The following is a 72,089-nucleotide window of genomic DNA, read 5'->3' as shown; positions in this document are numbered from 1 at the left end:
TTCATGGCTATCAGAACAACTCTTTTTCGTGTCTTTGGGGTGGTGAATTGGCTAAAGAAAGAATTTAAAATGTTCTTATTTGGCCTCAGATCACTTTTGGCCTAGGGAAATCAACTCCTGAAAAAAGTAATGCAGCTAGGTAGCACGGTTGATAGAGCATTTGATTTGGAGACAGAGTCCTAAGATCAAACCCAGCCTTAGACGTTTACTAGCTGTATGACTCTGGGAAAATTACTTAATTTCTCTCTCTGCTCCAGTTCCTCATCTGTAAAATGGTGATAATCATATCACCTACCATACAGGGTCATTCTGAGGATAAAATGGGATAAAATTTGCAAAGTGCTTTTCACACTTAAGAAACATTATGTAAATGCTAGCTATTATTATTTTCCAAGTATATGAATATGGGGATACAAGGCTTTTTAGACTTTACTCTTTACACATTTTCTGTAAGCATTTTCACGATAGAAGAATGTGGAACAAAAAGTCCTTTCAGACTCTGAGTGGCCACATTTGTGTAGAAAAAGGTCAGGCTGTTAGTTTAGCAGAAACAACAGTTTTATCACTTCGTAGTAGTTCTTCGACTACTTATTATCTGACAGAATGGGAGAAACATAGACTTAAACTGGACAAACACAACACTAGAAATATTTTGTAGTCCTTCTGAAAATGGCCATCACATAGTTTATGACCTGACCTATAGTGAGAAATGTATTGGCTAGTCACCATAAGTAAGAATGAGGACACTGATTATTAGGACCCAACCCTCTACCAGGAAGAGTCTTTGTTGTTTAGGCTTCATTTTCAAAAAGGACCAATGGGAAAAAAAAAGCAAACATTTTACCAGGACCACTTTTGTCCTCACCAAATACCAAGGACAATAATCAATCATTTAATAAATATTTCTTGAGTAATTAATTATAAAAGAAAGGAGCAAGGATATCATAGAGTAATGAATTAACTTATAGACTTTACCAAAAAAAAATGCAAAAGCTGAAGTCTTCAGCTTTCTGATCCTGCTCTTTGTTTCAAAGAACTTGATGCCTTAGGCTGAGGACTTGGTGCTGGGGCTGAGAACCCCCTGCTCAGGAGATGGTAGTCTTCCAAGATTAGATGCTGAGGGAACAATAAATTAATGATGTTGGGGTGAGGATGCCAGCTCTTTCCCAAAAAGCTGGCTAAAAGATCATAACAGTGCACCAGAGGGAAGATTTCAACCAGACAACAACCTAAAAGTGATGGAAGTTACCTAGTAGAACAGTGTATGGCAATACCCAGTAGATTACCAGGACGGTGCCCTGTAGAGACCATGGAACCAAGCTCAACAAAACCAGCACAAAGATATCTAGGTTCTAAGGTTTTAGAGGAAGGTATTGCTCCTCAAGTGCTCCCTGGCCAAGGTACGCCCTAGCAACATGTGCCTCTCTGTATAGTGTCTCAAAAGCCTTATTTTAAGCTATCTTATAACCTCCCTAAGTCTTCTGGGACATCCTTAATATTATCTGTCTGTGTGTCTAGTATTCTCACTGATATTGTATTCTTGTGGAATAGTGTGCTCTAAATTAATTTTGTTGTAAATGTATTCATTTGCTACATTAAAGTTCTCAGATATTTCTCTCCTTTCCTATCCTATACTAAAGAAGGCATCATTTATATATATGTACATATATATAAACGTATATATATATGTGTATATATATGTATATAAGCTATGACAAATATGTTTCTATTTATCAATTCTTTCCCTGGAGTGGGACATTCACAGTTATTCTTCAAATATTAAATCTGTAACTATATAGAATGTTCTCTTGGTTCTGCATCTTTCACCCTTCATAATTTTATGTAGGTCTTTCCATTTTTTAATTAACCTTTTCATTATTTTTTATGTCTCAGTAGTATATTATTCTTTCACAATCATATACCACAACTTATTTGGCCATTCCTCAGATGATGAGTGTTCCTTCAATTTCCAGTTCTTTGCCACCACAAAGAGAACTGCTATAAATCTTTTAGATCATATAGGTTCTTTTCCTTTTGCCATGATCATCTTGGAAAACAAACTTTATGGTGGGATTACTGAGTCAAAAGCTGTACACAGTTTTATAATTATAGGCATAATTCCAGATTTCTCTCCAAAATAACTAGATCAGTTCACAGTTCCACCAACAGTGTATTTAGTGTGCCCATTTTTCCACATCCCCTTCAACATTTGTCATTTTGCCCTTTAATAATTTTAGCTAATCTGGTAGATGTAAGATGATATCTCAGAGTTATTTTGATTTGTAGTTCTCTAATTAGTAAAGATTTAGAGCATTTTTTCATATGACTGTATATAGCTTTTATTTCTTCTTCCAAACATTGGCTATTCATATCCTTTGTCTATTTGCCAAATGTGGAATGGCTTATTTTCTAATAAATTAGGCAAAGTTCTCTATATATTTGAAACATGAGACCTCTACTCAAGAAACTATCTAAAGCTTCCTCAGAGGGGAGAGAGAAGCTTTAAGGTAGGAAGATAGAGAAAGGATAGAAGTTTTAGATACCATGAGAGGGATGACAGAGTCGAAGTAGAGATATGAGGTGGCAGGAATGAGTCTTTATTAATTACCAATGAGCCACAGCCAAGCTCTGATCAAAGGACCCTTCCAAAGGCTTTTACCAGTCCAGAGATCCAGATTCAATACCACACAGGTCGGAGAGGTGATAGAGAAAGATTAAAGATGGAGCCTGGCCTTTGGCCAGGCTCCAGCAAGGACAGCCATCAGTGTGAGCTGGAAAGGAGGAAGAGCAGAAGAGAGAGGCGGAGCTGGTTGGGCCCTATTTATATGAGAATATACACAGTACATAGGGATGATTATCATTGGTTAATGACAAGGTATAGGTGTGGTTTCTCTTAACCAGGTGAGCACAAAGAAACCTGTGTTTCCGCCTAACCTGGGGGAAGCTGGGGTCAAGGGTCAGAGGCTTTCCCAGCCACGTGCAATACTGAACATGCTCAAGACTGAGCATGCTCTCTTCTAAGACAATCTGTACATACCAACTGTTTCCCTTGCCCATAGCTAGGGGTGGACTGTTACACTATCTATAAACATTTTTCTCAATTTTATGATTTTCTTCTAATCTTGGCTTACATTCGTTTTATTTGTGCAAAATAACTTTTTAATATAATGTAATCAAAATTATCCACTTTACATCACACAGTTCTTTCTGTCACTTATTTATTCATAAATTCTTCTATCTAATAATCTGATAGAAAATATGTTCCATGTTCTTCTAATTTGCTTATATCTCCTCTATGTCTAGGTCATGTATCCATTTTGAGTATACCTTAGTAAATAGTGTAAGATATTGGTCTATACCTAGTTACTAGCAGACTACTTTCCAGTTTTTCAAAATTTTTTTATCAAATATTGAATTCTTATCCCAAAAGTTTAGACCTTTTCTTTTGTCAAACAAGATTACTATAATCTTTTACTACTGCATTTTAAGTCTGTTCTTTTCCAATGGTTAACCTTTGTATTTCTTAGCCAATACCAGATAGTTTTGATAATTATTGCTTTATAACACACAATTTAAAATTTGGTACTGCTAGATGTCCTTCCTTTGCATTTTTTATTAATTCCTTTGACATTCATGAACTTTTCTTCTTCCAAATGGATTGTATTATTATTTTTCTAGCTCAATGAAATAATCTTTGTTCATTTAATTGGGATGGCGTTGATTAAGTAGATTTGTTTAAGTAAGATTGTTCTTTTTATTATATAGATTTCTGCCTAACCATGAACTATTAGTATTTCTCCGATAATTTAAATCTGACTTTATTTGTATAAAAGGTGTTTTTTATATACTTGTGTTCATGTAGTACCTGGGTTGGCTTTGGCAGGTATATCCACAGATATTTTATTCTGTCTACAGTTATTTTAAGTGGGTTATCTCTTACTATCTCTTCTTACAGGGACTGTTAGTGACATATAGAAATGCTAATGATCTATGTGAAATTATTTTATATCCTGCTACTTTGCTAACATTATTCATTGTTTCAAACAACTTTCAGCACTTTAAGAAATGGTTTGTTGCTAATTTTTCTTACTGTTTCTCTTCAGTAAATGCTTTTACTTTGAGCTAATTGTGTCCTCTAGCTGAGAACAGAAAGGTAAATAAATTGGGAATCTCTTAAGTAACATATAGTCTTGGAAGTGCAGACCCACAAACTAAATTGAGTCTTGCAGTTATGCCCTCATGCTACCTACACTACAAATGGCAGAACACTATACAGGAAGAAGCAACGGACAGTAGCCCAAAGCATCTCCAGTAGACGGAGTTCAGTGTAAAGCAGAGACCAGTGCCTTTGGATATAGAGAGTATCAGTAGAGGACAGAAGTTCATGAGGTGGTAGAGCTGCAGAAATAGACAGCATTACTGGGGCCATATCAAAGATATTTGAAAAGGTTTTATTGTCATCTTGACAGTGTGGGAGGTATCTTTTCAATAACTCAAAAATTCCAGTGTTTTCCTTCTTGATATTGAAGTATGTGGGAAACTGAAATACTAATTAGAAAACTATTTGGTGAGCATGAAATCAGAGCAAATGGAGTCGGAGGATATAAAGGAATTTAGGTTTTAGAAAAACTTTAGGTTATGGTAAAAACTTGATAAACCATCTCCAATCTGCTACATAAAATAATTTTTGCTACCACTTCCATCTCTGTCCTTTTACCTATTGTCAATCTCCATTTGTCAACATAATATTTTTCTTTAGGACAAAGTTTTGCTATAACAAGTTTAAATACCCATATTGACAGATTATTTTCCATTGTATCCTAGATTGGCTGATTCCTGATGGAGAAGTAAATAGGAAGAATTTGGGGATATATATGGGAAAGCTACAACAAATTGCCAATGAAGAGCTACCCAGGAGAAATGGTAGAAAAGATGTCATCAGAAAAATAATCTATGAATGACTAGAAAAAAAATGTGGACTGGTCATATGACAAGAGTGAGAAACAATTTGTGTAGCTATTAATGGAGTATACAGGCTGTCCATCAGTTTCAAGAAAACTAGAAAAAGACTCCCAGTGAGTTGGGTAGAGCCTCTATGGATGATTTATAGGACACAGACAAAATTTATACAGAATGGGTAAGTAAGAATAGGGTGAGAGCTACATTACAGAAAGAAGTACCCAAATCAATGAGATCAGAGAAGCAGTATATTATCATTTCTGATGCTATCTAGGAAATATCTAGGATGATAGTTTAATTTTATCAGTGGCATCTCCCCAAATCCCAATGATGTACATCCTTCACTGAAGCAAGTTACTTCTATAAAGGGTTCTCAAGAAGCTTTCGTTTCTTACCTGATTTGTAGATTACAGCAAATTTCAAATTACAAAGGATTGCACTTCCAGACTCTAGGATTTTATCCTTTTCCTGACATGTGCTTACTGGCAATTATCCTTAATCTAAGGATTCATTTGATATTCTTTCCTATAATTTTCTGATTACTGTCTATACTATCACTGTCCCAGTAGGCAGATAATAACATTGAGAAGAAGAGAGGTTACTTATTTGATCCTTACATAGCTAGTTAGTGGATGAGACATTTGGCCTCTATTCTATTTCTGTGCTAGGACAAAGAATCCCCAAATTTGTTGATGTGTTTTTCTGGTAAGAGTACATTTTCTTAGTGTCATTACATATGAAGGAAAGGAGGGAAAGCACCACAAATACATTATTTGTCAAACATATTTATCATTTAAAACTTTTTAAAAAGAAGAAACCCAGTGTAAAAATTGTCTTGGAAAATGGACAACTTTATGATTTGTTTGTCATCTTCTTCCTGAAAGTGTTAACATAATACAGAGCATATCCCATGACAGCTCATAAAGTGTACCACTTCTACCAAATCACTAGTTTTTATGGAGACAGTAATGAACATAAGATGCCTTAGTAGGAGTTATAAAAATGTAGACACTTCTAACATTAAAAAACAAGCGGAAGTATTTTGTAAACCAAAAATATTCAAATATTGTGAGAAATGAAAATGCTTTGGACCCAAACTACCACATATTAAAATCTGCAAGTTTACTGACACACTATTTTTTCTGGATTTATTGTGATCCACCATTTTTAATGCTGGAGTCCTGACTTATTTTAAAATAGTTTGCAGGTGCCTGTGAGTAAATCCTAACTTATTTGAAAAGCAAGAAGGGGGAAAAGAAGAAGAGGGGAAAAAAATAAATCCATACAGGCAAATACCTAAGGAAATAGATGAGAGCTCTCTGAAATGGAAGCTGTATGATGGATCTTTTCTTCACGTGCAAATATCCCTAGCATGCCCTTAGACAGATGAGCTTGAAGCTGGTAGGTTGGGTATACAAGTCAAAATGTGATGTTTTTCTCCCTAGCCCACATTTCGGGGATTAAGACATTTCAGATTCTTCTGAGTTTTATCAGGGCAAAAGCCCCTTGGCATCTCAAATATTCCTGTGCCATGCACTGATGTGACTTTAATAACCTTTTTTCATCTTATCTGCAATACTGCACTTATTTACAGTTCTTTGACAAATACAGAACCTGATTGAAAAAAAAAGCATTTTGGAATATTAAGGATTCTGAACAAATGGGCAAAGATAAGAAGAAAGTATTGGAGGATTAAGGACAAACACAAAATGGAGAGGAGGACATGACAGGCAAAATTGAAATACCTATGAAGTGAAATTTTGAAAAATGGCATTTGTGGGGACTTGATTAAATTAGTCAAATTTCATCCTATGTATAATGGAAAGCATTTTCTGCTATACTCTAAAGCATGTCCTTATCCTTCCTTGGACTGATGTCATTTGCTCAGATGCACCTTGAGGCCAAGTTGCCAGGATATCATTACAGTACTTTAACCTGCATGAGCAATGATAGTGACCACCATTGGTCATGGTCCCTCTCTGAGAAAGCCTATGAACTCTATGTTCATTGTTCATTCAGCAGGGTGGAAAGTTGAGCCAAACTGGCCAAACTCCCACCATCAGTCATTCTGAAGTAAGCATCAGCTTAGAATTCAGACCCCCTGAGATCCCAGACCTTGAGCCTCAAAGACCCTCTTTATATACCTTAAACCATACACCGTGATGAATTCCAGTTTTCAGGACATCTTCTCCCAGAAAACATCAATGTAATCACCTTTAAAGAAAGCAATTATTCCAGAAAGCCTCCTTTCCTCTTTTTTAGAAAGAACTCCATTTCCTCCTCTGCCACATATGCTCTTGGCAGGATCATACTGAGACCACTGTGGCTGCATGAATGAAGCTGGTCACTTCACCCCAAATGCTGTATATCAACAGGGAGCAACTGACACTTTCTGTGTTTGAAGCAGTTAAGTGCCCTTGTTTAGTAGCACTTCCAGATTAGCAGGAAAATGGCAGCCCTATTTTCTGATGGAATTTTGCACTATTTTGGACAGCAAAAAAAGGAAGTTAAAAGCTCTTGATCATTGCCTGTATCTAGTGGACAGACAATTTTAGCCCTTTCCTCTCATAAAAAAGCATCCAGAAAACTTACCATGTTCCTTTTTTAATAGAGGCATTAAATGTAGTGATTATAACTGCTGTATTTACAAGGACCTTAGCCTCTCATCCAAAGTCACAGTGTTCTACTCAAAAAGCCCACCACTCCGCCTGACATGCCAATCATATCACATTCAGGCACAGAAAACTTTATTGTGATTAAAAGAAATGTGTCTGGTCATATGACAGATACAGTGTGTTAATGGGTTTGATCTTATAGGCTAAAGATGAATCTATGCTTTTATAATCATTAAGAAGTACAATGGACAGAGGACTGGTACTAGAGATAGGAAGTCCTGAGCTCAAATCCAGCCTCTGATACTTAATTCTGTAAAACCAGGCAAGTCACTTAATCTGTCTCTCTATTTCTTCATCTATTAGGATTATTATGAGGACAAAATGAGAGGATATTTATAAAATACTTAGCACAGTGCCAGCATATAGTAAATTCTTATTAAATGCTTATTTCTTTCCTTCCACGGTTTACTAGCTGTTAGACTTTGAACAAATAAATTCACTTCTTAGAACCTCAATGTCATCATCTGCAAAATGAGGGGACTGAACTAATTTTTTCCTTCCATCTCAAAATCCTGTAAATCCATGTCACTAAAAATATTTCCACTAAAAAAATAAGGAAAAAGGGAATTTACTATATTTTATTCTGAAGTTTGATCTGTTAAATAATGAATTATATCCATTGAAAATCATAAACAATATACCCATTTAAAATTATAAACTATATATGTATATGATATATATAATTATTTAATATAATAATATTTCATTACATGAACCTTATAGACCAGTAAAGGGAGAAGAGGGATATAACAAATAGCACAAATAATTGATACAAAATGCTTAGGTACTTTGAGGATTTGTAACTGCATGGGTGAGTGTGAAGTTCTTTGTTGGGTATTATGTAAAATATAAAATTTAGATAAGATATAGTTGTAGATCCCTGGGATCATAGGATATGGAGTAGGAAAAGATCTTGAAAATCTCCTAGCCCAACTCCATCTTTTTACCGTTAAGAAACTGAGGTAGGAGCAACAAGATGGCTCAGCGAAAGAAAGCCAGGCCTAGAGATACAAAGTCCTGGGTTCAAATTTGACCTCAGATTCTTCCAAGTTATAAGACCCTGGGCAAATCACTTAACCCTCTTCCAAAGTCCTTATCACTCTTCTGCCTCATAACCAATACTTAGTTTTGATTCTAAAACAGAAGGTAAGGGTTTGGGGTGGGGGGAAGAAAACTAAGGAGTAGAGGTCAAGGGACATCATCCTTATATCACTACCACCTAGGACAGCGCCTGGCTCACAGCAGAGATGGGACCAGAACTATGGTTTCATTGGCATAGGGAACTCTCAGGTCAACACCTCCTCTGAAATTTGCCATCTTAGAAAGTTGCTTAGGACATCAATCAGTAAAGCCATTGGTCCAGGTTCCCACAGATAGTATGTGCCAAGGATGGGATTTGAACCCAACTCTTCCTAACTCTTTAGTGAGCTCTCTTTCCACTACATCATGCCGCTTCTCATAGCATAAAGTAGGTACTTAATAAATACTGATTGATTGATTGATTTTTATTATGTTAAATATAATTTCTGTATTATTCATTTACTTAGTACTGATTTATTTGTGGTCATTTAAGCAGTAAGTAGCAGTCAGAATTGAAACCCAACTTTCTCACTACAAGTCCTGTGTATTTTATCATATCATGCTCTGACTAATGGCCACAGCCTTATAGACCAATGGGGGAGAAGGATATGATAAATAACTAAAACAAAATAATTCTTATAATTCTTTGAAGATCTATGATTGCATTGGAGTGGGTACCTTTCACCCATGCAGATTGCACCTTCTCTACAACTTAGAAGATGCTCTATGAGAAATCCTGTAGCTAGAAAAAAAAAGAAGGAAAAAATAAGGTATCATCCTATATCCAATATGGCAATGAGCCCCTTCCATTGAGCTGGGTTAGACTCCAGACCAGCATTCAGTCTGTCATCAGGCTTGTATTCAAAGCTTCACTCTACTTCCAGAGCTTTTGATCTTCTGGTTTAGCCTTCAGGAACCCAGAGTCACTCTTTTATGCTAATGAGTTCATAAAGCAGGATTTATGAATAGAATACAAAATAATATTGGGTGACATCCCGGGGTACAAACAAATTACAAATGAGACTTAAGCACAAACCTTCAGAGTTGGGGAAGTGTGAGGGGAAGAAGTGATGCCACACAAATCTGGTCAAGGGGAAAATAAGGTCAGTTCATTTTTAGTTACCAAATGAGAACATGTAAAATGTTTTATAAACTTCAGAACACTGCATAAGAACTAGTTATTGTTGTTGTGATTGTCATTATTATTATTATTATTACAAGGAGAGCTTCCAGGCTCACTGAAATCCTTGGAAAGTTTCTTACACTTCCCTATTATTCATTGTAGGGATTGGTGATGAGGGGGGAAAATAATCTTTTTTTTCTTTGCTATTTTGTTGTTGATAAAATGGATTCTGAATAAATAACTTGTCCCAAAATAAATTAACTGCCATTTTGGCAAGGCGAAATGGAAGGAATCAGGGGCCCTGGATTTGATTCTTGGTTCTGCCATTTATTATCTGTGTGACTTTGGACAAGTCATCCGTTGAATTCTAGATGTCCTCAGGCTTGAAAATTATTCTAGATTGACTAACAGTTTCTGATCTGCATAGGTAGAGATTGTTGCTTGAACCAGTGAAATCACAAGTCTTAACCTGAAATAGCCTGCCAATTGTCCTGACAGATTGGTACCTCAAAATTAATGTTGAATGTAATCAGGGTCCCTCTGTGACTTTGGGCAAATCACAACCTTTCAGGGTGTTGGGTTCCTCAACTGAGGGGCTTGCAACAGTTCATATCAGTGTTTCTAGCTTTCTCTGAAACCAATCATTCCATCATTACTCATGGCCCCATAGAATTCCATCATATTCAATATGGTTTTTCAGTCATGTCCAACTCTTAATGACACCATTTGGGGTTTTCTTGGCAGAGATACTTCAGAGGTTTGCCATTTCCCTCTCCAGTTCATTTTATAGATGAGGAACTGGGAAAAATAAGGTTAAGTGACTTGCCCAATGAGCCAATGTCTAAGGCTGGATTTGAACTCATGAAAATGAATCTTCTTGATTCCAAGCCAAGTGCTCTGTCTACTGTGCAACCCATCTTTCCTACATTCATATAGCAGGAGAATAATTTATACTATAACAAGAACATTGTAAAAAAATCAACAATAACTTTAAAAGATAAGAACTCTGATTAGCACTGTGACCAATCATGATTCCAGAGAACTAATGATAAAGAATTCTACCTGCCTACTTCCCTATCAAGAAAGAATGGGACTCTGTATCTAGAATGAGACATTTTTTGGAAATAGTCAGTGTCAGAATTTGTTTTGCCTGACTATGCATATTTGTTGCAAACATCTTACTTTTTTCAACAGTGGAAGGAGATGAGAAAAAAGTCAATACTTATTAAGTGAAAAAAAAAGTTTACTTAAAGAAAAATAAAAGGAGGAATTTGAATTAGATCACCTCTGAGATTTGATTGAGTTTTAAATCTATAATTCTATTAACTTCATCTTTATATACTAGTACTGTTTATGAAATAATAATAATAGCCAGCCCTTTAAGGTTTGCAAAGCACTTTGCAAGTATTATCTCCTTTGATCCTCACAATAACCATATGAAGTAGATACTATGACTAACTGAATTTTACAGATGAAAAAACTGATGCTACGGTCAATGAAGTGATCTGCCCAAAGTCATACAGCTGAGTAAATGGCTGAGTCAGGATTAGAACTCAGGCCTTCCTGAATCCAAGATTAGTACTTGATCTCCCATGCAACCTAACTGCCTTTGAAATAAAGCAGAAATAGCAGTTAATAAAGACAAAGAGAAAGAGGGAGAGGTAGGAAGGGAGGGAGGGAGGGAGAGAGGGAGGGAGGGAGAAAGAAAGAGGGAGAGGGAGAGAGACTGGGAGAGACAGAGAGGAGGGGGAGGGAGAAAGAAAAAGAGGAGAGAGAGAGAGAGAGAGAGAGAGAGAGAGAGAGAGAGAGAGAGAGAGAGAGAGAGAGAGAGAGAGTTAGGAAAAAGTTCTGAACCAGACTAAGTACATATATACAGAGGAGGTCAGTGCTGAAAATAATACAAATTTGAGGGTATTTGAGGGATCTGTTTTCAATATACCTAAAAGAGGGGAGGAGAACAGTGAAATATAAGCCCCTGGGACCAGACCCAGTTTCATTTCTGTCTTTGTATCCCCCAGGTGCCAGCACAACGCTTTGAACATGATGGGCTCTTAAATAATGTCTTTTGTTTTGAAATGAATTGAACTGGTTCCATAAGAAGACCATTAATCACAGAAATTTAGAATTTGAAAGCTAGAAGATTCCTAAACTTATGCAGTTTTTGTGATGAAAGAGGCATTCCAGAGAGATCTTATCAGATCCAATGCCCTCCTTTTTAAGATGAGGGAACTTCAGTCAAAAAGGTTAAATGAGTGGCCCGAAGTCGCACAGCTGCTTAGTGGCGGAGCAAGGAATAGAACCCAGGTTCCATGTCTCTACTGAATTATTCCTCTTCTCAAACAGCCCCCAAAGTGAATCTGCTTTGGACTGAAGTCATGTTCTGCACTGAAAGCCATTTCATTATATCCACTAAACTGTGGCGAAATCAGAGGCAGCTGGTTTTAACAGACAGTAGGGGAGGTTACCTACCGTTGAGTCAACATTTAGTCCCAAAATTTTCCATCTCTTTGGAGGACTATGTAATTCAAAACAGTGTGATTCCAAACAGCAATGCCAGAGGTGTCTTTCCAGCTTGCTGAATTCTGCCCGGCATGGCTCTGGGTTGTCACTTTACAAAGCTACAGCATAATACATGGAAAGAACACCAGACTGAGAATCAGAAAACTGGGTTCTAGACCCAGGTCTGGCACCAGATGACCTTGGAAAAGAAGTCCTTTCTAAGATCCTTTTTCTAAGTGTTTATGATTCTGCTGTCCACTGAGTGTGTCAAAGGAACTCCTCAGGAGAGAATGCTGCATTTGGAATCAGAAGACCTGGGTTTGGATCCCACCTTTGATCATTACCACCTCACAAGCAGTGACTGCCACAGGTCATTCAACTTATAAAATGAAGAGAAATTTGGGTGAGAGGCATTCTGATGTAGTCAATAGAGTCCTGACCCAATCCCTAATTCTGCTGTGACTCTGGGACCCTAGACAAGTCATCCAACCCCTCATTGCCCCCAGGAAACCCTCTAAGACTGAAGACGGCAGAAGAGCCATTGGTCCCCATCCTTAGAAGGAGTTTCCTGCCTGGAAGTTCCCTGTGGCAGTAAAACCACAGGTCAGAATCACGAACAAGCAAATGCTGACACTGCCAGCCTGGAAGAGTGGAAAGGGCAGTGAGCTGAGGTCCAGAGGAGCTGGTTTCAGATCCCAGTTCTGCTGCTTGGTGCCTGGGCAAATCACTTACTTTTACAGCCTCGGTTTTCTCGTCTGTAGAATAAGTTGGATGACTTTGGCTTTAAGTGTCAGATTCTAAGTCTACCTTTTTCTTGACTCCTTTGAAGCTCAAATAAAATAGAAAGCACTTTATGAAAGTCCTTTGTAAACCATAAAAGTACTAAAGGGTGCTATGGAAAAGGTACTTGTTCCAAAGTCAAAAAACCTAGCATCAATCCTATTCATGCCATTTACCTTCCACTCATGTGACCCTAGGCAGGTAATTTAACCTACCTGGGTCTCAGTTTCCTGATCTTTGAAATGAGAGAGAATTAGATGACTTCTGGTTGTCTTCCAGTTCTAGATTTCTTTTCCTATGACTGCAGTCAGCAAGGTGGATCAGTGGATAGATTATCAGACCTAGAGCCAGAAAGCCTTGAGTTCAAATCACACATCCTGGCAGTGTGAACCTGAGCAAATCACTTGGCCCTGTTTACCTCAGTTTCTCCATCTGTAAAATGGACTGGAAAAGGAAATGACAAACCACTCCAGTATCATTGCCAAGAAAACCCCAAATGGGATCATGAAGAGTCAATTACAATTCAAGCAACTTACCAACAACAAATTATTATTTAGGATTTCCCAATAATCCCTACTTCAGAATTTTGGGAGGATTTGTATCTCTCTACTCTACTGCCTCCCCATACATATACTCAATCTCCCACCAGGTCAGAATACTATCTAAGGACATACTATATGATTCTCTCTCTTTCATTTCAAAAAGTCCTCTAAGAATTCTGAGTAGTTTATCACTCTTTTCTTCTATGAATACAACACTCTATCTGATCCAGCAGGCACACATAGAGACGGTTGACACAGATATGGTTCATTTGAGAAAATTACACTTGGGTTTTTGCCATTAGACATTTTAATAGCTAAAAAGATCTGCTGAAATGCTGACAAAGTGTCCGGCAAATGAGTTCTCATAGAAGAGTATCAGAGTCATTGAGTTTTAGCCCCAGAAGGGACATTAGAGGTTGAACTGTGATGAACTCGTTGAAGCGATGGGTTTTGACTTGTTTACTTATTTGAGTTAATGGAAAATCTATTATGATGCTAAAATAATGCCAGTTATTAAAGTAAAAGGAAAGCTCTTAATTCTCTTCTCATGGAGAATGACTATTTGGGAACCAGTGGAATTCTGAATCAGGTTCAATTTGCACTGGATAATCTCATCAGTCCCTTTGGACACTGAGAATCTGCAATATTCTGGCCATATCAAGAAGAAATCATCACAAATAAAAAGTAAAATGGTCCCTCCATAACTGGTGAGCTGAATTAGGCCCTACATCTCAGTTCTCTTTTGTTTGTTTTCATCCAAGAGAAATCCAGACATCGTGCTCTGATGGGTGCCATCTTCTATTGTTGCATTTTAGTGCTTCTCTCTATACCCACCCCCCCTTTCTCCCTTTGTAAGAAGACCTTCTTTTTAACTCTGTTTCTACTCTGTCCCTCTCTAAGACTGCTCCATCCTGGCTACTGTCTTTTGCAAGTCTAGTGTTTGTTTGTTCATTCCTCTCTGGCGGATTTTAAAATCCAAATCACCGCAGTAATTCATTTTTTATTGTTCTCTTGCTTAGCAGCAACACATGTACAGTAGCAGTGTTCACTCTTCGGGGGGATAATGGCATTTTTGGAGATTTTACTGTAGTCATTACTCTTGCTTCTTTATTAAGAGACTTGACTTTAATCTTCTGCTTTAGCTATGTGGTTTATCTTATGAATATTAATATACAACCCAAAGGGATCTATCTTCTGAATATGAATTAGAGAGGGTTTTTTTATATTGGAGAAATAGAAAGCCATTTTCTGGTATGTGCATCTTTCTGGGGTGCCCTACCTCTAATTTAATCAGCATGTAGTCATCATGTATGCCACCAGCGCTCCAGGCCACCAAGTAATTGAAATGATTCAAGCTTGTTTAATAAAGTAATTTCAATTATAGGAGGAGTTGAGTCAGAAAATGTCAACTGTACAAACTTTTATACTGCCTGGAATAAGCAATAGGGCATTCATGCCCCAAAAGGAAGTGCCATTTGGAGGAGAGTTTAACTCTTTCTTATTCTAAAATGAGTTTTATTCCTATGAGACTAGCCTCCATCTGGGCAAGTGTTGGTCATAGAGTCTAAATCTGATTGCTCACAAAAAGACATGGTAAAAAAGCACACAGCGTACTCTTTAGACTAGAAGACTTGCCATGTCCATTTCTCTGACTCTAAGAACAACACCTGAACCAAAACAGGCAATAGCCGCCGGTCATTTCCTTTAAAATCTTTTGAAAAGAAAAACCCACAGATTTTTAGTAGTCGTATAGTCATACTCACATGTTCATGTTATACATTTTAGCAAGTTAAGAATTATTTACCAACAATTCCTAAAAGTTTCATAAATCTCTATATTTGTCCTCTTATAAACAATCTATTCAAATGTTCATGATTTCCTCTCTTGAGGGATATGATTTTTACTCTTTTTATTCCATTCCTTTCCTGACTTAATATTTGTAAGTTTTGATATAGAAATGTATAAGTGTAACCAATTTCTGCTGTCTTAGAGAGTCTCTGGCCACAGCAACATGATAATTTGTTCTCTTTCCCCTTTCTTTGTGAACTCTCCTCCTCTGAAGCCATAGCTTGCCTTCTCTTTGTTTACCATAACTTTAGCCAATGACTTCAAAAGGCTTCTATAAGCTTTTCCAGCATCTCAAAAACCTTATAACTAGAAAGGTCTTCCTAAATCCCTCCCACATTAATTCATCTATTCCTTCTTCTGTTCCCAGAGGAAAGGAAAGAACAGCTGCTTACCAGTTTTGATAGTTGAATAAAACTTTCTTTAAGGATATTCAGCAGAAATTCAATTTTATGAATATAGGCAGTAATTTGAATATCTGATGGAATTTAATTCAGGAAATCATTATTAAATGTCTACTAGTTTAGAGCATTATGCTAACGAAGTATAAGGGAAAATAGAAAATCTAATTTAGATACCACCTGTGTCCTCAAGAAGTTTATAGTCTATTGGGCAGATGCTTATATGAGTGTTCAAGGAAGACTAGCAAACCCCTCTGGTGTGAAGGCTTGCTGAACCCTTTTCAGGGCTGTTTATCCACCTTTGGTATCCCCTTTCACCCAATGCTCACCTGTGGCTTCAGGAAGCTGTAGCATGCACAGTGGCCACCCTTATAAGCTACAAATCATCAGTGAGTTATGGAGGATTCTACCAAAGCATGTGAAGACTTCCTCTGATGGAATGGATAGATAAGAACAAATTTTTCCAATGGCCATGAAGGCAGAAAAAAGCAGATATTGTAAAACACTTGGATCTTGGTCAGACATTGATGATGCTAACTAAGGTCATCCACTGCATCCCAGGGCATTACCAGTCATCCTGACTTTTGTCCTGCCACTAAGCTTCAATGACTGTGAAAGAGAGAGTGAAGCTGATGAGTTTGTGCAATTTGTTCTCACTTAAGTCCAATTCATCAAGTCAAGACATCACACCCATGATGCCACTGATCCTCTTTGAAACCAGGACAAGCAACCACAAGACAAATACAAGCAATTATTTATATGTACAAAGTATGCCCAGAAGAAACCTAGTCGAAGTTATTTCTTTTTTTAAAAGGTTAAAGAATGACATTTTTATTCTGGTATTGAAAATGCTTCAATAAATGTTATATAAAATTTCCTATTTCCCCACATGAGAATGTTTGCTTAGGTCATAAGAAATCATATGATTACTCATATCATATGAGGCCGCAAACCTGGCCTATAAAAGGAGGAGCAAAAAACAAATATAAAGAGAGTCAGAGCTTAGGCAGCCAGAAAGAAGATTACTGGATGTCTGAAAACTCTGGTGACCAGAATAGCCTACAGAACTCGAAAGAAACAGGACCACAAGATCACATAGGCTTTTCTCTATGAAATCATGTGTATCAGGGCACTATAAGTACCCAGGTGAAGTAGGTCCAGATGAACCCCTAGATCCAGTAGTAGTTGTATGACTACAAATCAGAAACAGTAATGGCCATGTGACAGAAGAATTTCTGGACAATCAGAGAATTCTAGGATTAAACCTTCCTGAGAGAAGTAAAGGAATTCCAAGAAAAGGAGATCTGGAAACAAGGAAAACGCAGAAATTCAACAAGTCAAAAAAAGAGAAGTTCCAAGCATAGAGAAGAAGATGAGCAAAAAATCAGACTGAATTTGAAATGCAAAGCGTAGTGGAGAAGTTAGAGTTTAGGGAGCAAGAGGAAGGAGAAAGAAATGAAGCAAGCATATTTTAAGTGCCCATTATGTGCCAGGCACTGTTCTAAGTGCTTTACAAATATTATCTCATTTATGAAATAAAGCTAAAGGAGTAACAGTAAATTAAAGAGGACTCAAATGCTAGGAAGAAAAACTTAAATTTTATTTGTCATGGAATAGAGAACCACTAATCTTTTCTAAGCAAAGAGCTGGTATGATTGGATCCCTACATAGGGGAAATGAGTTTGGTGGTAAAAAGTTGGACAGATTGGAAATAAGGAAGTTAAAGTAGAAAGAACTATTAGGAGGCTATTGCAATAATGAAAGTATATTATAACAAAAGTGTGCACTGTTAGTGATCGAGAAAGTAGAGAGAAGACCACAAATGTGAGATATGCTTTGAAGGTGAAATCAATATGACTTAGTAATACTGGATATGAGAAATGAGGAAGAGGTTGAGTCAAGAATAATGTGAAATGTAGAGTGGGACACCTAGAAGAAATAGTTGGATCTGACCTAGAAATAGTGAACTCAGATCAGTTATGAGGAAAAAATAATAAATTCAAGCTTGGACTAGTTGAATTAATTGAGCTTATTGAGGTGAAACATCACATTGGAGATGTGCACTGGGCAATCAGAGACAGAGCACAAGGACCAATTTGGAAATCATCTTTTTGGAAGTGGTAGCTGTTTGAAGCCTTGAAAATGAGCAAAATTGCCAAAGAATGAAGAAAACAAAAGGGAGCCAAAGTCAAAATCTGGGTGAAAACTAACCGTAAAGGATGGAGAACCAAGGAATGAGCTAAAATAAAAAACAATGAGGTAGAGTTAGGAGAATATGGTACCTTTGAAATCACACAAGAAAGCATCAAAAGGGAGTCATTGATGTCCAATGCTACTTAGCAGTCAAGCAGGATGAGGAATTCAAAAAAGACTTTGTATTTCATGATTGTCTTTGGTCATAGAGAGAATAGTTATCTGTCAAAGTCTCCCCAAGTTATAGAACTGCAGATTTAGTCCATATATTGCCATTATCTAAGAGGTCTTAGAGACAATATCTCTTCCCAATTAGCAACAGCTCAGGTAGAAACATCTGAGCCAAAGAAAAAGACAGCAATTCTACTTTGAAGGAAAAAAAAAAAACATTTAACAGCTTAGGTCAGGAACTTATTACCTTGTTTAGAAGTATCTGAAAAAAATTATCTCCTCCTCCATGGAAGTGTGGAGAGAGGTCTGGATTCAGAATCAGAAAGACCTAGGTTCAATTTACATGTCAAACTTTTTGCTATTTTCACTTGCTAGTTATGTGACCATGTTGCTTAATTGTTTTCAGTTGTGTCCAACTTTTTGTAACCCCATTTGAAGTTTTCTTGCCAAAGATGTTGAAGTGGTTTACCATTTCCTTCTCCATCTCATTTTACAGATGAGGACACTGAGGTATACAGGGTTAAATGACTTGTCCAAGATGACACAGTGAGATTTGATTTGAACTCAGGCCCCTCTGATTCAAGGACCACTGCTCTATCCACTGTGACACCTAAGTGCTCATCACCAAGCTGCTTATGTTCCTTGGTTTCTTCATCAGTAAATGAGAAGATTATACTAGATAGCCTTTCAGATCCCTTTGAGCTCTAAAATCACGAATCTATGATCCTAGGATTCCAGCTATGGAGTTCTGCTAAATATATGAATTAATGTCATAACCAGGATTCATGCTTAAACATTCAAGTTCCATGCAGTTAAGGAAATATAGAAATAAAAGGGGAATTAACTGGATAGTCCATTTTAATATAGCTGTGCTTTCAAATAAGTATGTAAGATCATATAAATTGATTGTCTAGTTCATTTTTCACAGGGGATATGGGAGAATTAAATGAAAATAGACAGCACACTGACAAAGGCAAATTCTTTTTTGATATAAATATTAAGATTTTATGATGGATGGGGGTAGAATATCATACTGAAAACACATCAGTAATATAATAACTAAGGTAAGGGAGGGCATGTGAATGAATGTGGAAATACATATTTTACATCCAGCTTTTTCCCCAAAAGCAATTTAATTCATAAAGTGAGGATAGCCACACTTTAAAAATGTGTCTACACTCAGTTCTCTAGGATAATCACTCTGAGGTCCTTTAAAATATCTCCATTGCTACTTTCTCAATTCAAGTATCCTTAAGGTATGAAGCCAATGACACCATTGGTGAAAATATTTTTTTAAAAAGAAAGAAAGCTTCTGATTTATTTGGTGACTTTTTATTCATAACTCTTTAAAATGGTTAAATACCATGAACATTAAATTATTTCCATTTTTAAAGAAGGCAAAACAAAGAGTCCCCAAGGAAATAAATGGTACATCCAAAGCTAGACAACAACAGTTCAAACTTAACTCTAATCTCCTAAAGTCTAATTTGTCCTATTAACCAGAAGGTAATACTACTTCTGGGTGCTAAATGGCACTATGGACAGAGCACTGGACATGGAGTCAGGAAAACTACATTGCCTGAGTTCAAATCTGTCCTCAGACATTTACTAGCTGTGTGACCCTAGACAAATCATTTAACCCTATTTGCCTCAGTTTCCTCATCTATCAAATAATATGGAGAAGGAAATGATAAATCACTCCAGCATCTTTACCAAGAAAATCCAAAATGGAGTCACAAAGAGTCATACACAGATGAAACAACTGAACAACAAAATACCACCACTATAGTAAGAAATGTGTATTTTGTAAGTATCCATACTTAAACACACATCTTATCTATTTCATCTACTAGGAAAAGAAAATAGGTAAAGAATTAAACTCTCTTATTTAAAGTGAAATGCTTAAAATAGTTGAATTTTTGTTAGGTACTCTAAATTTGACACCACTTTAAAAGAAACTCCAATTCTACCATATTGAGAAAAGATTTCTAATGAGCAGCATAACTGTTCTTTAGTGAATAGCAGTGCCTGATTCTTTTCTTTTTATAATGCTGGAAGATATGAGTATAGTTCTTTAACTTGATATGAAAACCTTCTAAAAGGAGTAGGTTGTTTTACAATGGAGATGCACAAAAATTACAAAAAGATAAACAATTCGATTAAACAAACTGTGTACAAAGAACAATTTCAATGTAATCTTTTTAAAAACAGAAAGTGAGAGCAAAGGATAACTCCTTCATTTCTAACACTACCCTCCTAAAAGTTCTGTCAAATGAGTAGGAGTAGGACCCATGCATCATTCTCACAGTATTTTTGAAACTAGAGAAGCAGGAAAGGGTGGATCTGAGGGTGCCAGAAATACACAGAGAAGAAATGTTACTGTCAAATAGAGAGCCCGTCCTTCCTCATAATTTGAAAAACCATTGAAGCCTGAACTTGTCTCCTTTCAAAAACATGCTTCCCTTCTCTCTCCCCACCACCAACAACACCACTACCAAGCCAAACTCACCTGGATCACAAAATTTCAGAGTTAGAGAGACCCTAAGGAGCTGTCGGAACCAAACTGTCCTTGAAAAAAGATCTTGACTTCAACATACCAATGAGTGGCTTTTCAACCTTTGTTTGAAGACTGTCAATGGGAAGAAATATGAAGTGACCCATTCCATTTTGAATAGCTCTGGGTGTTAGGAAGCTTTTCTATAAAGTACAATAAAATCTAAATTTGTCTCTTTATAACTTGTATCGTTATTCCTATTTTTGCCTAAGCAGTAGAATTTAAATCCCTCTTCCCCATGACAGCCTTCCAAGCACTCAAAGGCAGTTATCATGTCACCCCTAAATCTTGCCTTCTCTTTTCCTGTTATACATACCAACTTTCTTCAACTGATCCCCATCCAGTAAAAATTCAAGACCTTTTGTCATTCCTAAATGCCTTTTTTTTCTGGGTTTGTTCTAGCTTATCAATATTTACCTCTAGGATGAACTAATATGTTGTTATTTATATGGAATTTTCTTCATCTAAGTCTTACCCATACTAGATTCATCTAGAGCACAGACAAATCACCTAGATAGCTAATCTTCCCAAAGATTCCATTGCTAGATTTTGTGGGTGTGGAGACCAGAAAAGGGTTTAATTAAATAAAAGTTGCTTTTCAAGTATACGTCACAATTTGAAACTATTATTTAACAGCATAGTTCTTCCCATCACATAGTTTCTATGGGGAAGTGGCAAGAAGAAGAGGAGGAGATCCATAACAGAAAGTAAGACCTAAAATCTCAGGAAACCAGTATTTAGCAATATGAAAAGTCTCCATTTTTGAGGTTAAAGAGTTTTCCACATAAGCTTCAGATACCTGAATCTCTTGACTTAATTTTTTAAATCACCATAATCAATTACCTTCTAAAATCTCCTGGATGACAGTTTTTGTTAATAATAAGAAGATTGACTCAAACAGGCCTATTTGATCCCCTATTCTGAGTAATCAGAGATGCACAGGGTATAGTTACTCAGAGACCTTTTAGAAGGTAATTTGCTTCTTCAGCTAAAGTGGAAAGAGAAAATGATTTTGGAAAATCTCCTGAAGTATTAACTAATTACCTTCCTGACTGTGGTTAACTCAGATGGCTAGCAAGCTGGTCTTTTAGGTCTGAAGTCACTAGGTCACTCTCTTTCTAACATTTTCATGCTACTTCTCTCTCTTGGTTCTCCTCCTACTTGGCTTACTACTCCTTTTCAATCTCCTTTGCTGGCTCATCATCCATATCACTCTCCATAACTGAGTGTTCTGCAAGGCTCTGTCCTGGACCCTCTCCCTCTTGACCCTCTCTCCCTCCCTTTACTTTCTCCTCTCTCTCTCTTCCCACCCCAGATCTAATGATTTTTTCCTTTCTGATGACTACTAGGTCTTCCCAGCTCCAGACTTTCTCCTGAGCTCCAGTTCAATACCACCAGCTTCCTATTGAACAATGTACCAGAGACATGTCAAAGTCATTATGTATGTCCTAAGCAGAACATCCTTCCCTCTACCAAACTTCGTTTTATCTGACAGACACCATCATTCTTCTCATCATCTGTTTCCATATATATATATATCCTCACTATTATCTTCAACTTCTCAGACTCCCTCATCCCAAAAATTGGCTGCCACCAAATCTTGGCGTTTCTATTTTCAAAACCTCTCTGGTATCTGCCCCTTCTCCTTACTCACAGAGCCACCACCTTGGTTGAAAGGCCCTCATCACTTCTTACCTGGACTATGATTGCCACGGTTCCTAATTGGTCTTCCATAAATCAAGTTTTTCCCTACTCTCAACTATCTACCCAAAATGAATCAAAGTATGGATCTTACCATTTCACTCCCCAGGTTAATGTGAAGACCCCATTCATTACAAGCTTATAAAAGCCCAATTAAGAAACCACACAAAGACATCTATTTGTTGTTTTTTTTATTTATTGCTATTTTTGGCTTTGCTAACATGAAGCTAAACCACAGAAGAGCAACAGATCCCAGTGACTATATAATGGAACTATGGTGAGTGCTTATGGATAAAGGAGAGTTCTTTTATTCCTTCCAGATCATTCCCAATCTTGAGGGGCTAAATTCACCATGGTATGGATCTTTATAAGACAAAAAAGTGGGAAAGCTCCAAAGGCACATACCATCCATGACAAGTAGAATTGTATATATTTAATACTTTAAATGTGAAGTTGGAGATAAACAAACTGAATACCTACTAAGTAATCAGAATACTAAAGAACTTAGATCTAACTCAGACAAAGACATTCAGTCTTTGTCAAGGACACTAAGTGTCTTCTCCCATCAAGTTACAAATACATCAATAAACCAATCCATCAGTTTTAAATTATAGATTTATAGACAGATATATATACACATATATATGTATACTACTATTGTATAATTTTAAAGAAAGACTGTACCTATCTTCCAAGAACCAAAATAACTAAGCACAAAAAAAATGCCATTAGAATACACATTCAGTAATTAACTCTTTAGTCATAGCATTCATGAAGCAAAAATGAATTAAAATTGTTTCTCCATCCTATGTAGCCCATTTCTCCATCTTCACTAAGAGGGACAAAATAAGAGAAAGAGAAGAAGAGACTGCTAATAATATACATTTTATATTATCTATAAACTATTTAATTATAGATACTCTAAACATGAGCTATTTATCCAATGAGATAATCTTTATAAAGTGCTTAGCATAATGTCTTGAACATAGTAAGTGCTTAATAAATGCATGTTTATTTCCTTTCTTCCAATAACCCAGAAATTTATATTCTATTGAAAAATGCAATTACTATACTTCAGTTTTTATATTCTCAAGGTAATTAAAACTAGAAGACAAAATAAAGTCATGGCTAAGTGAAAGGAGAGCTGATAGCTTTTGGAAAGGCAAATGAGGGAGTTGCTGCTATTGATTTTTATCATGCATCTAAAGGCACAAGAAACATGGTTTTGTGAAGAATATGGTTATTTCTCAAAACAGGGCTCATGATGAACATAAGCAAAAAGACTATGATAAAGATAATTATAGCTTAGGAGCAAGATATGTTGAAGAGGATGAGAAGCGAAATAAATTATAAGAACTTGAAGAAATCCTATAATGGAAATCAATATAAACTTTCTTACTTGTGGCTTCAATACAAAAGTTAATGTAGGCAGATGATTTTTTAAATGTATAATAGGGGATAGAGAGAAATGAACTTGGTGTCAGGAAGACCTGGGTTCAAATCTAGCCTCAGATATGTGGCTACAGGCAAAACACTTACTCTCCCTGTACCTGAATTTCCTCAACTATAAAATAAGGAAGATGGTTGACAAAATGGTCTTTAAGGTCCCTTCCAATTCTAAAGTTATCTAATCACATAAGGGCAGTTACATGGCATGGTGGACAGAGCACTCAACCCAGAATTAAAAAGATTTGAGTTCAGGAGGCAGATGAGTAGCTCAACGGATTGAGAGCTAGGCCTAGAGATGGGAGGTCCTAGATTCAAATCTGGCCTCAGACACTTCCCAGCTGTGTGACCCTGGGCAAGTCACTTGACCCCGATTGCCTAGCCCTTACCACTCTTCTGCCTTGGAGCCAATATACAGTCTTGACTCCAAGACAGAAGGTGAGGGTTTTTAAAAAAAAAGATTTGAGTTCAAATTCATCCTCAGATACTTAAAAGCTATGTGATACTGGAACTGTTTCCTCATCTGTAAAATAAAGGCAATAAGAGTACCTACTTCTGAGGGTTGTTGTGAGGATAAAACAAGATAATTCTTGTAAAGGACTTTGCAAGCCTTTTTAAAGGGCTGCAAAAATTCTAGTTATTTTATCTTAAATTATAATAATTTTCAGTATTGTTATAGTTTATGCTCATGTGGTCCTATGTTAGATAATATGGCTTTGGATAAAGAAATAAGAAAAACCAAGTGTGTACAGGTTACAGAGAAGCCTCTTACACACCTGTCTGAGAGTATAGAGGTGATGAACATGGCAAGGATCAGATAACATCTCAAAAAATGAAGCTGATCACACCTTCACAGAGAGAAAATAACTTTCTACCAATGTGGGAATCATTTCTGAATAAGACATCTGTGTGTACAGTAAGACCATTCACTTATTAAAACAAAAGCTATATTTGACACCAAATGAGAAATAAAGAAGAAAAATCAGATAATAGAATATGCAATCAAAGTAGCTCCAACTAGATCTGTTTAAACAAGCTACTGGCACCAAAAACAGGAAGTTGATAAAGGAATGATTACAGTTCCCTGTAGATGTTTAACTGATATAAAGTAGTCACTGGACTAAGAAAATCAAAGGGACTCGAAACTGTATCAGCCAGCAAACATCTGATCTCTTCAATAAGGAAAAGGTATGGCAACCAAATGCAATAACAGTTTGGTACATAAACTCAACAAAAATCTCAAAAAGGATGATAAAACATGGTTTCACCTCATAAAAGCAGCAAAAAGTATTTAAGGGAGAAAAGAATTCACAGAAAGTTAGAAATGAGACCCAGATTATCCAAAAAGCATTTAAAGATGACCTCGGAAGGAGGAAAATAAATAGACCAAAAATAAAATAACATCTCTATAGCAAAACTATTTTCATCATGGATGAACAGAAATGGTAGAAAGAATACCAGGTTTGTTATCATCACGCCTCAGTTCAAAACCCATTTCTGTCATTTTCACCCTGTTTAAACTTTAAAAAAAAATATCTCTGAACTCTGACACTCAGGTCCCTCACTTGTAAAATAATGAGATTGGACAAGATGGCCTAGGAGATCCCTTCTAGCTCCAAATTTATGTTGCTAAATCAGTAAAATTACATTTATACTATAAAATCTTAACCCCCGATGTTTCATATAAAAAAGTAGAACCAGAGAAGATTAAAATGGGATTCTTACCATGAAGACACTACTGTTTTTTGTTTGGTTACTATCAAAAAGATTTTTATTTGGTAATATGGAAATAGGATTTGAGTGATAATATATGTATAACCTAGTGAAATTGGTTCTCATCTTTGGGAGGGGTGACAGAAGAAAGGAAGGACACAACAAGAATCATGTAACCATAGAAATTTTAAATAAAAATGTATAAATATAAAAATATATTTTTATTTGGGAGAATAAAAAAGAAATACAGATTCTCCTCCAACAAAGTGTCACCCATGCATACATTAAGATCACACAAGTTTCCTTGATGGATTCATCAACAAAGATAGCTTTGTTTGATGGTCTTCAGATTTCAAATATCAAGTGAAGCAAGCAACAGAGTGACATGTACTTGTCAAAGGAGTTTGTAACTGTCATGGAAGATACCTAGTGCAAAATTCAAATTAAATAAAGAGGTCCTAAAAATGGCGACCTTTTCCAGATGCTCCTGGTTGCTGGTGACCTTGTGTGATGATTGCATCAAGCCTTGGGATATTACAGAGTCTTTTTAAAGGAGATCCAGATAGGAGGGAGCTAGGTGGCTCAGTGGATTAAGAACCATACCTAGAGATAGGAGGTACTGGTTTCAAATCTGGACTCAGATGCTTCCTACCTATGTGACACTGGGCAAGTCACTTGATCCTATTCCCACTCTCCTGCCTTGGAACCAATATACAGTACTGATTCTAAAATGGAAGGTAAGGGTTTTTAAGAGATCCAGATACTCAAAAGACTACTTTTGTTATTATTCAATCATTTCAGGCTTGTCCAACTCTTCATGACTCTATTTGGAGTTTTCTTAACAAAAATACATTCAATCACCTAATTCCATGCTTCAGATTCCCATGCTGTTAAGGTGTGAACCTCAAGGCATTTTTGGATCAGCTGGTGGAATAACCTCCTCCTCTGTTGATTGCTTACCAGAATCACCAATAGCCTAGAATTTGAATTGGAATAATTCATTAAAAGTCAGGAAAAAACTATCTGGAGAAACAGAACAGCTACAAACGGTATATAACCTACAAACAGTTGTCAGTCTCAGGAGCCCTGAGTATAATCTTTAACTGCAGTGCCTGAGTTTACTTTAAAGTTACAATTTCTCCTTTGAGTCTCCATTTGGGAAGAAATTTGAGCTAGCAGCAGTAGATACCCATTTGTTAGAGTTACAATTACCTAACCCATGTAAGTGTTGCTAAAGGCATTTTCTAGCATTTGTCGTTCTAAGAAAATGAGCCCTTTTTTCCAAATTATTCTCTTCTGCACAAGCTACTCCAAATTCCACTAATTTCCTCTTTCCATTCATCTTCAAGAAACTCTATATCCAAGACAAATGGGACTTAGTACAGTATGCTTTCAGCCCTGCAACAAAGAACAGGACTATTTTAAGAAATGTATTAATCACCTCTTGATAATGATTATAATAGTACTTAGTAGTTCTGTAGTGACTTTCCAAAGTGGATCTCAAAGTTCTCTACAAACACTAATTAGTTAAAGCTCATATCTCCATTGCAAAACAGCTTTTCCCTGCAAACTGAAATTTGGTGCCAATATGTGACTTTTGTACTGAAACAGCATCACTGGCCAACTCGATATAGTCAAAATAAGAAAGTAGATGTTATGATTATTCCTGATGGGGAATTGAAAGCTACCAATCTTCCCTCCCTTCTTCCCTTTTCTAAATAAGCCTTACAGGGAAATCTCAGGCAGCTCACTTGATTGTCAGTATTGTTCATGCCTGCTTCCTGTTTTAGACAGGACTTGTCTGGAGAAGGGAGTCCTGTCTGAATGGCAATGAGAGTATTGCAGTTTTTATTGGTATCCTTGAAGGATCTGTGACTCACATACAAGACAATGATGCTTCCTGCTCACACCAACTTCAAGGAAAGTGGTAAGACACCTAGCTAGTAAATAATTAAGATGGGTTTCTTTTATATGAAAACACTGCTACCTTTATCTGCTCTGTTTCCATGATTCTCTGCCTGACTATTCATTCCTCGTTCTTCCTTCAAGCCTTTTCTCCTGTCATACACTAGTCCCTACTGGTACATTTCTGAGAACAGGAGTGACCTTGGAAGGCACTGATCAAGGAAACAGCTGCCACTGAGCCTGAATGTAGAGACTCATTATAGACCCCCTCCCTACAGTGCTCCCTCTGTCTGATCTTTGAGGTGAATTAGCCATATAACCATGGATGGAGAGGATGTCTGATAGGGGGACAGATAAGATATGCCCAGTTAGTTTCCCATTCTGGATGAGAAAGGTTCCCAATAGAGATCCCAAACATGGACATAATGGGAAATACCTCCAGAGATTTGGAGCCATTATAAGCTTCCTTTTCATTTCTGTATACTCAGTGTCTCTTAAAAAAGAAGTTTAACTTAAACTGAATTTGTGATTCACATATATGCCATCTTCTGGTCAAATAGTAACTCTATTTAAATAACTTATTAGGTAAGTTTCAAATCCTCTATCCTTTTTCCTATCACATGCCTATGTGTAAACTATAAAATGTATGAGCTAAACAAGGATAATTTGGTTATATGCTAAGAGTAAGGGATATGAGCGTGGGGGTTGCATTGGTATCCACAGAATGTTCAAAGACCTAGAAGAAGATCTTCAGCACACTGGGTAGTTCCTTTAAAGGAGGTGTATTAGAGAGGGAAATTAGTAAGAGATAATAAGGGAAATCAAAAGATGTTACACCAGGAAGTAGTTTGAAGGAAGGAAGCTGATTTCCAAGTACCTCTTTACTTCCTATTCTCCTCACTAATCATCCTAATGAAGTTTGCCTTGCAGATGGTGAGTCAGTTCCTCTAATTACAAAAACCTTCAGAACAGTTTCTTTAGTAAAAAAAAAAAAAGAAGAATCTATGTATTCTCTTGGAGAAGGAAATAAGAGGAAACAGAATTTAGTTTATATCACTTGTTGAAGGCTTTGGTGTAAGTCTCTTCAAAAGGAATAAAATTTCTTCCCCTGAGGGAAAATAGCAGTAACCCTGCTGGAATCTTTTCTGGGCAAGACTCTTTTTTCTTCAGCCCAAATTTGATGTAGAAAGGTAATAGCCAGAGAGAAGATGAAATGGTGTGTCTTCAGAAATGGAGCAGATCATGGTTCCAGTGTCAGTTGGTCGTGGAAATGGTCCTGAGTCACTCTTGTGCCTCCAGCCTGGGTGAGATGGGATAGAACCAGTCTTGAAAAAATAAGTTTATATATAATTTATAATGTAGTATATATAATAATACACAGTAGAATCTTTTTTCATGATTGGTTCTTCTCCACACACACCCAGAGGAAGGGCACCAATGACTGCAGTGACTATCCAATCTACTGAGACTTCTAATATCTTAGGAGTGCTAATAACTTAAGATGACTTTTCTAGCATGTTTTAGCTATTTTATGAATTAAAAAGAAGATTCACAAAAGAATTAGTTCAGCAAGAAAATACTTACAGCAGTAGGTTTTGTTATAATACCTTTGAACTCCTTCAAAGTTTGTGGCTTAATGAATCACCAAAATAGTGGGCAACAAAAGAGGGATACAACTGATTCATCAATACATTAGGGCAACCATATCTTGGCAGTGAGGCCAAAGAAGTGATGTCTTAGATGCTAGATGGTAAAAGTGAGGGCCAGGGATTTATAGATGGGGGGGCGCAAGTACTCATCTAGACACATCTGATTGGTTTCTCAAATCAGATTTAATAGGAAAGGAGGAAGTACAGATTAGTTCAATCGTGAAAGTCCCCTCTATATGGGCAAGGAAGTTGCTTGCAGAACAGAGCTTTGCAATAAAAGGCAGGAGTAGGGAGGAAGCATGCCAGACAGATAAAAGGAAACATGTCCAGAGCAAAGAGAGCTTGCCAAAAGAAGACCCAAGTTCCTAATCATAGGGAGGGGGAAGGGGTGTTTTGGGTTTTTTTTTTTTTTGCATTATCACTGTGATCCATGAAACAATTAATAAAAATTTTAAATTAAGATATGAATTTGTTTCTCCATTCCCTTTAATACTCCCAGGACTATCTCCTTTGGTCTATGTTCTTTGAGTCTTTTAGGAGTTTGTAATATTACTACAGCTATTTTTTTAATGTTAAAAATACATCTCTTCATTAGTCATCTTCTCTGCTTAAAGATTAAATTGTTGATTAAGCAATTCTGTAGCATCTTAATTGAGAAAAGACAAATGATACCCAGTTTCATGATTTTAGTCACTTCAGTTGTTGCTTATATTTTTCTTTGCATGTTGCCAATATTTTCTACATACAAATCATCATAGCCCAAGTAGTAAAAAAAACTATCCAGTATGATTTTTAAGATTTTTGTGACACCTTCTAGTTTTTAAAACAATTTCATTTCCCCCCTTCAATTTCTTAATAATAATTTAGGCAAGTGATCCAGATAAGAAAACCGAGGAAGGTTTAACTTTAGGGTTTATCTGAAGAACAGTGGTAGGAATTATAGTGGGAACAATGCTCCCATAGTAGGTAGATAAAAAAGCTAGCAATGGACAAGCCCAATTAAGAATGGAGATCTTTGCCGGGAAGATATGCCATCTGTGTTAAAAGAATATGGCCTAATGTTAATGAGTCTTGAGCTTTCAATACTGTTTGGCATTAGTGTAGACTTTTTTTTTACTTTTTTTTGGGGGGGGAACACTTTGCTGTTCTTAAACCAAGAACATTGACCCATAAACTGAGTTCTGTTCCTTCCACTATGCCATTAACTGTCAGAATCAGACTTAGAAAAGACAGTTTTACCTCCTCCTCCTCCAGTGCCCTAGCCATCAGAACATTGGTTTTCCTTTGTAGAGCTATCCATCTGATAATATCTACAGCCTCTAAATATTCATATTGACAACATGGTTTCAGGACTGGCCAAGCACTACTTTTCCCCATACAGCATAAATTAATTCATTTTTATGCATGATAAAAGTCATCAGAAAAAAAGAGTATTTTAACGTTAAAAATTTTAAGCAAAAGAGAATTGAGGGAAAGCTAGCATAGCTACTTGTTATGATTTAAGCTGGTTGCTTTTCTCAGCCAATAGTTCAGATGGACTGGCTTGTAATTGATTCAAGCTTCATACAAAAGATGCTTATTTTGAGGTTTCATTTCATCTGTTTTAGATAGACAAAAGTGAAAAAAAAGAAAAATGACAATATTAGATGGACTGTGGGAAAATAGGAACATATTTTCAATATTGGTGGATCTGGGAATTGGCATGGCCATTTGGGAAAACAATTTGAAACTATACCCAAAAAGTTTGTAAGCTATGGATGCCTTTTGACTGAGAAACACTACTATTAGGCTTATACCCCAAAGAGATCCAAGAAAAAAGGAAAGAATCTATAAAAGCAAAAATGTTTATAGCTACTCTTGTTTTAGTGGTAAAGAACTAGAACTGAAGAGGGTACTCAAAACAAGTAGTGGAATACTATAATGTCTTAAGAAATGATGAATAGGATGGTTTCAGAGAAAACTGGGAAGATTTGTATGAAATAATGTAAGAAAATATATTATAAAATCAACATTGTAAAAATGAATAATTTTGAATGACTTAAAATCAACTCAATAGTCAACAATAATTCTAAGTACTGATGATGAAGAATATTATCTTTTGACAGAAAAATGATGGATTAACATGTAGGACAAGGCACATTTTTGTACATGGTCAATATAGGAAATTGTTTTGTTTGAATTGCATATTTTTCAATGGAGAGGAACTGGAGGGGAAAGGAAAAATGTTAATTTAAGAAAAGAAAGCTTAAGTCTTGGCTTACATCCTCTCTAAAATTGAGGGTTAGAAAGGTACTTCATATTCAATGTAAATATGGTATTGGATAGATATTTATTTCCTACACAAACAAAACTAATATTATATACAAGTCAAAATGTAGATGAATTGAACATCTGAAATCAGGATTCAGTAAATTAATTTACATCTTATATTATGCTCTCTTAGGAGGCTGATATTTAAACCTCAGAAGAAAACAAAGCTATTGAAAAGATTTCTGATTAAGGCATTTCATGCTTCACCTTGACTCTGCACTAATCAGGCAATTTTCTCTCTTGTCTTCTGGAAAACACACTAGATATTGGACTATATGATTGGTGATCATCTTCTCCAAAAGTTCTGGTATAACTGTTGAGGTTTATGCTCTATAGCCACCAGTTAGCTCCAACCTAAAGGACCCCAGACTGTCCAGAATATTTGAATTTATGAGGTCACATATAAGCTTGGACATCTTCATTTTAGGAAAGACATTCATTCACTTAATATCAGAAAAGAGCCAATATAAAAGAGGCATCTTTCAATCCAGGCTACTTCTTGCTGCTTGAGCTTTAGGTGCCATGCCTTTGAGTGAGGAATAGGTCAAGCTGCTCCGCCCTGCACCCCTCACAAAAAGTCCCATATGGAATACTAAAACAAGGGATTGAGCTGGAAGGCAAATCTCCTTTTAACTGGGTTAGCACCTATTCATAATCTGTAACCCTAACTTTACATTTGTCTTGTTCTTTATTGAGAATGCATTAGCTTTTGTATCTGACAAAGTAGCAGAAACTGAACCAGATGGTTTGTCCCCATCCCAACTCCAACCTACATATACACTAATACCAAATGGAACGTAAGCCCTTAAAAGGTAGGGACTAGTGTGGTTTGGAAGCAGAATTAAAAAAGAAACACTTTCAAATTTGGAAAAGGATAAAAATGTATCTACTCTAGTAGAAATTGCAGTCATGGAGGAGTTTCCCTTTGTATAACTTCATTTGATTTTTAAAACTCCCATATTGGCTTATGAGCATAGGAGAAAATGTGTGTGTGTGTGTGTGTGTGTGTGTGTGTGTGTGCATGTGCATGCATGCATGCATGGGTATGTAAAATGATACCAGACTGAATGGAACACCCTGCCATTATGGTTCTGTTGAGTGAACAATCATAATCTGTATCTATTTCAGACTTAATGTGGAGTAAGAGAAACTACATGGCAAGAGAAAGATGGTGAATATTTAGGAAATTTTGGCAAATTTTGGGCAAATATTTGGAAAAGATAATTATTACACAAACAATTTTGCATTCTCTCAGAAGGAAGTGAAGTTTCATTATTATTTTTTTAAAGAAAAGGCAGGGAGAGGGGAACATGGCATGGAACAAATGCCATCTATAGAGAAAACTGATCAGAAGTAGGAATCCAAAAAATTCATAGCAAAAAATATGAGCATTTTAAAGTATCTAATAAAATTGATGTTATAACTATGTGCTAATTTCCTTTTTCATGCTGATCATGAACAGATATTGTCTTTGGAAGATAAGAGAAATACTTAGATACTTAAGGATCTGTGATTTAATTCATTTGGACTCTTTCCTCTATAAGCAGAGGCTCAAGATACTGTGCCTTAGAATAGTTCTTGTGGTCAAAGGGAATTCATCAATTTGGGGCCAACCTTCTGGTAAGGACACTTTTTGAACTTAGCTAGCCCATCAGTGGGGTCCATGTTCAAAGCCTTTGCATCTTGGTAGAACCTGTTAAAGGATATATTACAATATCAGAAGAGGGCTTTAATGGAAGATGTATGGAAAGTGGTTTATATACAGTCAAAAAGAAAATTCTTTTTTTAAAAAATTCATTTTGTTTTTTTCAGTGATCAAGGTATTTATTTTTTCCTTTCCTATCTTTCTCCACTAGAAGTCAGAATAAAGGAATGAGGAAAAGATTTGAACATAAAATCTAATATTATATAACAACATTAGAAATCAAGTGATATGGTATTAAGAATAACTTTTCTTAAGTTCTTACCTTTCTGGCAGAAGGTGAGTAGCTTCCATCTTCATCAGTTCTCAAGAGTTGTGGACTGTCATTGCATCAAAATGTTTCAGAATTATTTGTCTCTCTAATGTTATTCTTATATATAAATGTTCTCCTGAAAAAAGTAACCTTTAATTGTCCCCCGGTGTCAGGGTTAGGATTTGAAAAGTCAAAGAATATGGAAAGGAAGTCTACCCATTCTCTAATTAGATGCCAGACTACCCTGGGACTGAAACAAGTCTAGACTGGACACCTGGATCCAGAGAAGAGGAGCCTTTTTGAAGAGAGAGTTGGGATAAGGACCCAGATTCTGGGACACCAAAGTGGTTCCTTATTATTACCAACTACCCCTTGACAAAAAAAAAGATGTGGCTGGGAGGAGGGAAGATTTCTAGATATATCATAGATCATCGGCTGTAGAACCATGACCCAACTACTGAGGGGGAATCTAGGACATTATCTTCTAATAGACTACAGCAGGAGCTCTCTATAGGCTATATTATATTTGGAAATCTCCACTGAGGAGATCAAGTCAGAACATCTGATAAGGGAGATCCAAGAAGCACAAATAGGAAACAGAGCCAAAGAATTAAAAAATTTACAGGTGTATTAAAACTGTAAGCAGGAAGAGCATTCTAGTACTTCCAATGGCTCTGTTTGCTTACCTAGGTTTCTGTGGTCATTCTTAAAAGGAAGCTCTTCTCTCATCAGCAGGACCTCTTCCAATTCTTCCCATACATGCTGATAGTGAGGCCCATACAATACAGGCTTCCTACTGACTTCTTTTGACTTTGTTGTCAAAGATCAACTCAGTGCATTATTTTGAAAAGGCAATGGCTGGATCTATCCAATTTTCTCAGCCAAGGAGAACTAATATTTAGCTACATTAGTGGATAAATGATCTTTCATCTGGTATAGATTACAACTTAAACATGCCTTCTCATTTGATTCTTGTCCATATCCTCAGTGATTGAGGGAAATGGGTAAAGACAGAAGAAATGACATGCAAAGGAGAAGAGCTCAAGAAAAGCATTGAATCTTAACCCAGACCTATTGGGGAAGGAGAGAGAAAGAATTCCAGGGAAGCTTGAGGAAGGAGACAGGTGGACCCAAACTGAATTCTGGACTCACTTCTGCTTGGGAATGGTCTGAAAACACACCAATTCATCCTCTCTGGCTATCACCTTTCTACATCAAACTTGGGCTGAAGAAAAAAGAGAGTCTTGCCCAGAAATGATCCCAGCAGGGTTACTGCTATTTTCCCTCAAGGGAAGAAATTTTATTCCTTTTGAAGAGACTTACACTAAAGGCTTTCAACAAGTGATATAAACTACAACTACCCTAACCTTCGAGGTAAATTTTAACTTTATCTTTCACTGAGCCAGTCTTTAGCAATATGTTGCACCAGCTCCCCTTCATTTGCTACCTTTTCTCCATTAGAATATAAGCTTCAGAAAATTAGGGTCTTCCTTGATTACTCATACTTGAAACCCCAATGCTCTGGCACTTAAGAAGCATTTAATAAATGTTATATTTCTCTGTCTGAGTTGGATAGATACATTATAAATTAATTATGAAAGCACACATACAAAAATGAGGAAATAAGAGGGGGTGTCATTAAAATGTTACATAATCATATAATTTTGGAAGGGAGAGTATATTCTAATATAATTACTCAGTAACTGGGGGTCACACACTACCCAGAGAAATCAACTTCTCTCGAAAATCAATCTTCAGAGGATGAGAAAGAGTACTTTTTCTAAACAATTTCATCCCCCAGACCTCTCTTTTGGTCCCACCTTCCATCAATCAGTAGAAGAAAGCAAAATGATCCTGTAGAAAACTGGCTAATGGATTTCCCAGGGTCCACTGTTTAGGAGACTCTGACGGACCTTAGTGCTATCACAGATCCATCAAAGTACCAATATATAAGTTCTCCATTAGTCATCCCTATCAAGAAGAGATCCCAGAGGTCAGAAAGTGCTAATGAAATAATCCCATAAAAACACCAAGATACACAAAGAAATTATAAGTCATTACTTACACCTTGTGATTTGTTGCCCTCATTTTCCATCTTAAATGAGTCTAGAAGGACAGCAGATGGAAAGTAGCTGGGAAATGTATCACTCTATAAAAGCTAGCCAAAAGGGCTTCAGGACATTTATTTGAAGTCAGGACATTAGTGCCAAGGTGAAAAAAGAGAATGTAATAGGTTTACGTTTTTACAAAGGAGCCTGACAGAGATCCATATCAAAAGAGGAATGTCTATGAGACCCAGTAATGGTATGAGAGGAAGTTGAATTAAAACTTGGCTACTGGGGAGACAAAGAGCAATAATAACTTGGCACATTTCCACTGTGACTCAAATATGATTTGATTCCTGGAGACATTATCTAGGAGAGAATACCTTAGGCATAGGAGGTGATGTCTTGAAAAAGGTGGTCATTGTTTGCCCTCTTGCCAGCTTAAAAAATAAAGGCCCCATTTTTAAAGACCTAAAGAAACTATGGCAGCATTTCCTTCTTCCCTTAAGCAATAGCTTGGAGCAGAAATGCCCTATAAATAGCAATAATAAGCAAAATTACCTGAGATTCAATTGCTATCTACTGTTTAAGTCAATAGAAATTGGCAGATGAAAAGGTAGAAAGGAAAGCAGGCTTACCAAACTTGAAAACCACAGGAAAGTGGGAGAAATAGCTAATGCCTTGAGGGCAGGGTCAGGATTCAAACAGACTTTGATCATTAACAAAAAAAACAAAAACACTATATTTATTAGGAATACAAAGATCCAAGCTTTTGATGAAAAGAAATCTCTATTTGACAAAAACTGCTGGGAAAATTGGAAAAAGGAATGGCAGAGCCTGGGTAGAGACCAGTATCTCACACCCTTTGCCAAAGTTAAGTCAAAATGGATATATGTTTTAGACATAAAGGCTATTGCCATTAACAAATTAGAGTAACATAAAATAGCTTATCTGTCAAATTCGGGGATAAGGGAAGAATTTATGACAAAATGAGAAATAGAAAGGATTGTACAATTCGAAATGGATAGCTTTGATCATATTAAACTAAAAGGTTTGCACAAACAAAACCAATGCACCTAAGATTAGAAGGAAAACAAAAAGGAGGGTGGGGTTTACAACAAGTATCTGTGACAAAGGCCTTATTTCTCAAATGAATAGGGAAATGAGTCAAATTTATAATAATACAAATCACTCCCCAGTTAATGTGGTCAAAGGATATGAATAGGAATTTTTCAGATAAAGAAATGAAGGTTATATATAATCAAATGAAAAAATGCTCTAAATTACTCTTAAGTAGGGAAATGCAATTTAAAACAACTCTGAGGTACCACCTCATACTAATAAGATTGGCTAATATGACAGAAAATGAAAATAATAAATTTTTGAAGGGGATGTGGCAAAATTGGAACAGTAATGCATTGCTGGTGGAGCTATGAATTGATCCAAACACTCTGGAGAATGATTTGGAAGTATGCCCAAAGGGCTCTAAAACTGTGCATATTGTTTGACCCAGTAATACTACTACTGTAATTTCTTTAAAGGAGAAAGGATCATTCATACAAAAATATTTATAGTAGCTCTTTTTGTTGTGGCATAGAATTAAAAACTGAGAGGATGTCCATGAATTAAAGAATGGCTGAGTGAGTTGTGGTTTATGATTGTAATGGAATAATCTGTGCTATAAGAAATGTTAAGAATGATGATTTAAGAAAAGCCTGGAAAGATCCATATGAACTGATGCAAAGTGAAATAATCAGAACCAAAAGAATATTGTACACAGTAGCAATAATATTTCTGATTAATATTTATGAATAGCTTAGCTATTCCTAGAAATACAGTGATTAAAGAAAATCTTCAAACACATACGATGAAAAATGTCATCCGCCTCCAGATAAAGAACTGATGGAATCTGAATGCAGACTGAGACATACTTCATTTCACTTTATTTCTTCATTTTTATTTTATTTGGTCCTGATCTCTTCCACAAAAAGATTAATATGGAAAAATATTTTACATGTTACATATGTAAAATCTGTATCAGATTGCTTGCCCTCTGAGGGAGTGAGGAGGAGAGGAAGATGGAGGGAGGGTGAGAATTTGGCTCAAACTTTTTTAAATGAAGGAGGGAAAAAATAAAAATGTGCATCTCTAAAAATATCATTTAATATGCACAATTATTTTTTCTAAATATTTGGTATCTTTTCCTCTATCAAAGAATTTAAGAATTGATTCTCCCTTTTTTCCCTCAATGCCCAACATGATCTAGTTCAACTGTTCTCATTTTTTATTTCCTTGGTTCCTTTTCTACTTCATATCACACATGGAGACTATGATTTCAGAGTCTAAATTGTGGTCCATTGTTATTAGTTAAAAAAAGATAAAGAAATTTTTGCAGATGTGTTCCACTTTTTGGCTGTTCTCAATGTCATCCTTTCTGTATACTCCTCTACTTTCCTCTCTGTTCTGAGCCAAAACTGAAACTTTTCTTCCTTAGAAAGATTGTAAAACAAGTTTCAATTCTAAACCTGAGTTGTCTTTGACTTTCTTACCTCTCCATTTGGCAAGGAAATTGTTTGCTTCCTGAAGCAGTTTCTAGGCTTTTTTAGTATCTTTCTGTGTTGAATGATTTCCCTCTAGTAAACTTCCTTTTAAAATGGTAATAGTTCATTTCTATCAATGCCTGTGCTTTTATCCATTTCCCATTTGCAGCACCAACAGTTTGTTAAATAAATGAAGTTGAATTTATGTCAATTACATGTCATATCTTTTATTTTCATTTTTTCTAACAAGTTGATAATATGACTGCAAACAAGTGACTGATGCAGAAATTATTTCCAAATGAATAACAAGTTGCTTCTTGCCTTTTAAAAGGTAATTCATTTTATTTTTGCAATCCTATTTGTTTTTCACCAGGATTAGTATGCCCCAACTCTTCTTCATGAAAGAAGTATTTATAATTTGTAGGCAGGAGGTTTTTATATAGTCATTCACTGTTCTTATTTCTTACTCCTATACCAAGTTTTCTAAATGTTTTCCCATCTTTTTTTGTGTGCATCTTTGCACTGTAGTAAATCGTATTTAAAATAAATGTTCATATAAGTTGGAGTGTATCATGAAGTTATTCAATATATTTCCCTACCTCTTCCTCTTTTGAAATAGATTCTAACTCAAATCTTACCTTCATGGGAGTCATTTTGCAAAGGCTTATCATGAAAAAAGCTCTAAAAATCAGTTGAATTCTGAATAATTGTAAAAACTAATCTTGATCCCAGGGAAAAGACAATGAAACATACCTCCTGGCAGAGGGAGAGAGCAAGGGAATCATCACTCCATTTGTTGTTTTTGATTAGTTCTTTTTGTCTCAGGTACAAGACAGTATTCAATTCCAGGATGACCATAATGACAGGAAGGGGAGGCAAGAGAGGAGCAGGTTATATACAGAATTGAAGTAAAGAGAAAAGATATGATTAAAACTTATTTTATTAAATACTAAAATAAATCACTTTAAACTACTTATCATGAGTATCTCAAGACAAAATGACAAAGTGTTCCCACAAAATGTTTTGTGTTGTCTTTGGACACATTATTAAAACTATTTTTACCAACTCATTATTTGCTTCTCCAAGGAGAACTTATAAGTCAGCCTTCCATTTAGCTGGAGCTTTATTTGCCTTTTGGTTTCATTTATAGCAAGAATGTCAAGACTGATATGAAGGTAACTTAGAAAATATCTATAACTAACAACCCATGTGCCTACTTTCTACAGCTACAAAATTTTATGAGAGAAATCGTTCACTTATCAAAGGCCTCTTTAGTGAGGATATGAGAACAGTGGGCTTCCACACGTGTTATTCTTCAGCATACAACATGTTTACAGGCAATGAACAAAAATGTACAGAAAATACATGATCCCACTGAGCTTGTTATTTGATGGCTATATAAAAACATTTGGTTTAATAGAACAAAGCATTGCCGTGGATGCTGTCATCCAACAAATTGTCTCATATATACTTCTATATGGGACATATATATAAATATATATACACAGACATATGTATGTATATCCATATATGTTTATTATTACATGCATATGTGACATGTATACTTCATATATAAATATGGATATTATGTGTATTATACATAAATATATGTGTGTATATAGTTCAGTACAGATTCCAAGTGGAAGAAGAATTCACTATAAATGAGATATTCAGATGATGCCATACTGACTGCATCAAATCCAGTAAAATGAGAGATCACAAATCAAATACATATTTATCTATATAAATGGCCATTTATATTTGTGCATACATGTATACAAATTATCCAAGTTTCATGGAAAGATGTGATAACTGAATTTTGTTTGACAACCCCATATTAAAGCATAAAATAAGAAAGCAGGCTCAACAAAGGAGGATGTCCAGTCTAGACTTCAAATGGAAGTGAGAACCCCTATAAATAACATCTCCAGATGTCCCTGTTTGCAGACGATGTGCTGATTATGATTACATCAAGATTCCCATACATACAAGATCTACAATCATTTGAAAGTTCATCCTATCTGCACTCAAAAAGTGGAAGAAGAATAAAAGTTGTCAGATTAATTTATGTAGGTATATGAATGAACTTTAGAGCTTATTCATCAATACATATACCTTGGAAAAGACTACACATGTGGACAATGAAATGGTCCTATAATTTAAAATGAGGGAAAGGTGGACTGTATTCCCTTGGGAAGTATTTTTTTTCCTTTTAAACATTATTTTATTTGGTCATTTTCAAACATTATTCATTGGAAACAAAGATCTAGGGAAGAATATTTTTAATGATCCCAAACTTCTTCCTGAAACAAAGGCACATCTTTTATTGACATGAAATTCTTCCAATGATGTAGTATAATTGCAACTCATGGAACACCACTGTGTCAAAGAATGAAAATTGAAGATTATACCATATTACTAACAAAGTATTATGCAGGAAAGGTGGTTTAAAGGGTGATGCTGGAAATATGAACAAATGGAAAAGGAGTCGTGTGGTAAATCTGAAGAATCAGTAGATTTGGGTCATTTTCCATTGGCTCCAAATAATGTTTAAACATCTAGAGGAAGTTCACAGTTGGACTTTGTGAAGGATTTGTGACAAATCCTGGGCAAGAATATCATAGGAATGGAAGGCATGGATGTATTTTGCTCATCATTAGAGAGTGCCCATGTTAATGGAAACAGAGAAATTATTAAAAAATTAATGTAAAATTTTCTGCTTTGTTTCAAAAAATAATTTCCAAAAAGGGGGATCTGGCTTGACAGACTTGGGAATTTAGTTGGTCATTTGCTTAATGTGTGATATGATTACAAAAGATTTAATGAAACCTTAGAGAGCATAACTCCATAATGAAAACTGAAGAAAAGCATGAGTTTGTCTTTGTGCCTAGTCGCTTTCTACTAGGTACTTTGAACCTCTGCCCCAGTACCTAGAACTACCCTTTGCACATAGTAGGTGCTTAATAAATAGTCACTGAACTGAAGTGTTTTTCAGGACCAAGATTACCGCATTACAATTAACCTGAGTTGGGCTGCCTTTTCCCATTGCTTCATTTATCCTATTATAAACATTATGAATATTGTTCTTTTTTTCTGCTCATTTTGATCAGCATATTTTGTTTTATTTCATTTTTCCCAAAAAGGGAAGCTTCTGCAAGAAAATGGAGAAAGTAAGAAAAATGAATTGAACACCTATGTCTTTGTGACTAATTAACCAATAGTAATCATTGATACTTTATTAGCCTGCATCAGTGATGGCAAACCTATGGAATGGGTGCCAAAGATGGCACATAAAGCATTCTCTGTGGGCACGTGACTGCCCTTCTCCCAAGCCTCCCAGCTCCAGAGTCCCTTACTAGAAGGCATAGTGACTCAAGGGGAGCTTCTCCCTTCCCACTTTCCACCATGCCTGATGATATTTTTTCATATCACCTGCTCCTCCACCCAGTAGACCAATAAGAGTACTTTCTCCCTCTCCTTTGTGGGGTAAGAGGCAGGGAATGACACATGGTCTCTGGAAGGAGATGGCACAGCACTCAGTCTGGGGTGTGATTTCGGGACAGGGCCTGGCATTCCATCTCTAAAAGGTTCACCATCACTGGCCTAGATTTATCAGTGTCAAAGCAGGTATTTTAAAAGATTGCCCCATTTGCCCACTGGTTCACATCTGGTAAATGACAAAGGCAAGACTCAAACTCAGTCAGTTCTCTTCTAACTCTGGTCTATGCTTTTTCCACTACACCAAAGCATCTCATGACTGAATAAATAGCTCTGTTTAAAGTGCCTCATTTGGACTCACCTAAAATGGAAATCTTGTTCAAGTGGGAATTGAAAGACCTGGGTTTTAATCTCAGTTCTGCTACCAACTAGCTGGGCAACCTTGGGCAAATCACTTGCTAACTTTACTGGGTCTCTGGTTCTTCATCTATGAAATAAAGCAACTAAAAGTGGTTCTCTCTAAGGTACCTACCAGCTCTTAAACTACAGCGCAATGATTATCATGCCATAATGACCCCATATGGGTATGAGGAGAAGAAAAGATTAGGGCTAAATTCAGGGCAAATTGAAAAGAGAGAACAAAGAAACAAACTGCCCCAAAGGGAGATCTCTCTAATTCTCTGCAAGGAAATTGAGTACTGCAGACAAAGGTGAAAACCATTTCAAAAAGAAAAGAAATTTGACATGAAAGTCTTAACTTCAACCCACCAAATTCAGGAAATGCAGAGTTAAGGCTAGAAATCCAGCCCATCTCCCCAGCTTTAACTAAAGCATTTTTGTCTTTTTAATACAACAGTGCCAATTAAGGCTCGAGTGTCAGCAGATAGAAGTTTATAATGGAAAATGCTGACAGACTCTTAGCTCTAACAGCCTGAAGAGAGCTGCTTTAATAAGGTGTCTGAAAGCACAGAATTTTTTTAAGATGAAAAAAAGGGAAAGATAGAAAGGTAATGTGCAGAAGAGATAGGAAGCATATTTTAAGTTCTCCTAGAATCCTGGACTGAAAGAAGACTGGAATGAGTGGTATCCTAAGTAGGGACCATCATGGAACCAAAGGATGTTTGCCAATGATTTAAAATCATCTCCATTTTTAAAATTCCATTAATTCTCTCTAATTCTACCAAAGAAGGACTTGGCAGTAGCTTTTTATAGTGATCCTGTCCCTGACTCACTCATTGACTCACTTGCCAATATTTGTATTACAGGGGAAAATGCCCACTTGCAAGATGGGGGCAAAATATACTTTGAACAATGCAAATGTCTGCCCATATCAAAAATCTCCAAAATCAACATTTTTGAAATGTTGCCATAGTGTGGAACTGCTAAAAAGTCTCCAGTACCAGACATGAGCCAAGCTGACAAATAAAGATGCATCTGGTAAGGGACTCTAGAACCAAATACAAGCAACTTTTGCTCTGTGTATATAAGTGGCAATATATGTATAGTAAGAGCTGACTCTAGGGAATTGGCCATCAGATTTCTTGCCCTGGAGCCCTGCTTTTTATCATTTTATGAATGGGGGAAGGGGTCAGGACCAGGAAAGCAGTAGCTAAGAAAAGGAAGAGATCCAAGGATGATAGTTGAGCTAGACAAGGTCTCAGGGGCCATTTAATCCAATTCTCCTTGTATACAGAAGACAGGATGTTAGATCTAGGGCAGGAAGAAACTCACAGGTCACATAATCCATTCCTTCATTTTACAGATGAGGAAACTGAGTTCCAGGGAAGACTTGGCCAAAGCCACAGAGAACAAATAATGGTTTGGAAAAAAAAATCATAAAGACCTGAGATTCACATTCAATTAAACAATAATATGGCCCACCCTCTATAAGAGACTGAGGTGAGCATCCTCCACATCTCTCAAGCTAAATTTGCCTTCTTGTGATTACTTGTCTCCTCCCTCCTATGATGACTACTTAATAATAGCTAACATCTATAAAATTCTTTAAAATTTGCAAAGCATTTTACATATTTTGTTTCATTTGATCCTCTCAACAACCTGTAAGGTGGTTGATATTATTATATTTATTTCCTATATAAGGAAACGGAAGTTAAGAGAGGTTGTGACTTTCCCAAGGTCACTTAGCTCATTTCTAAAGCAGAATTTGAACTCAAGTCTTCCTGAATCCAAATCTATGACTATACATTATGTCATTAAGTTGCCTAACAAAATTTCACCTTTATAAAACTGTTCAACAATAAGAAAAGGAAACATCAAACACTGTGATCTTCCCAGGATTTACTAGGTTTCTCTCACGTGCTTTTCTGGCTCTCTCTGTGTTTTTCTCTCAGTTAGTCTGTCAGTCTGTCAGTCTGTCTGTCTGTCTGTCTCTCTCTCTCTCTCTCTGTCTCTCTTCTAGACAAGCCCATAGACTATGATTCCCCAAATGAGAATTTCATTAAATCCCATAGTAAAACAAGCTTCCAGTTACATCTGTGTCCCAGTTCTTATGCTACTATTAACTAACCATATAACCCTGAAATAGTCCCAGTTTTAGTCATCCTCAGTTTTCTCCCTCTCCCCGATAAAATGGGAATCAGAAACAATAAGGAATCAGGAGGAACTAGTTTCAAGGAATGCGTCTTATACTTACTGACCGCGTAACCCTGGTCAAGTTATTTAACTTTTCAGTGTCACCAGTTAGCTTTATAAATTGCAGGCAAACTTCTTATCTGCAGTGATAGGGAAGGTTACCACACTCAGAGTTTCCCATAGCTATAAAACCATGAAAGCAGTTCCCTAACCCTCCACATGCCCTTCCCTTTAAGAGAAAATGTTACTTATACTTTTTTCCTCACAACATTATTGTCAGGAAAGTACTTTGTCAAATGTAAAGTGCTTTATATTTTATATTTATTTATTATTTCTATTATTTATTCATAGAAAGACCTACATTTTACCCTAGATTCAAACAAGTCCCACCTCTTGAATTAATTATGACCCACCTACTCGAAATGAACAACTTATAGTTAACGTGTTAATCCTACTGAAAGGAAGCAAAGCCATTGAACAACTTCGGAGAGCACTCGGCAGGTTGGGTCCTCTCCACGAGACTTGGGAAACGATTTTATTAAATAAGCGAGAGTACCCAGCACACAACATTGAATGCATATGATTTGATGGTTTAATAAGACAAAGAAAGCTTTGCTTCAAAAAAGGTCCTGCCTCTCGTAAGGAGGGAAGCCTCACAAGCAAAGTTCATAGGGTCAATACTCACCTTACAAATTTTCAATATTATTTTACTTTATGATATTTTTATATCCCTGGATCATCAAATATTTGCAATACTTTCCAAAAGTGAAACAAAAAAAAAAAACCTGCCTGAGTTCTTTTTAACCTGGAAACTAAGCAAGAAATAATGGCATCATGTGTGGCTGACCCTCTGGTGGATATGACCCAAATGCTTCCATCTAAGTCTTCCTAGAGGAAAATGACTGGCTGATTCCTCTGACAAAGGACCCCAACCACACCATGCTGTTTCCACGCCCCCAGTTAGAGAACAATGTTGATACCCTAGGCCTAGAAAGTGCTAAGTGTTCTCAACAGCTGACTTGCCAATGGGGAAAGGGAGAGGCGTGAGTGATCTGAACCAGATAGCACAGCAAGCCAGGGGCAGTGCCAGAAATAGGATCCAAGTGTCACATTTCCCAGACATGTAGTCTACTTGTTATAGCCTAGAGATATGGGACTAAGGCACTTACTCTGAACGAATAGTAAGCAAAAAAAAAAAAAGACTCCAGTAAGTGTACTTGAAAATGCTACTCTGAAAGGGCTTCAGAAACTCCCTCTTCATTGTTCACATAGGCCTAGTTTGAGGGAAGGAATGAGAAAACCATATTTATCTGATTGAATCAGTGATTACTAAATTATGTCATTTCTTATTAGTACCAAAAAATGGAGCAAATCTGGGGACAGCTTGTAAAGGGCTTTAAAAGCTACCCAGAAGTTTTCATTTTTACCCCAGGATGAATAGTGTGGATGAGAGGATTACAGACTGCATTTCAAGGACTTGTTGAAATAACATCATGCAGAAAGAGGATGGAATTCTGATGTCAATGGGGGATAGGGCTAGAACCTCTAACCAAGAAAAGCAAATCAGCAGTTGGTGACTAGGTTCTTTCTCTGTTGAATAAGAAGAGAGAAGGAGCATCCTGCTGAACTCAACTTGTCGTGATCCCTCAGTTATTTGAAAAATCAGATTAGTCAGCATCTTTTCAGTAGTGGATAGAGACTTTTTCCCTGTGGGGAGCAGAAGAGACTATCAACCCAAGAAGATTTTCAATTGACCTCATATATTCTGTACATCCCTCTAGATCAGGAAAATCCAACAGCCTGACTCTGTAATCTCTCCAGAGACTCAGATTCCCAGACCTGAGCCCTCAACCCCTGAGGGGAATTTAGGATAAAATAATAATTAGGGATTTCCTAATTTCCCTTTACCCTAAACCCTATCATTCCTAACTACTACAAAGAATAAACAGATTCTTATTAATCCAGAAAAGATTGATCATCCTTTCCATCTAACATTCTAGGGGACATCAGGACAACCATCTATTAGGAAAGGAAAGCAAAACCAGAGATTGAAGGGGTATTTTCCTTCTTACCTTTCAGCTATGGACCTTGGACAAAAAACTCTTCCTTTCCCTTTTGTAGTCTTATCTAAGAGAAGAAGTAGTGCTTTACTTTATCTGTCCCCTCTCTCTCTTAGACCTTTCCAACTTTGGTTACTGACCCTCCTCTAGTACAATAGAAAGCCACTGAAGTAAGAGAATGACATAGTAAAATCTGTACTTAAGGAAAATCACCTTGTCAGCTATATGAAGGATGGGACGGAGTAGTAAGATATTTGTGGCAAGGAGACTGATTTAAGAGCTATCACAAGAATGTAGACCAGTAGTAATGATGCCCTAAACTAAGATCATGGCTATGTACATAAAGAAAGGTAGGTAGTTTGTAGGAGTTTTATGGAGGCAAAAAATGCAAGACTTGGTAACTGGTTGTATATATAGGATGAGGGAGAATGAAAAGTCAGGGTGTCAAACATGGTGAGCACTCATAAAAAAGGAATTGCCTATATCTTATTTGATAGGAAATGATTGGTTACTGAGGTAACTGAGGTGTGACTTCCAAAGTAGTCATTGTGTGCAGTCAAAACATCAATTTGTGAAAGCAGATCAACCCCAAATTAAAAAAGAGATAAAGATGAGATTAGGCATACAAATACAATGGATCCAACTTGATCTTTTTAAAAAAAAGTTATTGATCAATGAAGATTTAGAAGTGGATGAAGAAAATTAGGTTGACATAGGCTATCACAGTACTCTTCAGAAGTTTAACTTACATATGGTAATCCCAGAAAGACAGTATAAAAGTGGGTGATGATCCAGCAACAAGGAAACCTAGGTACAAATCCCCTTCTGGCACATATTGGCTATGTGGCCATGGTCAAGTCACCTGATCTCTCAGTGTTCAGGCATTTTTCTAAGACTTTAACCTTTAAAATAACTATTAATCTGCATTAGAAGAAAGGTCTCCCAATCAGGAATTCCCTGTAGCCATTAAATTATAGTTCCAGGGTTTTTTTTTTCTTTTAAGTAATCAAAGAGTAATATTGAAAGTAAGTCAAAAGATACAAAAACTCTCTCATCCAGCACTTGCTTGTTCTCTTTATCATGCAGATTCATGGTAGTTAAGGCAACAGTAGTTGAGAATTTAAATTTATTTGTATAATCTTGCAGAGGAGTAATGAAATATTAAGAGTAGTATTTCTTCACAAAAGAGATAAGAGTGGTAGAAAGAAAATAATGAATCTGTAGTGTGGAAAGAAAAACTGAATCAAGTTTTTAACTTTCTGTCACTCAGGTGGAACAAACAGCAGTTGGAATGTGAGAGAAGATATTGACAAGAATGACAGTTAGTGGGGGGAGGGGCTTCTGGGAGGACAGTTTGTCTCATGACTCACTCTTTCTTGGCCCTCGGACTGAAAGGAGCCTCTCTCTCTGTCTCAGGATAGAAGTACCTCTATTCCTGGATTTCCCCAACTGTGTGCTCTACCTGGATTCCTGTGATCGTGTCATCAAATAAAAGGATTTAAGGGGAGCAGTTTGAACTGTAAGGCCCATCTTTAGGGTGTCAGCCTGAAGAGACAGGCCCAATCAGTTTTGAAGGTCAGAACCTTTTCTTCCTCTTGCTGTCTATTGCTGAATATTTTGAACTTAAAAAAAACTAGTATAGTTTAGCATAGACAGGAATAAAAGAAACCCTCCACCAGCCTGTGAGGCCTGGTCTCAGCTCAAAAGCTGAGAAAGACTCAAATCCAATCTGAGAAAAAAAAATAGGGAACCCCTCTTCTCTCTACCCTAATATCTTCCTGATCCAAACTTGTTATTAAATTCAACTTCATTTAAATAAACCACAGTCAGATAAGAGGATTATCATTTCAGGGGGACATAGAGGGAGCTGAACCTAAGGAAAGTCATTCAACCATAAATGGTCCTTATTGGACCCTGCATGGTGACTTTGTTCCTGAAGGAGGCTTGTCCCTCAGGAGGATCCATGCTTACCTGCTCTGGGGTATCTTCCACATCAATCAATAGAGAAGACATCCCCTCAGGCTTTCATAGTTGGCCCATTTCTTGGGAACCCCATTTTTCAAAGATAGTCTCTCAGCAGGGGGCATCTCCCTCCTTTTATCTCATCAGCATTCATATGCCCTCTGTCCCTTCAACTCCTCCATTCCCTGTTATAAAACCTTCCTTATTCCCTGTACCTCTTCAATCCTTTACAAGCCCTTTAAATATTACACTAGGAAGCTGCAAAGGTAAAACCTGAAGGACTATATACAAACAAAAAAATGCAGTAGATGTGTTTATATTTCTTTGCAGAGTATTTTCATCATAGGTGGCAATAGAATCCAATTTTGTAGACTATGAGTTCCTTGAGAACGAGGACTAATTTTTGCCTTTCTTTGTCTTTTGTCTTTCTTAGCACAGTGTCTGACATACAGTAGGCTGTTAATAAATGCTTGTTGACTCATTGTTCATTCTTCTGTGTGCAATATGAAGTAAAAATGACACCAGAAAAACTGGGTAAGACTATCCATAGAATGAAGAAACCTGCAATTGAGGTGACCTAATTTTAAAAGCAGATAGGAATTGATTCTCAAGATGTATAAAAAAAGAAAATATTACACGCCTAGGAAAATGACAGCTAATTATTTTTGTATTATTATCCCCAAAATATTTTTGTATTATTCAAAAAGTATTTGAAGGACAACAATAACTACATTCACATCTATATAAGTTGCTTATGAGAATGACCTTCATACATACCATAAATACCTTTGGTTTCATTGATGAAAATATGAGAAAGGAACAACAGCTTTTGTAAATAATTTTCTATAGCAAACCACTTCCTCACAATCATACAGTTGATTGGCAGGTATAGGGCACACAAGAGCTCACTACATTTATTCCTTAATAATGACTTTAAAAATAAATTTTGAATCAGATGGTTAGAATGAGGTTTTAATGGCTTTTTTCCAGTAAACTATCTTCCATATCTTAAGTACATACAAGGTTCAAAAGTTATTCAAAAGTTGATTCATTGATATTCCAATTCTTATTCTCCAAATGAGACATATGCTCACCAAAGGCATTTAACAATGATATGGTGGATGGTCAATGTGAAATCCAAATGACAGAAAGATTCCTTTTAGATAGTGATCCCTGCGTATGCAAAAGGTACTATAAAGGCTACATCAAATCCCAAAACATTACAGAGCCTTCTTGATGATATCCATAACTGCTCAAAAGCATTTATCCTAAATACTTACTCAGAAAAAATAAAGTGAGTGAAGAATCCTGTTGTCAAAGATATGACATTCAGGTGGATAAACCCATTGAGTTAATTCATCACTACACATATATCTTAGACAAACACTGCAGAGCCACAATGAATTGGATAAGACAAAGAGCAGACAGCTTTATTTAGGAAACTGCACTGTGCTTTCAATGATCTCAAACTACTTCCTGAATGAAAAAAAAATTAACATCAACATTTTCCCATTTGTACTATATGGTACTGAATTATGACACACTACAATATTCTAAGGATTTTGAGGGTGACCCAAAGGACAGTGAAGAAATATATTGTGGGTAAAAGTAGTCTGCTTCATATTACCAGTGACTTTCATGAAGGAACAAGCATCTTATCTAACTATTCTCCAAGTCTGAAATGTTCTCTCTCCTCATCTTCACCTACTGTTTTCCTTGGCTTCTTTCAAGTTGCAGATAAAATCTCAACTTTTACAGAAAACCCTTTCCAACTCCCCTCATTCTAGCACCTTCCTCTGTTATTTCCTATTCATCCTGTATATAATTTGTTTCTACATTTTTTTTCCTTGACTCCTCCATAAGATCATGAGCTTCTTGAGGTCAAGGATTTTCTTTTCCCTTTTTTTATAACCTCAGCACTTACATAGCACCTGCCACAAAATAGGCGCTTAATAAATGCTTATTGACTGACTGATAAAAAAAAAGACCTCAAAGAATACTACCCAGCACATTGAGTGGATAATCAATGAAGAATTTATCAGAAAACATGAAGAATTACAAGGGATGAGAAAGTGTGGGTGGTTTGCAGTCCGTACCATTGGTGGGAGTATCATCATGAATTGAATTATGGAGCTATCAAAATATAGAAATAAGTATACAAAACTGCTACACTTTGGGGTTATACCTTTACCAAATGGCTATTTTCATCTAAACAGTCAAACAGATGGGGTATGTAGATACAACTTTGCATATTGTGAAGTATCTGAACTACCTTAAGATAATTACAAACTTACATTTATACATAATTTTAAGATTTGCAAAGGACTTTCCTAGTCATAAGTGAAGTGTTATGATGAGTAAATACAGTTATTATTATCCTTCATTTGAATGCTAAAGAAACTGAATATCTAAGATGTTGAATGCCTTGTCCATGATGACACAGTTAATCAATATTTCAGAAAAGATAGAAATGTAGGTTTCCTAGTTCCACACTCCACCCATTATGCTATACTGCCTCTGCTTGGAACACTTGGCATAATCATTCATAGTCAATACATCAGAATTCTGGTGAAAAAAAGCACAAGAACTGAGAGTACAAGACTTGAGTCCTACCTGCAGGTCCATCACTATCTATGTGACATTAGATTCATATTTTATCTTTTTTCAACCTATCCCAGTTTTCACATAAAACAAATTGGAATAATAAAATAGCACCCCAAAAGTGAATTGTTGTGAGGAAAAAAGAAATACATATTATGGAGTTCTAAATCACTAAAAGATTTATTAACTTAAACATTATATTTTATGAAATATTCAGGGTTTTTTATTTTGAAAGCGTTTTACACATAAAAAGTCTTCAAGGTATATAGAGTAGGTATTATTGTTCTTCATTGCTGATGAGGAAACTGAGATTCAGATCATAAAATGAATTATTTGTGATGTACAACCAGTAAGTGGCAAAGTTAGGTCTCAAACCTTGGTCTTCTAATTCCCAGTTCAGTGCCCTTCCAACACAACTGTTTCAGGAGCATATATTCACAAAATTACTGAGTCTTGTTCTGTCTCATAAATAGAAGGCAACTATTACAAATAGAGAGCAACTTTCCAAAAGAGAGGCAAACAAATGGAACATAAAGAAGTCAACTGATTTCCCCAGTCATACAGTAAGGTAGTGCCATAGCTCAAAATCTATTCTAGAAGATACCAATAATAAGACAGAAGACCTGACCTATATTTTAGTGCATCATCTGCTAGAAAATACTGTCTTTTTTGGTCCAACTTCTTGCAAACCTTTCTGAGAAAGTCAGACAATGGAAGTTTATTAGCTTTGTGTCTGTAACTGAAGTAGAGGGTGCCTTTTTGCCTTGTCATCAATTCTGCCCCCACTCCGTCACTAGCAGAGGAATTTAAATTCTATATCCTTATTAGAGAAGATAGAAAGAGAACTTTTTATTGGTAATGTTATTTTTCTCCAATATGCTAGTACCACGACTCAAAGAAACACCATCTGCCATAAGTATTGATGCCTCCTTTTCTATTATATTCTGTTTCTAACAATTATAGTAAAAATCCAATAACTGAGAAAAGAAGACAAGCAGCCAACTAGTCAGCTTTATAAATGTTTATTTCAGTCAAATATGTAGTACAGCAAAAAGAAAACTAAATATAGAGTAGTCAAAGGACTTGTTTTGAATCCAGGTTCTGATATTTATTGCCTTTATTACCTTGCACAAATCATTTTAATTCTTTGGGGGGGGGGGTTGATTTTATCTCAAATAAAAGGAAGGGACTGATTTATCATAAGATCAGAGATTTAAAGATGGAAGGAACCTCAGACCTCATTTAGGTTAACACTCATTTTAAGGATGAGGAAAGTGAAACCCAAATATATTAAGTGATTTGCTTAAAGTCATTGTTGTTGTTAATCCTTCATTGCTGTCATGACTTGTGGATGAATTGAATTCAAGTGAAGCAGAGTTGCACAAAATCACCAAATTCACTCTTTCTTCTAGTCATCAAAGTCCAGTGGCAAGACAAAAGCCAGGATAATTGGCAGTGGCCTAAAATGCAATACATAGTGTTGGTATTTATGTGTCCCTGATCTTTAGGCTCTCATCTTACCTTTGTTGCTGTTGGAACAAATTGTTCTCATCTGCCCATTCCAACAAGGGAAGTCTTCATATGCCTGGGGTAGACATTCACCTAATTCATCAATGGCCTTGCCTACTAATGTTGTCCCACAAGTAGTGATAGAGATAGAATTTGAACTTGGATACTCTAACTCCATGTCCATTGATCTTTTCCCCATAGTATGATGCAATCTCAAGTCCTATATGACTTTTTAAAGTCCTTTCAAGCTCTAAAGTTATGATCCCCTGATATTTTACTTTTCTCTTGAGTATATATTTATAGAAATTAAATATTTTTAGAAGGCTCAACCCCTTACTCTTATATTGATTGAGGGTGATGGTGCAATGTTATCTGGCTACTCCAAAAAAAGGATCATTTAAGAAATCATCCAGGGGTAGCTAGGTAGCTCAATGGATAGAGCACCAGACGAGTCAGGAAAATCTTGGTTGAAATATGGCCTCAAACACTTCCTAGCTATTTGACCCCAGGCAAATCACCTAGCCCCAATTGCCTAACCCTTGCTGCTCTTTTATCTTAGAGTTGTGTCCACTGAGTCAGGAAGTAAGAGTTCTTACAAGGGGACAGGGGGAGAGTAAGATAAGTCCAAATTATAATTGATACTAACAATTATTGCCTCTATTTCAGGACACACCATTCTCATATAAGTGCTATGTTTCTGATATTTCATGTATTCATAATGCAGACATATTCACTAATCATTGAAGACACAAATCTTCACTCTGTTCTTTTTGTATTTCATAGGAAATAGGTGAGAAAATATTGAGAAGGTTGTAGGGTATGAGTACAATAGTAGGTCACTTGAAAATGTCTCTATACTTAGCTGATTCAACTTTCTTGATATTTCCACAACTGATTTAATTTTAGACCAAAGACATTCTGAGCTACCCCTGGCTGAATCTTCTAAATTATATCACCCAAATTGGTAGGTGTTCTCTATTTCCTTATTCAGGATTTCTTTGGCCAGATAATAGAGATATTTTATCTAGAAAACAAAAATAAATAAATAAAAGGGGATAGGAATGTGGAACTATATGAAAAAGCTAAAAGAATTGGTATTATTTAGCCATTATAAAAAAGGTTGAGGGAAGCCTTTAAGTATTGTACATACAAGTAAGCGACCAGTCATTCTCCATCTCCTATAACAATCAGATAAAATGAAAAGGATTTCTACTGGCCAGAGAAACAACAAATGACTCAAAAATAAAGAAGTGTTTCAACCACTGTAAGGATTGCTGCACAATGAACATATCTACTCTGTAGCAACCAATTCAATGAAACACCCTTTTGCCTAATGAATCCTTTTTATGAAGTCTAAACTCTCAAACATGCCCTTATCACAATAGGGTGAAGTCTCAGAACAAGTGCTCTATCAGAGATACAGTTCAAAACTCCATCTGATCAAACACTCTACCCTTACTGGAACTGACTGACTGCTTGCCATGTGAGGATAATACTAAGCACTATCACAAGGCAGCAGACACCTCAAAGTCTTGTAGACACACACACACTATCTTCCAGCTCTATGCCTGTGAGATAACGTTTCTGGAAACAAACATAAAAGTCAAGGAAGCTTCTCCTCAGAAAATCCAACCACTGAAGTGGAGCCTTTCCCAAGTCCCACAGGCTAAATTGTATTATACTCTCCCTCTGAGATCATTGCCAACCTTCTAAGAGTACCCTATGCATCCAGCTGAGTGAGATTACAACCCTAATCTTTAAATACTCCGCCAATACTTTTTTTCTGCCCACTACCACAAGTCTGAGACAGTGCTCTCTAGTAGCATGGCACCTGCTTTCCCCTCAGTGCTGAGCACAGGAATTACTGTCTCTGGCCATGGTTCTGACCACTTCTATGACAACTGAGCTTCTATTGTGTTTCTAACATTTAAACACTTTAATGTTATGCTTCTGAATTTCTTTTGTTCTTGATCATTTGCTTTGATATGAAGTACTTACTACTAAGGCTGCCCAAATGCAAAATAACAAGGGAATCAATAGGGGAAATTGGTTTTCTCAACACAGAATTTCTCTGATGAAATGCAGGCCTTCCTAATTGTCCAGTCAACTCTAGAAAGAAACAGTCAACTGCTGAGGATCATAAAAGACCCATGGAACTGCTATAATTAAAGAAGAGATAAATAAACCAGAAATGAGTTGAGTCACAATGGGGAAAACAAACAGGATCAAACATTGAGGGGGGAACACTATGGGAATTATTTTGAATAATGCCTACAGAACACAATAAACTTTACTAGTTTTTATCCCATAAAATCCTGCTTGGAAACTACCTGCATGATAATAATGTGTATTATTTTGCTTTACTTGGAGCTTGGGTCTAGACTTATTGTTTTATTTGTATGGTGTACTCCAAGTGTGGAAGTTGTCTTCACTAAGGCATACTCTGAAACTGTATAATAATGTCTTAATTATGGTTGAGAAATCTGAGAAGTTACAATTTGCCCATAGTCAGACAACTAATAAATTTCAGAGGGAGAGCTCAAACCCAATCTTCCTAACTCTTAGGTTGGATTTCTCTGAGTTTCCTCTGCTACATTATGTTGCTTATTAATAAATAACAATAGTAATAATAGATGGCATTTACATAGCACTTCAAGGTCTTTGAAACATCTCAACAAGCCTTGTAACACCCTTGTATAGAGAGAAAGAGTAGTAAAGGAGATAAAGAGCCAGGCTTGAAATCAGGAAGACCTGGGTTCAATTCTTGCCTTCATCACAAACTAGCTGTGACAAACTCTCATATTCCAGACAACTCTCTAAGACTCTAAGTTGCAGAGAAAGTGCCAACCTTGCATTATTAGTAGGAGTTTCCTCACCAAGGATTTCCCAACCTATTAGAATCATAGGTCCAGTAATTATGTATTCCCCATTCCCTTTGTAGAAGATACTACAGGCATAAATATTCCATTTCATAGATAACAATAACAATTTATTTTTAAAAATAAGGATCCCATTTATACATAATAACAGTAAAGCTAACAATAACTAGCATTTATATAATACTTTAAAATTTATAATATGCTTTACAAATATTATCTCATTTGATCCTTGCAACCATCCTGGGAGATAAGTGCTGCTATTATCCAGGGGAGAAGAAAGCAGTGGCTAGCCTAGTTACTTCTTTAAATGGAGTTTATGGGCAGGAACCCTTCCAATGCCTACCATAGTACCTTATACATAGTGAATGCCTAGGAACATTTGTTGAATCAACTTGGATTTATTACTCAATTTATTACACTATAGTAGGTAGCAGTGAGAAAATGGAAGATACCAAACTAATCAAAGACTAGGTTCTTCACCTTGAGGAGTTTACTCTCTTATTGTAGATGCAAGATTTATACATATAAAGCAATTAGAGCACAAAAATTAAATAAGTTGCTAGTCTCTGTATCTCTGCACCAAATAAATAGCAGATCTACACCAAACAAAACAAAGCAAACAAACAAAAAATCTTATGTAAATCAAGCCATAATAACTCCAGCTGAAATGTGGGAAAGAATGTGATCCTAAATGTTTTGTGCATGTATTTTTATTTTTTTATAAATTTCTGCCTGTTAAAATATTTTTCATTTTTCAAGATCTACATTTAGTGTTATTTCAAGGAAGCCCTCAATTAATATCTCCTACTCTGAGCTATAATCAATAAATGTCTTCCCCTTTATAGCCTTCACAGCACTTTACATTTTTTCCTATGTGATATTTTCTATTTTGAATGAAAAGTACCTGATAAAACTACACAACTTCCAATGAAATAGTAATGGGAGTGAAATTATCTAGTGGGGCCATACACTCCAACCTCAGCTTTGCCACCAACTCATGATGAGACCTTTGGCAAATTGCTTAACCCTCTGTTCAATCTGCAAATTGTGAATCACAATTGAGACCTATCCTTCAGGGTTGGTACAAAGAATAACTAATAGGAATGATTGCAAAGCACCTCATTAATGATGAAGGTCTTATTAATTCTGAACAATGAGTGTCTAGCACAAAATGAAATTTTGCTTAGAGCATATGGTCTATCCAAATTTAGGCAGATAGTCCCTGGTCAATAGGAAAGAATTTAAAAAGTAAATCAACTAGAAAATTAATCTTTGGAGAATAACATGTGATTGTTTACCTCCAGAGAAACAGTTGATAAATAGAAAAACAGAATATATATTTAAATATACTTTTTATGATCAAGTAATGACTCTCTAGTGCAAGAAGGGGAGAGGGGAGAGATACCTGGGACTTTATTATAACCAAAAAAATTAATTAATTTTTTTAAAAGAAAATCAAGCAGGAGCTAGGAAAGAACCATTTATGGAACTGAACTTTTGTCTGGGAGGTTTAGGAGAAGCAACAAAAAAGGAGGAAGCTTTAATTCAGTTATTCCTGCCTTTCTAAGCATTTTCAGGAGTAAGCATAACTATCTGCCCCATTGTAACTTGAGAAACCTATTGTCAAGAGTAAAGGTTGTTTTTCTTCCCATTGAAATGAAAGAATAAAGTACAGCAATTAAACCTTTTGACTAACACTGTAATTAAAGAAAGAGATCTACTTTATAAGGGAAGTTTCTAACTCGACTTTCATGCTTTCTCATTATCATCTCATCTGAATCGAATGGAGGGGGCTCTATGGAGGACATTATTCATTTTTTTAAAAATACTTGACTTCTCTGCAAAAGGAAGGGAAGCTATATGTAGCTTTTAACTGAATTGAAAATATTTCCAAGCAATGTCTTTCCTATTCTCCTCCAAACTTTCTAATTATTAAGCTCCAGCTCCTTCAATTAAATATCTTCAAGCAATCTTTTTGGTTTGTGCAATGTGCTGTGGCAGGAAAAAAATTCCTTTGTAAAGTGGGGGAGAGGGGTAGGTGGAGATATCTCCCCACACTAATAGCAGATATTTAATACCACCATCACCACCAAGTTAGCCTACCAATGTGTCTAACTAAATTCTTAAGGGTGGCCCAAAGAGATGTTTCATAAAGACATTAAGTTCCCTGAGAGGCACGATGCATGAGTGGTCTATGAAAAAGAGTCCTTTCTCTCCAAAATTTTGTGGATTTTATGTGAATTTCTGTTCTGTAGTAGGGAAAGTACCTTACAAATTGAAATGTAGAAGATGACTTTCTGCTCTGAGCCTCTTATTATATCAATATAGGATACTCCCTCCAATGATACAAATCTGTAACTCTTGTATATGTTACATTCTTAAAGAGTTGCCTGAGGCACTGAGAACTTACTTGAGCTGCCCACAGTCACACAGCCAACACATAAGAGAAGCAGAGTTTGAACACAGAACAGATCAGCCCTCCATCCACTGTACCATAAAGGAAAAGCTTTAAAATGCTATATTTTGTAATAAATATTGGAGGGGTTGTCGCAAAATCAGGACACTAGTGCACTTCTGGTGAAGTTGTGAATTAATTCAGCCATTCTGGAAGGCAATTAGGAATTATGCCCCAAGGGCTTTAAAAGATTGCCTGCCCTTTGATCCAGCCATACCAATTTACTGGGTCTGTGCCCCAAAAAGATAATAAGGAAAAATACTTGAACAAAAATTTCATAGCCTCACTCTTTGTGGTGGCAAGAAAAAAACTAGAAAATGAGGGGGGGTGTCCCTTGATTGGGAAATGGCTGAACAAATTGCATGGTGAACAAATATGATGGTGATGGAATACTATTGTGCTGTAAGGAATGCTGAACTGGAGGATTTCTGTGTGAACTGGAAGAACCTCATTGAACTGATGCAGAGTGAAATGAGCAGAACAAGGAGAACATTGTACACAGAAAATAAAATGTTGTGGAAAAATCCAATGTAACAAGCCAAGATACTCCTGAAGGACTTATGCAAAAGAATGCTAACTACATTAAGAGAAAGAACTATGGGAGTAGAAATGCAAAAGAAAAATATAGGACATCACTTATCATGTGTATGTATGGGTATGTGATTTGGGGTTTATTAGGCTTTTAAAAAATCACTCTGTAGCAAAAATGAATAATATAGAAATAGGTATCAAGTAACAACATTTGTACAACCCAGTAGAATTGCTTGTCAGCTCTGGGAGGGGGGAAGGGAAAAGGGAGGGAAAGAAAATGAGTCATGTAAATATGGAAAAATATTTTTTAATTTATTTTTAAAGACTTTTGTAATGAGTCAAGATTTGGTTAAGAACACAATAGGCAAGAAATTTTCTGGCCAAGAAGAAGAGATTTAAAACAAAAATCAACTACAGAATTAATGTTTGAAGAACAACTCTGGACTGTTCACTTCCAGAGAAAGAACTGATAAATAGAAACAGGAAAGATATAGTTTATGTGTCCTTTTTGTTTGGTTTTTGGTTTTTTGGTTTTGTTTTTGGTCAAGTGATCACCTTCTTTAGTGTGGGAAGGGGAGGAAGAAAAGAGATATTTGGGAATTTTAGTATAACTAACAAATTAATTGTTTAAGGAAATCAAGCAAGAGATAGAGAAGCACTATTTATGGAATTAAACTTTAGGCTGGGAGGTTAGAAGACAAACAACAAAGATGGTAAGTTTAATTCAGCTATTCCTGCCTTTCATTGCTTCTTCCCTTTTCTCCTAATCACAGAATTCTCCTTCTCCAAAACCTTTAATGGCTTCTTATAACCTATAGAATCAAGTCCAAACTTTTCAGCCTGTTATCCAAGGCAAAAATAATAGTGATGATTCCCATTTTATTTCTTTTGTAGTTTACAAGGTCATTTACATACATTATCTCATTTGCTGTTGACCATGTCAAGATATGTCAAACTCAAATAGAAGTGGGAGCCACTAAACTATACATAAAGAACACTATAAAAGGACCATATGTTGCCTTAGAAGACCAAACATGTTTAATTATTTATTTTTTATTGATACATAAACACATTAAAATCAGCTAGGAACTACATTTTAATGTTTCAGGACACATTCCAGAATATTTTGGGGCACATGTGGCCCTGAGGTCCCATGTTTAACACCTCTTCTCTTCACCACAATGCTCTGAGGTAGAAATATAGTAATTATTATCCTCATTTTGAGAAGTTGCATGTTGTAATGAATAGACCACTGGCCTTAAAAGTCAGAAGGACTCAAGTTTAAATCCTGTCTCAGAAAAGTATAAGCTTTGTGACCCTGAATAAATAATTAGCTATCTCTGAACCTCAGTTTCTTCATAAATAAAGCAGAGATGATGATAGCACAAATCTTACAGGATTTTTATAAGGATCATATGAGATGATGTATCTGCAACCCTTAAATATGTAAATTAGAGCTCTTATTATTTAAGAGATGAAAAAACCTGAGATGCTACTTGTATGAGGTCACATATCGGATAACTAATAGAGATAGGATCAAAGCCAAGTCCTCTAATTAAAATTTGATGTTCTTTCCTACAATTTACCATTACAGTCTTATAACTTTACTTCATATGATCTATATTCTAGCTAAATAGGAGCATTCAGAGTTTCCTGAGTTTTTCTTACCCATTCCTTCCTCTATGCCCTTCTCATGTCATCCTCATTTCTGAAATATAATATTCCTTCCTCCACTGCCCCATCTCTCTCTCCATATTTACAGTCAATCCTTGCATTTCTCAACCTCAAATATTTGCAAGATTTGATTAGAAACCTCATTTTCACTTTCAAGGTTGTCAATCACGCACATTTGCATCTAGGCACAGAAGAGAAAAAATGAGAGGCGTGATACACTCGTTTGTGGAGCAGCTGGTATCCTACTAGATGTTTCACCAGTCTTATTTACCATGCCATTAAAAAGAGCTCCCCTATGCATTTGTTGCATATTTTCAGTGTTTGCCTTTAAAACCCAAGTCTTGTGTTGCAATTAGGCTCCCAAAGTTTGTGATGCAGTTTAGCAAGAAAATAAAGGTTTTAGATCAATTTTGTTCCAGAATGCCTGTGGCCACTGTCAGTAGTAATAAGTCATTGATGATTCATTATATCTGCCAAAAGGAGGAAAATATTTGTAAAAGTATTCATGAATCTGTTCCAGAAAGTGCTAAAGTAACCTCTCCAGTGTGCAATGAAAGAAGTTGAAAAACTAGAAAAGTGGGCAAGTTTGTGGGTTTAATGAGATGGTAGGAGAACAAAAAATATGGTCGGTATGGCAACCATCCATTTGAAGTCACAATATATTTATAAGCAAGTAATGAAGAGACAAGAAAATATTAAGCCTTTTGTAGCTAGCCAAGGATGGATTTATTGTTTTAATTTATAGTGTGGTTTTAAAAATGTGAACCTTTCGGGTGAAACTAGTTTTCTGATGTCGCTGCTGCAAAGTTTCAGAACATGTTGAAAGCACTAAATGAGAAAAACGATTACCTACAGAACAAATGTTCAATGCTAATGGGACTGGTATATTTATGAAATGTGAGAAAGTGAACATACATAACAAAAACCCCTGGATGCAAGGCTTTTAAGGATCCTTTAATTCTACCATTGGTGAACCCATATCAACAGCAACTTCAAAGGTGTAAACCACTGATTATCTACTGAGAAGATTTATCGTGATCCTGTATCATTTTCTTATTGATCCTATTTACAAGTATATGACTTTGTCCTTTATTGCTTTTGTCCTATAACTGCTTGACATGGTTGTTTCTGAACTTAGTTCCAAATTCAGGTATGAGTTAAATTTAGAAAACCAGCTCTCCTATTAATCATTGATCTCTTCTTGCCTCATCAAATTCTTGCTGGCTTTGGAGAGTGTGTGAGAAAGAAAGGGAATTGGACCTTATATCTGTAGGCACCAAACTATCCTTCAAGGATGTCTTGTTTGTTGTCCAAAAATCTAGCCTGCTGTCTTACACGAGGACTCCAAAAATGAGACCTTCTTAGTTTCATGAAGAAGAAAGGAGGTCATTGCTAGCCCCAATTACCAAACTTCCACTCAATCATATTGTTCTTTGTGCCTCAAGTCTCTAACTAATCATGTTGTACTCAGTCCTATGATGTCACCTACCCTGATCTGTTTTTAATCTGTACTCCCAAAAGTCCTATAAAAATGAAACTGTCTGTCTACTCATTCTTTGGCATGAATAGAGGCAAGCCATTGATTCATTTATGGTCAGGTAGCATGCCTCTGCTAATATCTTGCTCAGAAATCTGCCTCAGTTCACTCTTTTGCAATTCTATTATAACACTGTGGAATCCAAAATCCCAGGATTTTGAAAAGGAATAATAAGACCAGAATGCCAGTGCATTGGTATTACAATAGAAAGGTATGGATAACTGCAGAGCTTTTTTGAGTCTGGTTCAATAACTGCTTCATTCCAGAAGTGAAATGATATCTGCAGGGAAAGAATTTTGAATTCAAAGTCTTTTTCATACTCAACAAACCTCAAGCTCATATCTGTGAACAGCTGCAAAATGTGCATGAAAACATAGAAGTTGTTTTTATGCCACCCAACACCCTATCTTTGATCCAGCCTATGGATTAGGGAATCATAAAAGCCTTAAAGTCCCATTATTCCAGGGAAACCTACCACTGTGCCTGTGACTACTTGGAAACAAGCCCAGAAACCACCATGATGAATTTCTAGAAATCTGTCACTATGCTTCAAGTCATCAACTACATTAATTGAGCCTGGGGAAATTTTTCACAGGCTACCTTGAACAACTGCTGAGGAAAAGTGTGGCCTGTTTATATCTAGGATTTTGAAGACTTAAAGGTGTTGATGAAGCAGTGAAGCCAAATGTTGAAACAATTATGTATCCAGCATACACATTCAGAAGTGAAGGGTTCAAAAATATGGAAGAGGAAGATGTCTTTGATGTCCTGCAGGGGCAACCCCAGGAGTTGATGAATAAGGAGTCACATGTGATGGCTCAGAAAGGTCTTCAGGACATTCAAGACAATGACAACAAAAAAATTTCCCAAGATCATGCCACTCACCATTTCTAAGCTTAAATGGGGGATTTGCAAAATCGACTAGCTGGCTAGAGATATTGAGACTGTCAGTTAAATGTCAACGCACCTCTGCTATGCTCCCCTACTCCAAGACCTTTAAGGATCTCAAACAGCACATAAAGCAAATATTGCTGATGGACTATTTAAGGTATATCCTTCATGATCTCCAATGCCATCCACCAGCCATGAAAGAAAGAGTATCAGAAATCATGTTGAGACCTCATCAGTATTGGTATCTTCTGACAGCAACAACCTCTTCCTTGGTTTTCAGAGGGTAGCCAAAGTAGAAAGGTTTATAGCAGTATACTATATAGTACCATACTCTCATATCACCATATGACATAGTGGAAGGTAAGGTTCAGATTAAAAAAAGGTTTTCAGTTTAAGAATTTTATTTGTTCAGTAATATTTATGGTGCTGTAAGTTTCTTATAAAAAGTGATTATTGTCTGAAATCAATGCAGTTTTATTGAGATATTACTTCAAAAGGTCACAGATTCTAAAGAATTGCTAGCAAGAAAATATGTTTTTCATGTTGCCAATTTTACTTTGTGTGCTGCATTTTATAGATTATTTCATGACTACTATGTAGGAAAAGTACATATTATCAAAATTAATATTTTATTATAATCATATGCAAAAAAGTATATTTTGGGGAGCACTAGATCACTCAGGGGATTGAGAGCCAAGCCCAGAGTCAAGGAGATCCTGGATTTGAATCTGGTCTCAGATACTTCCTAACTGCGTGAACCTGGGCAAGTCATCCAACTCCCATTGCTCAGAATTTACTGTTCTTCTGCCTTGGAACTAATATGCTATTATGAACTAATAAAAATTGATTCTAAGATGGAAGGGTAAGAGAGGTTTTTTCATTATATTTTCAGCAATCTCTAACAAAAGATTACAGTTTTGGGTGATCATGGGAACCTAATCCCCTATTTCCCAGTGTTTCAGTGCATCAGCATTTGCATTTTTTACTTTCATGTCATTTTCTATGAATATTATCCCAGCAAAAGTGGAAGATTGACTGTACCTCTAAGAACATTTTCCATTTTTAAAAGTCTGCTGAAAGGGTTAAAATTCCTCCTTGAAGTCTTCTCTAAACTGAAGCATGTGTGCACCCACCCCCAAGTCAGAAGACATCTCTTATTTCTTAACTCTCTTATAGCTTGTGATTTTCTTTTTGGAATATATATATATATATATGTATATATATATATATATATATATATATGCTTTCAAGTTCAGTATGAGTGCCAAGTAACTCATATCTTCTAGGGTTTAGTCATCATAATCCCCACATATCTAGAATACTCCATGATGGGTGGCCTAGGATCCAGCATGCTTAAAGGCTGCTGACTGGCCATGGGCAAAGAACGCCTGTTTCTATACTCTGCATTAATTGTCAGTTGTTCCTATACACCCCAAATGTTACTGTTTGTCTTTTTCCCCCGAAGAGGATCAATGACATCATAGGAGTATGTCTTGAACTTGTGCATGAGTTGGATTTAAATGAGACAGTTACACAGAGTCCTTTGCCACACTCTCCATTCCAAAGTCATCCAAGACGAATAGCAAGACAAAAGGCAGAATGACTGGCAATGGCCCAAGATTCAGTGGGTGACCTTGGCATTATCAGTGTCCGAGCAAATTCAAAGCACTCCATAATACCTGCTTCAGCCAATTTCATGGTCATTGGAACAAATTTTTCTCATCTGCCCATTCCACTCTCTAACTCCCTGATGTTTTAAGGTCTGTCAGTTACCTTCAACTTAGTTTACCAAGAAAATTTTATTGGAGTGTGGTTGCTGCATATGCTACAGCTTTCTTTGACCAGGGTATCCCCCCTTTTCTCCTTCCATTTCTCAGGTGATTTGGTTATAAAATGGCAGGGTTAAAAGCCCAATTTCTCCATGTCACAACCTCCAGAGTATATAGCAAAGTAAAAGGAAGTATACAGTCATTTTCATCTTTACAGAGACTTTTGAAACTCTTTCTATCATTATATTATTTATATTATATCATTGTTTTATTATTATATTCTTTGTCACTTTTATATTCTTATTTTTATTATATTTTGTTAGGCACACTGTTAACAGCTTATTGAACTAGTGTACAAAAATCCTTATTAGTGATTAAAAGATTCTCAATTAAATTTCCTCTTTCAAGTCACAAGTGAAAGTTGGATGACAGGTAGACACTAAAAGTGGATGACTGACCCTGAGAAGGGTTTGGCAAGCCCCTACACCAGAGATGTGAATGAAGATCCTACTGAATGAACACCTTGGAGTCCTCCCCCAAAAGCCTGAAGTATATCTCCAAATTACCCAGCAACCCACACTCAAACATATACTCTCACTTGTAATTCACCAGGACTCCTTTGGTGGTCAGATCACTGACTGATACTTTTCTCATTTACAACACAAATTATTTGAAATGATACACTAACGTTCCACCCACACTCCATCCTCTGAACACTTATGCTTCACTTGAGCCTTCTGTCACAAACCCAATGGGGCTGGCATCCAACAATTCCTACATCTCTAATTACTAGCATCATGGGAGCTCCCTGGTGCTCCTACAGTCTGAGTAACTCTAACTCCATTTCCTGGAGACATTGCTTGTATCTCAAGTTCAATTACCTATAGATTTATATTTTGTGTTTCAGTTATTGGTTTATTTTCTTTATCTTTTGTGCTAGAATATAGAAGTCAGTATTATTAAGAAAAAATACTTTAAAATACTTATTAAACAGAATTGGATGATAAGGTCATTGATCTAGAGTTGGGAAAGATTCCAGAGATCATCAAATGCAACCCTTTGACTTTCCAGATCAGGGAACTAAGGCTCAGAAAGGCTAAAAGACTTCTCCAAAGCCAAATAGTAAGGAGTGGTACCAAGATTTGGTTCCTGGTCTCCTGTCTCCAAATCCAGTGTGCTCTTTCCACTGTACCATGCTTACAGTAGTTGATATCAGAGCTAAATGAGTGGTTTTGAAAAGTGAACAACTGGCTGTAGACAGGTAATATGTCTAGCCCATAGCATAGTGTAAGGCTGGGAGGAGAGAAAAGAGAGGAATCCTCTCCCTCCTTTTCTTTATTTCTCCCCACCGCCAGCAATAGAATATTATAATAGAGAAATTCACCCAGGAGAAGATACGGTACCCTGGTGAGAGTATGCCTTGAGACTAAAGCTGTGGTTTTTTACATGAACTACATATAGAAACAAACTGAGGGAGTCCAGAGACACTTTGCCCAGCAGGGAACAGTGTGAGAAAATAATGAGAAGCAGAAAGCTCTCAGAGCATTATAACAGGAGGGACATGAGTTGCTTTAGCCACATAGATTTCTGCTATCCTTTTCAACTACTGTATTCTGCATGAATGGCCTCTTTTTCCATTTATTTTATGTGTATTTGTGGGAGAGTATACCTCAGGTTCATGGGCAGAGTCTTCTGTTACTACCTTTCATGCTATGCTACTTCAAAAAAGTCCTTTGCTTTGAGATAACTAAAATCAATCAGCTACTAATAAAGGGGAACTCACCAATGATGATATGAGCTACTTTTTTTAAAAAAAGTAAATAGAGGCCAAAGACAAACTTTGATCCTTTCTCTATTTTGCCTAAAGTTGGTCCTAGACACGTGAATATATTGACCAGAGTATTCTCTTGATGCCAAAATAAATGTTCCACTACTTTCCTACTACCCTGAATTTGGGTAATTATATAGCCAGTCCATGCCTCAATTTCTCCATTCACATAGGAAACATAATTCTTAATGCCTGCCTTCACCATAAAAGAATGATCAGACTCCATAAAGATACAAAGTCAGGGTAATTATTTTCCTATGAGATTCATGAACCAGAGAAGGTGGTAAAGAAACTCAACAATTAAATCTTGGGATAGCAAACCTTGGAATTCATTTATGCCAATTGTTTCCAAGAGATTAGGAAGCTAAAATCAAAACGCTACAGAAATCCCAAGATCCAGCTACTGTTGCTTTCAAGCATCAAGTAGCAATCAGAGTTCCATACCCCATTAGCAACTGAACTCAGTTAAAGGTGTGCAAAATGGCTCAAATTGGTATTCAGCTCAATCATCAGTGCTGTATTACTAATTATAGCATGACACCATGCAAAAGTGGAACTTTGAAAGGCTGGCAGACAGTATTGTTTTAATAAGTCATTAGGAAATTGCTTTTTGAGGACACAATGGAAGTACAAGTTCCTCAATTAGGGGAATTATATGGAATTGATGACATATTTGAGCACCCATGATCTGTAACTAGCAGTCCATTTGAAAATGGCCAAGCTGTTAGGGGGTCTGGCTAATGAGATCCAGAATGGTCCGATTCATTGTACAATAGAATTAATGATGAGGAGTATGCTGCAGAGACTGTTTGTCTCATTGCTATTGCTACCTATGATCTGAAGAGAGTTACCCACAGACTCACATTGAGGCACTGGAACAAAGATGGCAAAGGATATGTCATTCTCCTTAATGGAACAAGCCAGGCTGACATGGTCATAGCATTGAGCTATTTGGACATATAACAAGTAAACCTCATTGTTTCTGGATAGCTAAAAGAAAAAAGAAAGGAATAATTGGATAACCCAAGAATATTGCTATAGGGATTTGCCAGAGAAAAATAAAGGATTTAGAACTGAAAGTAAAAATGAAAAATCTTTCGGCTCTTTTCCTTGCCCAGATCAAGTGTTTATGTTCAAAAATCTGAACATATACAATTGAGTCTCTCAGTTATAAGGTTTTAGTTGCATGTGGGAGTGGATTTACTGTATTCTACTTCTAAATCATCAAAGTTATTCATGTCACATGACGTCTTAACTGGTATAGCTCAGTAATATTTTCCCTGACCATGTTTTATACTATACATATAATATGGAATTAGACTTTCCACTTTTTTTGAAAATCAAGATTTTTTAAAAAACATTTTCAAGATAGGAAGGATTGCCAAGCCTGAAAAGCCTCATCATCTAACACTGAGATGTTTCATTTTAACACGATTCATCCTTTGCAAGTCTACAATGATCCAATGTTTCACAGTTTTGCTGTGTTTGTGAAGATCTCACTTAACAGTTTAGGAAATTCATTCCTCCTTTTCCTGGGTGAAAAACACATTTTTAACTACCTACTAAATTCAAAGGTTAATAAGATGGAATCCCTATCCTCACACAGTAGAGGAGAGATAAGATAGATGAATAACTAAAATACAATGTTATTAAGTAGAATGAAATGTGCATAAACAAGGAACAAACAAGAGGTGACATGGGAATTCTAAAAACAGTGAAATTTCTTCTGATTGGAAGAACAAGGGAAGATTTTGCAAAAGCAGTACTTGAGCTGGACTTGTAAAAAGGATAAGATTTTGATAGACAGACATGGGGAGAACATCATTACAGGAAGAGAGAAGAGCATGAGAAAAGACCAACAGAATGTGCTCAGACAAGGTGAGTAGTTGAGCACAGAGCATGTGAAGTGATGCCAAAATTAATAAATCCTTTTAAAATAGTTGAGGAAAGATTTCCATTTTTTATTTGGCATCAGATTTGCTTTCCCAGTTGTTCTCATAAAGTCCTCAGTTTAACTTCTATGTACCACAGGATATAAGTCAAGTAGGAAACAACAGTCATTAATGAATAAGGTAATAAATAACAATTTGGGGTTTGTTCATTTTAGATTAGTGAAGAAGGAAATAATAGCTCTGGAGACCAAATTGTGGAGTTTGGGACTTTTTTGTTATAGTTGCTATTTGTTTGTGTATTTTTGATTGAAGCAAGTCATAATTCTGAAACTACAATGAAGTAAACATCTGCTATCAGTGAGAAAGCGCCATTTGTTCAGGGAACATGGATTAAATTTCAGTCCCATGGAACTTGAACGACAATACATTCAATTCAGAAGACATTTATTAAATACCTACAGCATGCAAGGCAGAGAGAAGAGTAGAATTGCCCCAGGGAAGTCTTCCCTGTTCTATAGGAATCTCATCTATGGAATCAAATTCTTAAAAATCATCTATTATGCAGTTGACATCTACTTTGCATCCTGCTGCCATTGTGACTTTTACCTTCACATTCAAACAAAATTCATAGAACTACTAGGTTTTTCTCAGCATGAAACAGAGTAGACACATTTTTTAAAAAGAAGCAGTTGACTTGTTAAAGGTTTGACATATCGCAAACATTTTGATTTTCCTATCAGACTGGATGGTGATTTACTTATCCTCTGACTTTTATTGTCAGATAATTTATAAGTTTACTTCTCATCCAGGAACTGTGAAAAAATCTTGAGAGAAAACAGGGGTGGGTATGGGAGAGACGTGGAGACAGGAAAAGAAACAAAGAAATAATGAAGCTCTAGAGGTGGCTAAGATGACAGTGGAAACAAATGGAAATCGTTTTATTTCTACTGTACCTGTAAGAAAAGAAACTATAGTGGAGGCTTTTTTTTTATCCTTTGAAAAGTCTCGAATCTCACAGGTCTATTTTAGGAATTTAGAGGTCTATGTGGGGTCCATTATTCTTCCATCTAAAGCTGCCTGTTCAAGGGAAGTACTAAAGTGTGAAACTTAAATTCGTTTTGTAGCAAGAAAAAAAAATTAATGTCTTTTGCTTGCATTGAATCTACAGACACAATACAAGATGCCATATGACATTTTAATTAATAATTTTCTAAGATAATCTTTAAACCTTCTGTTTTTATACATTATCCCACTCTGAAAACTATTACCAACTTCATTCCCTTAATCCTCCCAACACCCTTACTGTTACCAGTCTCTTGGGAAGAGAACTGATAACTGAGCAACACAGAAGCTAAGAGGCTGGTCCACTTAAAGGTGTCCAGGAAAGCCTCATCTATAAGGGGAATGAGGAGGAAAAGGCATTTATTAAGCAAATACTATGTGCCAGGCACTGTGCTAAGTACTTTACAGATAGTAACTTCACAACAGGTAAATGGTATTATTATCCTCATTTTACATGTGAGGAAATTAAGACCCACAGAGGTTAAGTGACTCTCTCAAGGACACACAGCTGGTAAGTGTCTGAGGCCAAATTTGTACTCATGTCTTCCTGATTCCAGGCCCAGGGCTTTCTCCTCCAGATCAACCAGATGCCTTGTGCCTTCACTGAGGCACAAAATCCCATTACTCTCTTAAAGTCATTGTTTAAAGCCCAATTCAAATTCTCCTTCATCTATGACATCAACTCAAAATCTCCCTCTGTCATGACTATTCTGATATCTTCAATCAATGCTTCCCTCTCAACCCCTTAGCCCTTTGCACCTCTCCTATACATCCATACATTGGTAATATAATGAGTTGTGTTAGCATCCTCTGCTCCTCCTATGCAGGTCCTCACAGACTAGTCCATGAGGACAGATAGTAGAGCTCACCTATGCTTTGTATTTTCTGGAGTGCCTCAAACAGCCCTCTGCTCACAGCAGACCATAAATGTTAGATGAGTTTCAATTTTATGCTTTTGATCCTTCTCCAAGAATTCTGCTGTAAGTTTCAAATGTCTGAGGAAACATAATATTAAATTCATAGCATTTAATATGAACTCTATCATTATCATTCATGTTTTATAGTAAGTCTTCATACATTATTTTATTTGACCCTCACAACAACCTCAAGAAAAAGAAAAAACATGTATTATTGTCCCCATCTTATAGATGAGGAAACTGAGACCCAATGAACTAGTCTACTGTCAAAGTCCTACTGGTAGAACCCCATCTCCGACTTACACCCTCTTTCACATCATGCCCTCTCAAAATTATGTTTCTTCAGGAGGGACAAAAGAGAAGCTAAAGCTTTAGACCTACCTTGGATATACTTCTTTGTGGAGAACAAGTTCTGAAAGCAGAGAAATGGTACTAAAATTGGAGGTAGAGATGATAAAAACAGTCTTCATTTTTTTATAAAGTCATATAGAACAATCTTGAGTCCTACTTTTAGAAGACTTGTTCAATTCTACGTATAAGAGAAATATGCATTCAAAAACAGCCAGATAATATAGGAAGATATGTGACTATATTGAATTGGATAGGAGTGTCCCAGTGCCTGGTGCCATTACTGAACTCATTGAACATTTTTCCCAATGTAGATAGTATAAACAGACTTTCTTGAGTCTTTTTAATATTTCCTTAAAAATGTCTTCTCTTTGATATCATGTGAATTCAGGTGTCTATAAAGACCCCACACACCTACTTTTCTCCTTTAACATCACATTATAGATGGCTGATTCATGGCCAGTGCACAGCCTTGGCCATACCCTGGGACTTAGCCTTTAAAAAAGAAAGTAAGAGACTAGAAAAAGTAAGAGAGATACAGAGAAGAGAGTGGCTACACACCAAGAGCTGAACTTGATTCCCTAGATTCACATTGACCCAGAGATGGCAAAAGACAGAGGCATTTGTGGAATGATGAGGGACTAGGCAAAGCTAGCATCAGTAACAATGCCAGCCAGCAAGAGTGTAAAGGGGAAGCCAAGATGGGAGAGAAGGTACACAGACCCACCTAATCTCTACCAAATTACTCTGCAAAAACACTATGATGTGTTGCCTCAAAACAAACTCTGGAACAGCGTAACTCACATAAAGAAGGGGTAAAATAATTTTTGTAGCCCAAAGCAACTTAGAAGGTGAGCACAAAAGATCTAGTGCACTGAGATTACAGTAGAATGCAAAAGAGCATGCCAAGGCAGGCTGTACCACAGCAACAGCACTTGGGGGCAACTGAATTAGTATCAATGGTTTCCAGGACTCTCATCAGTAAGGGAGAGGAGGGAGTGAATCAGATATCTTCTCAGGAGATTACAGGGATTCCTTTGCTGGCTCTGGATACAAGACTCTGTCCCAATGCCCATATGCAGATCCAGGTCATAGACCTGGATCTCAGTCTCAAGGGTAGGAAGAGCACTAGTACACTCCAGTGCTTGTGGCTATAGGGGATCAGAAGACCCTGGTCACAGTTCCAAGGAGGAAAATGGTGCTTATGGTTACTCATAGACCAAAGCACACAGGCTAGGAGAGTATTAAACACATGTCTCCTTATATTATAGAATTGAAAACTTATAGATTCCCCAATACCAGCTCTGAAGCTAGCTGCACAAAGAACCTGAAGCTTGGAACAATGATCTTTTTACCACAGTTATAGAACCCAAAACTCATAGGTTTTTTTTAACTAAAAGAAAAGGAAAAGGCTGGAAAATGAGCAAAAGCAAAAAAGTAACTCAATATAGAAAGTTATTTTGGTGACAGGAAAGATCAAAACACAAACTTGGAAGAAGACAATGAAATCAATACTGTTGCATCCATATACACCCAGAAAAATATGAATTTGTTCTCAAGTCCAAAAATAATTAAGGGAGGAGCTCAAAAAAGGTTTTAAAAATCAAATAGGAAAAGTAAAGAAAATGGAGAAAAGAAATGACAGTGATACAAGAAAATCATGAGTAAAGAATTAATTACTGGTAAAGGAGACACAAAAATATTCTTAAAAAATTAATATTTTAAAAAACAATTGGTAAAAGATATGAAAAATCCAGTAAGGAGAAAAACTTCTTAAAAGCAGAATTGCCTAAAGGAAAAAGATATGTAAAAATGCACTAAAGAGAAGAAACCCTTAAAAGGCAGAATTGGTCAATTGGAAAAGGAGATAAAAGCTCACTCAAGGAAATCATGCCTGGACTTCCTGGGTGAAGATGGCTACTGAGGAGAAACAGAACTTTTCCTTTCCATCAATTGAGACAGAGTACCTCAAAACAACAAAACCAGAATCAAATGAGCAAAGGAGTTCCACTGTAGGGCACAGCACAGAAGGTAGGCAAAGTTAGGGCATTTCCACAC

This window comes from Monodelphis domestica, chromosome 6 (assembly GCF_027887165.1).
Source record: "Monodelphis domestica isolate mMonDom1 chromosome 6, mMonDom1.pri, whole genome shotgun sequence".
Classification (NCBI taxonomy): Eukaryota; Metazoa; Chordata; class Mammalia; order Didelphimorphia; family Didelphidae; genus Monodelphis; species Monodelphis domestica.
This window is presented reverse-complemented; position numbering follows the sequence as displayed.